The sequence below is a fragment of the Juglans microcarpa x Juglans regia genome, chromosome 5D, assembly GCF_004785595.1.
Source record: "Juglans microcarpa x Juglans regia isolate MS1-56 chromosome 5D, Jm3101_v1.0, whole genome shotgun sequence".
Lineage (NCBI taxonomy): Eukaryota > Viridiplantae > Streptophyta > Magnoliopsida > Fagales > Juglandaceae > Juglans > Juglans microcarpa x Juglans regia.
In genome coordinates, this window is record NC_054602.1 from 20,020,214 (window position 1) to 20,092,302 (window position 72,089).

Genomic DNA, 72,089 nt, shown 5'->3' on the forward strand with positions numbered 1-72,089 from the left:
TTAAAGATTTCTAGTTATTTTTCCTTTTTGTATTATTCGTGATTCGCAGTGCCTTCTTGTTTCTACTAAATTGTACATAGATATTGGCCAATACTGCAATCGCGACATATCAAAGTTTTCAAATCCAAACATTTGTGCCACCTTTTTTAAAATTCAAATTTCAAGACATATACTTCATTTCTCCATTTTCCCAATCACTTTAGATTTTGGTGAGATGAGGAATAGCCAAGACCACATAGTAACATAGTTTTGGTGGATTAGTTCTGTGTAATTCTTTTATATCTCTTTGGTTGAGCAAGGGAGATGACTGTATATAATACTCTCAAAGAGAGATACTCTTTTTGGTTCGTAAGATGATCTCAGATCACTTCAAACTATTTCACTACTATTCACTACTTTTTTATTACTATTTATTACTTTTTCATTACTATTCACAGACCATGTGAAATCATCTTAACATCCAAACATAACCATCTCTTTAATTGAACCTTCCCGGGACACGCCACATTATCCATCTTCTATCTTTTCCACACTACCTCATTTCCTCTTTGTTTCACTTTTGCCTCCACCATATCTATAGGATTATTTCTTCAAGCTTTTTTAGTTTTTCTTCTCTCCTCCTAGCTGAGTCTATGACCATTAATGTGTTTCCTTTTGTTGGGCAAACACCCACACACACTCCATCACGCCTCTCCCAACCTTTGACCTCCAAATACCAAGCAAAATCGCTACAACATAACCAACACATGAGGCTTATGCGCGGCATAGACTGCATGTAGGCTCCATGCATCATCGTGCCTATGTGATTCTAGTAGTAACATGTGTCGCACTAGCATATTCGACGTCCTCCAATCACTTAGATCTAGCCCACCCACCCCAACATCCAAGGTGTGTGTCTGTCATGCATCAACACATATTATGTTTCTTACTTTTGAATGAGGGTAATATTGTTATTGTACTATCAAATTAACTCAGTTAGGGCTATTTTCTAACAAACAATCGATTTATTGATAAGTTGTCACAAGTTATAGTCTAGGATTATATTTGAGATTGAGATAATAGTTCACAAAGATTATTTATTTATTTATTATTATTATTCAAAAAAATAATATAACTAGATGTCACATGTTCAAAAATAGGACCATGCTAGTTCAATCATGTATAGAAAATGGATTCTTTCTCTTGGCTTCAATTTCTTTCTCAATTTTTTTTTTTTTTTTTTGGCTTGAATGCACCCAAAATATATAGTTGGACAAGAAGGAGTTTTAAAGACAACCCATTGGTTGATGTTGAAAACAATGAAACCAAAATGTGATGAAGGTTGGTGCACAGTGGGGGGTTTCAATGAAATCCTAACTAATGATGAGCAGTGGGGAGGGAAAGCAAGACCCGAGAGACAAATGGAGATGTTTAGGGATGTCCTAAGTGAAGGAAACTTATATGATCTGGGATGGAAGGGTGAAAAGTACACTTGGAGTAACTCTCATAATGATGAAACATTTACTAAGGAAAGGTTGGATAGAGCAGTGGTAAATCCCGAGTCTTTGGATATTTATAAGGAGGCATGTGTGCAAGTTCTAGTGGCTAGAACCTCTGATCACAAGCCATTGTTAGTCCACTTAAATGTAAGGAGAGAAGTTGTAGACACACAGAATAGGTTGAAGCAAAGGCCTTTTAAATATGAGGCCTGTTGGGCTTTAGAAGAGGATTATGAAGGGGTCTTAAAAGAAGCATGGGAGAGAAGTGAAGTTAAAGCCTCACAGAATAATAGTGTAACTAGTTTACTGTAGAAAAGTAGAGCAGCTTTTCAAAGATGGAAGAAACATAGGAGGAAGGAGGGTGAAGGAAATAGAAGAGAAAACCAAGCTGCTACAAAGTCAGCAAGCTGAGGAATGCTGTAGCAATGTGGATGAAAAGAAGGGTAACTGTTAAATTGAATTTGCTATTAGATAAGGAGATCTCAGATGGAAACAAAGGGCAAAAAGTAATTGGTACAAGCATGAAGATAAGAACACTAAATATTTCCATGCTTGTGCCAATCAAAGAAGAAGAACAAACTTTATTAAAGAAGTGGAAGATGAGAGTAATAGAATGGTTGCTGGACATAAGGAGATTGAAGCAACTTTCATAAGTTATTTTGAGAAGTTGTTTCAAACTACAGAGCCTAATAGAGAAGAGATTAGGAATTGTCTTGTGGGCATGGATACAAGGGTTACAGCTGAAATGAATGAAAGGTTGTCAAGAAGATTTATTGAAATAAAGGTAAAAGAAGCTGTGAAGCAGATGTGTAACGACCCGATCCTATATTTTTAGGGATAAATTTTGGATAATTTTATTAAGCTCAATAAATGAGTTAAAGCCCATAAAATAATTTATCGAAAAAGTTATATTTATTTGAACCTAGAGTCAAGGCTCTATTATTTTATTTTATTTTTTAAGTCCAAGCTCGTGAGTGTTAGACTCAAAACACTATTACCAATTCTGCTTTCCTTTTCATAATAAAACTAATAATTAAACTCCTAGCTACCGAATTTCCTTTCATAAATTTCAACCACGCACGAAACTAGTTCCAATGATCCCATGAACGTACATCTCTCTTCTTCATCACTAGGGTTTTCCATTGGTTTATAAATAGAGCCTCATTACGCACAAAAGAAATCTACCCAAGGATTGGTTGCTGCAGCCAGTCCTCACGTTCCCAGATCACCAATTTGCCCCATTACCCGTAGCCTTCATGCATAGAACCAGCCCCGAAGGAAACTCCATGTCGTAATATCCAAGCCCAAGTTGCTCCCTTTACGCCGTGAACTACCATAGAAATAAGACCTGCCAGAAACCACCCACATCCCTTCCTCCCTCACATCTCACGGCCTTCACTCAGTGGCTAGCACCACATCCCCTCAAACCAAAGCACGCCCAAGCCCCAAGTCCTCCTCTGTGAACCTCTTCCTCCAAGCCGCAACACCGTAGCTTCTCGTCCCCTCCCTCAGCCACAGCACCACGTCGAGCCATCACCTCCTTCTTATGCACTGTCTGGCAAGCACCTCGACTTGTGTCCCTCTCTGCCAGCGACCACCGCACGGGTTGCCCCTACACGTTGGGCAATGCATGAACACCCTTTGTATTTAGCCCCTCAAAACAGAGCATGTACGCCCCCAACGTGAGCCACTATAAACCATCACCACCAAGAGCTTCACCACGTCGAGACCCCATAGAAATCGTCGCTAATGGTTGTTCGGTGCCTCCAATCCGTCACAAGCCTCTCATGGCCTCACAGTGAGTCTTCTATCTCCCTCACGATGTGCGTTCTTCCCTTCCGAAATCTCTCTCTCTCTCTCTCATCACGATTGCCTCTCTCTCTCTCTCAAGCTTTCAGTTTCTCTCTATCTCTCTAGTTTTGAGCCATCGACGAACCACCCAATTCCGCCGTGAAGCACCACCAAGCCAGAAGGTCACAACCAAAACTCATAGCCAATATCTCTCGTGCAAGCCTCCTCTGAATGCATGAAACCCATAAAATAAATTTTTAGGTGGGTTAGTTAAATTACAAAAATGCCCGCCTTTTAAGATTAACAGTTGCGAATAATTTAGTGTTTAGAAGATTTTAGGTTTAGAAAATATAGGATATTTCAGCAGTGTAGATTTTAAATAAAATCACATGTTTAATTAGAAATTTATGTATTAAATTATTTATAAAAACTCATGATTTTATGAGAGGAGTTATGCATCAAAAGATTTATGAAAAGCCATAATCTTATGTGAGAGTTATGCATTAAAATAGTTTATGAAAAGCCATACATGAGTTTATGTGAAGGTTTATATTTATGAAAAATCATGATTTTACGTGAGGAAAAATGTATCACGACAATTATGAAAGAATGCGATTTTATTTGAAATTTATGATATGATATGACAAGTATGAATGCGATTTCTTTTGAAATCTATGATATGACAAATATGCAAATATGATTATGATGAAATATAAATGATAAGATATGTAACAGCCTATGTTATGACATAAAGACGGTACCTATGTTATGGGCATATTGCATTGTTAGGTTGTGCATGCTGGTAGTGCACCCAGTATGTCTTCCTTATGTATGGATTCCACAACCTACGGCCACAGGCAGAATTGGAATCTACTTAGATTTGCTAACCCTAACTCACGGGGGTCAACAGTGGGTGTCGACCTATGATAAGTGAAAGATAAGTTCATGTTCATGTTTATGTTATTTACGTATGTATTTATGAGTATGCGTGTTTTTCAAGAAGTCTTACATTTATTATGTTTACTGTATGATGTGTTGCTTATTGAATATTCTACTCATTTTTGTATATTTTTATATTTTTAAAACCACCCCAGGTGATGACATTTATGGGGATGAGATTGCATAACAGGATTTGACCTAGGGAGGCAAGACAAAGGTCTAGATAGTTTATGTCATGTTCAATTTATGATTTAAGATTTAAATAAATTATTTTGATAAGCACGTGAGATTTTAGTATTTTTTTTTTAATAAGTGCTTCCGCAGACTCTATTTTGGATCTTAAGTATTTAATAAAATTTTTTTTATTTATGCAATCTTTCGCATTTGGCACGTCATTAAAAAGAAGAGTTTTAGTCAAGTTTAGTAGTGCACTGACTCTTTGAAATTTCTAAAATGTCTTTATTGGGGAGCGAGATCTTATAGTTGGTATCAGAGATCAGGTTGAAAGATTCTACAGACTTTTCAAATAAAAGAGAAGGAAAACTCTTTACAAAGATTTTTTTTTTTTTTTTTTAAACAGAGAAGTCTTGGAAAATAGAAAAGGAAAGAAATGAATGTCTAGGTCAAGGTCTCCCCAAGGTAGGTTTTGCTCTGCAGTAAGTATTTTTAACTGTTACTATTTTATTGTTTTAATGAAAATTATGAATGAAATTTTAGGTTACATGGATGTCAAAGTGCACCTACTACGTGAAAGGGTCTTAGCGCATAAGGTAAGGAAGCTTTTAAATATGAGGTCAGGAACCTTTGGTTTTAAGATTGATGATACATCTTGTTTACGAGGAAATAATCTTATATCTTGTAGAGTTTTACTTGAAGAAATTATGGATGAATTCAATGGGTTTTGAAGTTATGACATAGATTTACATATGGTGTGTGATATTTTATGATGATTGGTGGTACTATTACGTTCTATAGATAACGTGATTTTATCGCTAAGTACGAGTTGTAGGATTTAGGATCCGAATTGTGGAGAGTTTTAGGTTATGAATTGTTGAGGTTATTATTGCATGTGGAGAGTTTTATCATTCTACGTGGAGAGTTTTAATTACTTTTTGTGAAGTTTAGATAATCGTCTTGTCAAATTATTATTAGGCTTGTAATCGAATCCATTATCAAGGTTTACAATTTTTGGAGAATAAGCTAGGTTTAAAATAAATCTTGAAGGACTAAAATCCGGGAAAACATAGGTTTGACCAAATGATCAAGGATTTAGAATAATGACAATGAAAGAATGTGGAGAATAAGTACGTTGGTTGTTGAGGTCGAGCAAATTCCAAGGACTTAATTTTTATAAAGAGGAGAGTTTGTAACGACCTGATCCTCTATTTTTAGGAATAAATTTTGGATAATTTTATTAGGCTCAATAAATGAGTTAAAGCCCATAAAATAATTTATCGAATAAGTTATATTTATTTGAACCTAGAGTTAAGGCTCTATTATTATTATTATTTTAAGTCCAAGCTCGTGAGTGTTAGACTCCAAACACTATTACCAATTCTGCTTTCCTTTTCCTAATAAAACTCATAGCCACTAGATTTCCTTCCATAAATTTCAAGCACGCACGAAACTAGTTCCAATGATGCCATGCACGTACGTCTCTCTTCTTCATGACTAGGGTTTTCCATTGGCCTATAAATAGAGCCTCATTATGCACAAAAGAAACCTGCCCAAGGATTGGTTGTTGCAGCCAGCCCTCATGTTTCTAGATCACTAATATGCCCCATTACCTATAGCCTCCATGCACAGAACCAGCCCTGAAGGAAACTCCATGCCACAATATCCACGCCCAAGCTGCTCCCTCTGCGCCATGAACTACCACGGAAATAAGACCCATCGGAAACCACCCATGTCCCTTCCTCCCTCACATCTCACGGCCTCCACTCAATGGCTGCCACCACATCCCCTCAAACCAACGCAAGCATAAGCCCCAAGTCCTCCTCCGTGAGCCTCTTCTTCCAAGCTGCAACACCATAGCTTCGTCCCTTCCCTCAGCCACAACACCACGCCGAGCCACCACCTTCTTCTTACACACTGCCCAGCAAGCACCTCGACCTGTGTCCCTCTCTACCGGTGAGTACCGCATGGGTTGCCCCTACATGTCTAGCAATACATGAACACCCTTTGTTTTTAGCCCCTCAAAATAGAGCACGTACGCCCTCAACATGAGCCACTGCAAACTATCACCACCGAGAGCTCCTCCAAGTCGAGACCCAACAAAAACCACTGCTAATGGTTGTTCGGCGCCCCCAGTTCGTCGCAAGCCTCTCACGGCCTCACGGTGAGTCTTCTCTCTCCCTCACGATGTGCTTTCTTCCCTCCTAAAATCTCTCTCTCTCTCTCTCATCACAATTGCCTCTCTCTCTCAAGCTTTTGGTTTTTCTCTATCTCTCATCTTGAGCCATTGATGAACCACCTAGTTCCGCCGTGAACCACCACCAAGCCCGAAGGTCACGGCCAAAGCTCACGGCTAGTGTCTCTCATGTAAACTTCATCTGAATGCATGAAACCTGTGGAATAAATTTTTAGGTGGGTTAGTTAAATTACAAAAATTCCCCTACTTTTTAAGATTAACAGTTAAGAATAATTTAGTGTTTGAAAAATTTTAGGTTTAGAAAATATAAGATATTTTAGTAGTGTAGATTTTAAATAAAATCACATATTTAATTAGAAATTTATGCAAATTACATGTTTATTTTATAGGCGACTGATTACGCGCCGAAAATATTGGATTAACATTATGAGGTAAGTAGCATGATCATACCCTTACATGTATGTATGATAAATGGTGTATCTTTTATAAAAATTGTATCCATGTATGCCCTCTATTGGAAGCCCTTGTTTACGTATCCAATGCATGATAAAATTATGAAAATCCATGATTTTACGGGAAGAATTATGCATAAAATTATTTTTGAAAACTCATGATTTTATGAAAGAAGTTATGCATCAAAAGATTTATGAAAAATCATGATTTTACGTGAGGAAACATGTATCTTGACATTTATGAAAGAATGCAATTTCATTTGAAATCTATGATATGATATGACAAGTATGCATGCGATTTCTTTTGAAATCTATAATATGACAAGTATGCAAGTATGATTATAATGAAGTATGAATGATAAGATATGTATCGGCCTATGTTATGATATGAAGACAGTACCTATGTTATGGACATATTACATTGTCAGGTCGTGTATGCTGGTAGTGCACCCAATATGTCTTCCTTATATATGGATTCCACAACTTGCGACCACTGGCAGAATCAGAATCTACTTAGATTCGCTAACCCTAACTCACGGGGATCAACAGTGGGTATTGGCCTATGATAAGTGAAAGATAAGTTTATATTCGTTTTCATGTTATTTACGTATGTATTTATGAGTATGCATGTTTTTCAAGAAGCCTTATGTTTATTATGTTTATTATGTTTTTCAAGAAGCCTTATGTTTATTATGTTTTCTATATGATGTGTTGCTTATTGAGTATTCGACTCATTTTTGTATATTTTTATGTTTTTAAAACTATCCCAAGTGATGAAATTTATGGGGATGAGACTACATAGCAGAACTTGACCCAGGGAGGAGAAATAGAGGCCTAGATAGTTCATATCATATTTAATTTATGACTTAAGATTTAAATAAATTGTTTTGATAAGCACGTGAGATTTTAGTATTTTTTTTAATAAGTGCTTCCGCAGACTCTATTTTGGATCTTAAGTATTTAATAAAGTTTGTTTTATTTATGGAATATTTCGCATATGATGTGTCATTAAAAAGAAGAGTTTTTAGTCAAGTTTAGTAGTATACTGGCTCCCTAAAAATTCTAAAATGTCTTTATTAGGGAGCGGGGTGTTACAAGATGGCTCCACTAAAAGCTTTTGGACCAGATGGGTTAGGCCAATGCTTCTATCAGAATCATTGGAGTGTAGTGTCAGGAGAGGTGTGTAAAGCAGCTGTGTCTATACTGAATGGTAGCTCTCTAGATCCTTCTCTTAACTACATTTATTTAGCCTTGATTCCTAAGACAAAGATCCCAAAAAAAGTAAGTGAGTCTAAGCCCATAAGTTTTTGTAATGTTATGTACAAAATAGTTTCCAAAACCATCACAAACAGATTTAAACTAGTTTTATCTGATATTATCTCCCCAAACAAAAGTGCATTTCTCCCTGGAAGGTTGATTAATGACAATATAGTGGTAGCCTATGAGTTATTACATTCTATGAAGACTAGGAAGAAGGGTAAAGTGGAGAGTATGGCCATGAAGTTAGATATGTCTAAAGTCTATGATTATGTAGAGTGGGAGTTTTTGGAGGCTATTTTGATAAAACTGGGGTTTTGTGAGAAGTGGGTGAGTTTAGTGATAAAGTGTGTTAAGTCTATTGCTTACTCAATGTTAATAAATGGGGTACCTGGCATAAGTTTAGGCTTCTAAGAGGGTTGAGACAAGGTGATCCCTTGCCACCCTATGTCTTTTTAATATGTGTTGAGGGTTTAAGCACTCTGCTAAACTACTATGAGAAGCAGCATCTTACAAGAGGGGCGCAAATGGCTCGAGGGGAACTAGCATCAATCATTTGCTCTTTGTAAATGATTGCATTTTATTTGACAGAACAAAGACTGAGGAGTGGAGAAGGATTCAAGAGGTTCTAAAAATTTATGAAAAGGTCTCAGGCCAGTTCCTTAATAAAGACAAGACTTTTGTTTTTTTCAATAGAAACGCTAAGTCAGTAGATAAGAAGGCCAAAAAGGAAGCTGACAACTCTTTTGTTTATGGAACATATGAAAAGTACCTTGGTCTTCTTGCTATGGTTGGAAGATCAAAGTTCAATATTTTTAGGAATCTTAAAGAAAGAATATGACAGAAAATGACAAGTTGGAAAAACAACTTTATATCACAAGCTCGTAAAGAAGTGTTGATTAAGGTAGTTTAGCAGGCCATACCTATGTATACCATATTTGTTTCCAAATTACCCAAGAAATTGTGTCAGAAGATCAATGGTTTGTTTTCCCAATTCTAGTGGGGTAGACAGCAAGAAGGGAAATGGATTGTGTGGAGGAAGTGAGATAAGATGAGATTACAGAAAGGAAGGGATGGCATGGGATTTAGGGACTTGGAGAGCTTTAACATAGCTCTTCTTGCCAAACAAGGATGGAGGTTACTTAAATTCCCTAATTCCTTGACAGCTGTGATATTCAGAGAAAAATACTATAGAAATTTTAGTTTTATGGAAGTAAAACTAGGTACACAACCTTCTCCTGTATGGAGAAGTATATGGTCAGCTATGGAGCTCTTAAAAGAATGGATAAGGTGGATAGTAGATGATGGGAGAGACCTTAAGTTCTAAGGTTCCAAGTGGCTACCTAGTCCCTCTTCCTTTGGTGTCCAATCTCCAGTTTCTTTGTTGTAGGAAGACTCAAGGGTTGAAACGTTAATTGATAAACAAAATGGGGAGTGGGATGAAGAAAAGATTAGAACCATTTTTCACAATGAAGAGGCTAAGAAGATCCTTAGTATACCCTTGAGTAAAGGTAGAGCTAAAGATAAAATGTATTGGGGTCCCTAAAAAAAGGATAATTTTCTATTAGAAGTGGATACTTTCTGCATGTGGATAGAATGGAGAAAAGTAAAGGAGAGAGCTCAAAAGAGGTTAAAGAGGATAAAAGGTGGAGAAATATTTGGGACTTGGATGTGCTAGGAGTAACAAAATTTTTTCTTTGGAAAGCTAGAAATGACCTGTTACCTACTAAAGTGAATCTTTATAAGAGGGGAGTGGTGAAGGATAAAAGGTGCCTTATGTGTGAAGCAAAAGAAGAGTCCCTTATGCATGTGCTGTGGGAGTGTCCTGCAGCAAATGATATTTGGGGAAATGATAAAAGCTATATTCAAAAATGGGGCATATCAGAAGGGGATTTTATGCTGTTGTGGAAGGAATTCATGTCTACTTTGAACAAGAGTCAGTTGGAGGAGTTGGCAGTGATGTTTAGAAAGGTATGGCTGCGTAGAAATGGTTTTGTTTTTAAAAAAAGATTGGATTGTCTTGGAACTTAATCATATCTGCTAAGGCTACCCTCAAAGACTCTTAAGATGCTCAGAAATCTAGTAAAAATGGAGGACAAGTTCATAATAATGTGGCTAATAATCTGAGGTGGGAAAAACTAGAAAGAGGATTTGTAAAGATCAATTAGGATGCTTCTCTGGATTTTTTTTTTTTTAATAGCTAATCAAAGATTTTGTATTCATAGAATAGGCAAAGCCCAGGTACACATGAAGTATGCATGAAAAATGCCTAGTTAAAGGTTACAATGGAAAGAAGAAAATCATGAACACTAAGACTATTACACTGTATAGCTCCCGCCCAAAAGAACAATGACTTAAAAAAGAAAACTTTAAGCTCCTCCAATGTTCTCTCTTGATCATCGAAACATCGAGCATTTCTCTTTCTCCAAATACACCAACACAAGCGTATTGGGACCAATCTCCAGATTGCCGCTACCTAAGAACCGGCGTATAGACCTCTCCAGCTTGTAGCTTGCAATAAAATCCACCAATCTGCAAGGCATAACCCAAGACAATCCGACTCTTGAGAAAAAATCATCCCATATAACCTTGGCCACCTCGCAATGTAAAAGCAGATGATCAACTGACTCCTCATGCTTTTTACACATACAACACCAATCTAGGACAATAACTCGTTGTTTCCTCAAATTATCAGTAGTAAGAATCTTGTCCAAAGATGCTGTCCAGACAAAGAAAGCTGCTTTTGAGGGAGCTTTCGTCTTCCATATGCTCTTCCACGGGAACATAGACAATCCGAAGTTCGTTAGCTTTTGATAAAAGGAACTGATAGAGAAAATACATTTCTTTGAACGATTCCAAAGCAACTTGTCTCCGGTGCCTCCTGGAATACTTGTGGAATATAATGTCACAAAGAACTCCATAATAGACTCCACCTCCCAATCATGAACTGCCCTAATAAATTCAATGTTCCATTGAGGGGTGCCATTTGAAACGACCAGAAGATCAGCAATCGATGCCTCCTGTACTCTAGCAAGCGCAAAGATAGCAGGAAAGGTATTTCACAGACAAAGATTACCACACCATATATCAAACAAAAAATGGACACTCGAATCATCGCCTACAATAAAATGTTCATGTCCACGGAAGGACCCCCAAAGGCTCCTAATATTTTTCCACACACCCATTCCATGAGTGTCTCGTATCTCATTCGAGCACCAACCTCCCCAAGCTTCCCCAAACTGTGAGTCTATAACAGACTTCCATAAGGCCTCCCTTTCGTTTTGGTACCTCCACAACCACTTACCCAATAGAGCTTGATTGAATTTTATCAAGTGGCGAATCCCCAACCCTCCCTGAGAAATTAGGGTGTAAATTATTGACCAATTAACCAGGTGAAATTTGAACTCATCCCCCAATCCACTCTACAAGAAATCCCTTTGTAACTTCTCAATGCAGTTAGCCACCTTAGTGGAAAGTGGGAACAAAGATAGAAAATAAGTGGGTAAGTTTAAAAGAGTGCTTTTAATCAAAGTCAACTACTGCCCTTCGACAAGTAAAGCCTCTTCCGCGTTGCCAATTTGAGCTCCACCCTTTCAACTACATCATTTCAGATCCTTACAGATTTAAAAAAAGCACCCAACGGTAAGCCAAAGTACTTCATAGGAAATGAAGATATCTTGCATCCTAAGGTAATGGCTAAAATATCCACATCGGGGATAGACCCCACTGGCACTATATCCGACTTTGCGAGATTGATACTCAAACCTGACACAACAGCAAAACAAATGAGTATCGCCCTCAAGGCTTGGACTTGTCCAAGGTGTGCACCACAAAAGATAAGCGTGTCATCAACAAATAACAAGTGAGAAATGTTGAGATCGCCATTCCCCACCGAGAAACCATGCATTAATCCACCGCCCACCAGACCCGCAATAATGTTGCTGAGAGCTTCCATGACAAATAAGAAAAGTAGAGGAGAAAGCAGATCTCCCTGTCTCAGGCCACAAGAGGAGTTGAAGAAACCAACCGGTGATCCATTTACCAAGATAGAGAAATGAGTTGAAGAGATACAAAATTCTACCCATTTCTACCCAAAAGCACATCTTCCAAGTAAGTAAAGAAGGAAACTCCAGTTGACATGATCATATGCTTTCTCCATGTCTAACTTGCAAAGTAGCCCGAATTCTCTAGACTTTAATCTACCATCCAAGACTTTATTTGCAATAAGTACCAAGTCAATAATTTGTCTACCTTTGACAAAACCATTTTGCGGCTTCAAGATTAGTTTTTCCACCACTGAGCTTAATCTATTTGCTAACACTTTGGAAATAATCTTGTACATCCCATTCACAAAACTAATGGGGCGATAGTCTCTCACATCCCGAGACCCCACCTTTTAAGGAATGATGGCTAAAAAGGTGGCATTGAGACTCTTTTCAAATCTAGCATTAGAATGAAATTCAAGAAAGACTTGCATAATATCTTCCTTGACCACCTTCCAACAAGCTTGAAAGAAACCCAAAATAAAACCATCCGGACCAGGAGCCTTATCACTTGCCATATCTCTAATAACATTGCCCGCTTCCTCTTCTGTAAATAGCCTTTCTAACCACCCTGCACTCTATTGGTCTAATGTTGAAAAAGACAAACCATCCACTCTCGGTCTCCAATTATGCTCTTTAGTTAAAAGTTATTGATAGAACTGTTCAATGTGGTTTTTGATTACCATCTGATCCGAAGAAGCAGTCTCATCTACCATTAGTACATCAATAGCATTGTCCCCCTCTTTAAGCCAAAGTACCCTTGATTTCTATCTCCAGGAAATCTCCTCCATCAAAGTAATCCTTTCAAGATCAGCAACTACTTGATTCTTACGAATTTTATCAAGTTCTGAAAAGGTTTTGGGCTCCTCCTCGCCTTCCAGACCTTGTAGTTCTTCCATAAGAGAGCACTTCTACTGAAGCACATTACCAAAAACTTGTTCATTCCATTGCTTTAGGTCTTGTTTCAGCACTTTCAACTTTTTTGCTATAATAAAGCTTGGAGAGCCCTGGAAACTATAGGAAGTCCACCATTGATTGACCTTGTCTACAAAACCATCAGTTTTAAGCCACATATGCTCAAATATAAAAATACCTTCTACCCCCTTGGATGCCTCCACAATCTAACATGATGGAGAAGTGATCGGAGCATAAACGGGGTAATCTTCTTTGAGCAACATCCGAGAAATGTGACTCACAATCAGGAGTTAGCAAAAATCTATCGATCATCGACCAAGATGGACAATCACAATTGTTGGACCAGGTAAACGAGCCTTCTGATATTGGAATGTCCATGAGCTCCTGTTTTGAAATGAAATCAGGAAAATCTCTCATAGCTGGAGAGATATGAGAAACACCCGACCTTTCGCTTGGAAAGCGAGATGTGTTAAAATCCCCCCAATGCAACTTGGTAGCGCCCACCAACTAATGACTCCCGCTAGCTCTTCCCACAAAAACCGTCTCTCCGAATCAATATTTGTGCCGTAAATACCACAAATGCCCATTTGAAACCATCTTCTAGATTAACAAAGGAGCAAGCAATTGTAAAATCACCCACACACTCCTCTACCCTTTCCACCACCCTTGTGTCAAATATAATTAGAACTCCCCCAGAGGCTCCTTTAGAGGGAAGATAAGACCAACCGACATGTTGTCCTCTCTAAAGACTACGAATTATTTGTCTTGAAATAGTTTCCAACTTAGTCTCTTGTAAACATATGATGTCCCCTTTCCATTGACGAAGTAAATTTCTGACTTGGAGCTGCTTGTTAGGATCATGCAGCCCCCTCACATTCCAAGATAATATTTTTGGCTTCATGGGACAACCATTTTACCCCTCCCCTTACAATGCTCCCGAGTAGAGTTCATCTCACCCCATCCTTTTTCATTGCCCATGTTAGCCTTTTGAGTTCTCTTTTCCTTTTTTTAGTAAAGCCAAGGATTGATAGGACTTGGATTGAGCGTTTACAGCCTCTACAACTGTAAGTAGGGCCATAAATCCAGCTTCAAAATCCCTGTAGAAAATTCCTACCATATGCTTAATCTCCATCGCTCTCTGAATAACCCAATCTGACACATCGGGATGAAAGGAGTTGAGTGGAGCAGGTTCAACCTCCCCATCCCTATTAGCAGTAAACAGAACCAAAGAGCCAGAATTTTCTAAAACACTGGGTACTTCTGTTGTCTCCTACCAATTTGATCAGACACCTGGACCCATTCCTTTCCCACCAAAGGGACAGGAAACAACCCAAAAGGTGCTGATAGCACTATCTGTGTCACCACCAAGCCAGAGAACTCAGCTAAAGCACTATTTGTCTGTGCCAACTCACCACACTGTGACAACGCCAGAAGAGGTATCGCTGCCAGAGCTTCGAGAGCTGGGCCAAAGCTTGCCGGCAACCAAATCTGTGCCATTTGCCACCTCGAAAGATGGCATCCCACCCGTGAGCTCCCCATGCTCCACTGATGCTTGCGTAGGACAGATGGCTTCATCGGGGGAATCTGCCACATGGGAAGTTGTCACCTGGATCTCCGTCATCGTGGGTGTCAACGCGTGGATCGTCGACGCATGGGGAGTCGCCTACTACTGTACGAGCTCCGGAGCCAAAATGAAATTGCAAAGGCTCGGGAAAGCCTCTGCCACAACCCTCCTAAGGACCCCAGAACTGGCTGATAAAACCTCCTGCATCAACCCCTCTGAGGTGCACAACAACTTCTATGCATTTTTCGGCAAAAAAAAAGGCTCTCGGCATTACTCAAAAACGCTACCGCTGCCAACTCTGGCACCCCAGACATTGCCGTTGAACCCACCGCCACCTCTGACGAACCCGTGACTGCCTCCGACTACCCCTGACCCATCGCCAACAATAGGGGTTGAGGCCCGCACGGTAGTATTGAAATACTGTTAGCGGCCCTTTGTCTCCAAGCAGGCTGGGCCTAGAAAACATGAGATGGGCTGCTGGGCCCCTTGAAAACTGGCCTGCCTAGAGACTGGGCCTGAAGATTGGGACACTAGTTGACCCGTTGGGCCCTCAAAGGCCACTCTCTTACCCTTCAAAGAGCCTTCTCCCTAGATTCCAAAAATTGGCCCATTAAAAAAGTCTTCTCCCTGGCCCATAACATTAGTCTTCTCACTCTGCAGACCCTCCTCCACGCTGCGTTTAATAATCCCCATATTAAATTGCAAAAATCCCACTTGCGTCTCCATCTCAACCAAAGCATGCAACAGATTTTCCAAACTTGGCCCCGACAGACTCCTGCCCAAACTTGCCTCTTCACAGAGCCACGTCTTCACAAAAAAGGAAGAAATTCCTATCCCCTCTGCAGGTTTTGGAGCTTGAGACAAAACCTCTATGTACGAAGAGGAGGCCTGGTAACCCTATGGTGGAGGAGGAGGCTTCCATGGGAGGCTACCTCTGTTATTCCTTCCCAAAGCAAAGGAAGTTGCAGAAATATCCTTCAACAATTCACAGAAATTCCTCCAACCTATCCCTTTCCTCCCTTCCGGTATCATAAGCCGCGGCATTTCTCTTGACCAAACTTCGATAAGGAGAAAAAACTCTCGTAAGAGTTACTCTGCTTCTGCATCACGAACACTTGAGAACCATTTCTACGCGACCTAAGGAAAACTCCCTCAATAGACAGACCTTCCTCCACCATGGCTGCCAGCCATCCCAACGAGCCTTGATCAATGAAGATGTGATTCATAGCACGAACACTGCTCTCTGTGATTCTCCACCACTTTGCATTCATCTTCTTAAAATTAAAGCATTTTTTTTTTATCGATAATAACATTCCTACTAGTCCCCATCACAAGACCACTACAACAAAAAACTGAGAAGAAACTGAACTAAGAAACAAGAACTGGTCTACAACCACCATTAGTGAAAGGAACACCAACGGAAAGATGCAGCATTTTTTCCTCAAGTTTACGGAGAGAAAACCTTATGAGTACTATTAATTGTGCTTCTCAGGATTTAAAAAGGAAGAGAATGGGAATTTGTATTATGATTAGAGATGAGGAAGGGGAGGCTATGGTTGCTGTGTGTGATCAGAAAGCAAATGTAGAAGCTGCAGCTATGGCAGAATGCTATGCTTTGAGGAAAGTAGTGGAGTTGTGTAATGATCTTAATATTCAAAAGCTAGATTCGAAGGTGATGCAAAGGAAGTCATCTTGGCAGTGTGCATTGATGAAGAAGTGTTGACCTGCTATAGCTCTATTGCAGAGAATGTCAGAGTTTATTTCAAGAATAGATCAAATTGGACTGTATAGTTTGCTCATGGAGAAAAGAACATGGTAGCTCATACTTCAGCAAAAAAAGCATTAGTTATAGATGAAGAAAAAGTGTGGATAGAGAATGTCCCAGATTTTATTGTGGGATGTCTGGATAGAGACAACAATTATATTACTTGATTTCTTAATGAAATGCAAAGGTTATATTAAAAAAAAAATGTCTTTTTCAGATGGATTAATGTGGGACCGAATTGAATGTGATGTAGGATTTCTTAGATGTTTAAGATAGAGATAGGGTTTCATCCATCCCAAATTCAACATTTTGTTGGAATTGAATGGTCCAATTTAAAAAGAAGGAAAAAATAGTGTTAAATGTCTATATAGAATTCAAATTGCTTAGAACTGTCACACAAATATTATTAATTGCTGTCAAGACCCATGCATCTATTATGTCTATATTTTTAAATTGAATCTTTAGTCCTATTTATGGTTAATCATCCAACCTTAGGCATAGATTCTTTAATCACAAAAACTAAAGCCACTCTTATGATCAACCAAGTTCTTGTTGGTCATCTAATATCATCAAATCCACTCAACCCCCACTCCTTGTTCAAATCAATTTATGAGTTTGCTAGTAATTTTTTTTTTTGGGGGGAAAATCAGCTACTTCATATTAAAAACACCTAAGAAGGTTTTGAATACAATAAGGATAATCCTCTACATGGATGGATTCTTCAGAGAGGCCTAATGAACTCTTTGCCAAAGTATCAGCCACTACATTAGCCTGCCTAGGAACATGCTTAACAGACCAAGGACTAACTTGTTCTAGCAACAACTTGATATCTTGACAAATTAGGCTAGTTGAATTCCAGCTATCCTCCCTTACCATTGATAGCTTTTACCACTGTCATGGAGTCCCCTTCAAGGATAATATTTGAGAGACCGAGTTCAATACAAAACTGAATTGCTCTTAAGGCTGCCAATGCTTCCCCTAGCAATGGATCCGGGAAAGAAGCTCGAAATGATCTGAGAATGCCTATAACCAGTCCCTTGCAGTCCCTGACAGCTACTCCAATGCCTACCTTGCAATGAATTTTTTCAATGGCTACGTCCCAATTCACCTTGAAATTGCTCAAGTGGTGGCTTAGTCCATTGGATAGGGGTTTGAACTTGGTTGCTTTTCTGTTTCTGAAGGCTCCTTAACGTATGAAAATATGAGATACATGTAGAGACAAGGTTATTAACTTGTTGAGGGGATGAAAACTAAGCATCAAAGACCCACTTGTTCCTTCTGGACCAGAGTTGCTTAGTGGTGAATGCCGGTGCTTGATGTTCCTCTTCCGGAAGAGTTGACAAGAGCTGTTCTAGAATCACACTAAAAGGAGCTTCATCAATACTGCATTTTTGGAGTTTTCTCGAGCTGCTGCACCACACATCCTGAGCAGCTATACATGTCCAAAGAGTATGGGAAATGGTTTTTGGTTCAGACTGGCAGATTGGACACAAAGGGGAATCAATCACCTTTCTTCTATGCAGGTTCACCTTGGTGGAGAGTATGTCTTTGGCCGCTCTCCAAAGAAAGATCTTGACGGAATTTGGGACCTGGAGCTTCCAAATGTGATGCCATATTTTTGTGCTGTGAGATGGCTATGAGGTTTGTCCAAGATTTTCAGTATTGAGAGATGTTTGAAGATGATATGCAGATTGCACTGAGAATTTGCCATTTACAGTGCATCTCCAAGTCAGTTTGTCATTGCTTTGCATGGATTGATATGAATCTTTGCTATGATTGCGGCTTCAACTGGACTGAATAAATCATGGATCAAAGGCATATTCCATTGAAGGGAGTCTTGATCAATTAAAGAGGCCACCGTAGCCTCTTGGGGCAGAATCCTTGGATAGGATTGAATTTTGTAAGAATATAGATAAGGGATCCATCTGTCTGGCCATATTTTAATACTTTGACCATTCCTTACCTTCCATAGAAGGCCTTCAAATAGTAGAGGTCTTGCTGCTGTGATACTTTTCCAAATAAAGGAGTCACCATTCCTTATTTTTGCATTGTAGAAATCTCCTGAAGGGTAGTACTTTGCTTGGAGAACACGTGTTGCAAGTGAATATGGGTTTGTGAGGAGCTTCCATCCTTGCTTAGCCAAGAGAACTTTGTTAAAATCTTCAAAATCCTTGAAGCCCAAGCCCCCCCTTTTGTTTTGACTTTCCCATTCCTTGCCAACTAAGCCAGTGCATCTTAGATTTTTGGTCTCTCAAGCCCCACCAGAAAGATTGCATGCTCTTTCCAGTAGTTGCTCAGAGCTTTTCTCCAGATCATATACCAACAACACAGTACGATCGAAAACCCTAGCCTTGATTTTTCTCATTTATTTTACTCAATTTTGTTGGGTTTCAATAGCAGATTTCGTATACTCCATTTTTGGATTTCCTTGGGTTTGATTTTGTTCATTTTAAGTGCATGCTTGTTGAAAGTGGATCTATGATCTGTGGGTGCCTTTGATGTTATTTTCGGTTTTTTTTTTTTTTTTATTTTGTTGATTTTGTTTGGGTTCAATTGATGTTATTTTCATAGGTTATTGATTTTCGTTGATTTTGTGGAGAACATCTAACTGTTTGGTATGGGTGAGGTAATTTGGAAGGCAACAAATTAGAGTCTCTGATGTGCTTTTTCAGTAGTGTTTTCAGTGTTGTACATTGCCAATAGTGATCTGGAGTTGAGATTCTAGCATTTGCCTAATTTTTTAGTAAGGCTCGTGCATTCAGATACTCTACATGTGTTTAACATCTAGTTTTATTATCTCAAATGTCATCTTTGTATATTATGTAGATAAATATCATGTTGGTAATTTCACCCCATTAATCTTTTCCTTTTTAGGAACGCAGTTAGGGAGAAACTTTGTGGTTGTGCATGCTTGTGGGTTGCATTATTCCTTGCATTGTTATCTTTTTATCTAGTTTTGAAAGCACTACTGATTTTATATTGGATGTTATGAAATTTCTTGTTCTATTGCATATTTAACTATTTGAAGCTGCTAAACCTTATTTTTGTGATGCCTTTATTTTAGCAGCATGAATTAGTACTTGCCATTTAATTTTTTTTTTTTATCTCAGATCAATCTGTGAAATGAAGTTGTATGTATTTTATTATATCAGGATATGATATAATCCCTCTCTGTACCTGCCATTCTTTCTTTGACTGAGTATCGTTGTAATCTAATTTATTGCTTGCTAACAATTATGGAACTAATTTTGTATACAAATTTGATGCTGATACATCGAAAGTGATGATAAATGTACAATCCCAGCTCATTATGAGACCTTTTTCAAGGTCTGGGAATGGAATTTTCAACGTTTGTCTGATCCCAATCCTTCTTTTTTAACAAAACGGGAGTTGAATGAAGCAGCACGCCATCACAATCGTTTGAAAGAATGAAAGGACCACGGATAGCTCATTCTACAATTTCAAAAACTATGCTAGAATGAAAGGACTATATGCAACCTCTTGTCAAATGCAAGCCGAGTGGCTCTAAATAACTCGCACTAATAGTGTGGTTGAGGCAATCTCTTATTAAATACAAGTTGAGTGTCTTCATTTACACGATTTGAACGGTTGAGGCAACTTCTTGCCAAACACAAGTCAAGTCCTCTTGCATTTTAATGCGGTCGAGACAACCTCTATATCTATAGAGGTTGCACCTAGTGACTTGCACCTAGTGACCGAATGTTACTGCATTCATGCACTACTTGCATTTACACGATGTTTTAGTAGTTGTTCAAATGCATCATGTGTGTGGAATCTGTTTTCGATAATTCTTACTCAATGTTTCATTTAGATCACCTATAGCCTCGAGTCAATCATCATGTGTTGTTGATGAGTTGCAAATCGAAGCCCCAACTTGTTGGTGTGGGTTGAAAACCCCATTGAAGACCTCCCATACTAACAAAAATTCTAGAAGAAAATTTTACGCCTGCCCGAAGTATAACGAGGTAAAGCATATTTTTTTATCATAATTTTGTAGTACTTTTTAATTTGGCATATTTAACAATCTTGGAATTAACAATTTGTGTGCAGGGAGAAGAAATGTGTCAATTCTTTATATGGGAAGATATACTTCAATTGGTAGAGGAGAAAATACGCACAAGAGAGAATGTAGCTTGAAAAAGGGAGGATGATTTACTGTTGCGCGAGTATGAAGTTCAGAAAACAAAAGATAAACTAGTTGAGAGAGAGAATGTTCTTTACAAGCAAGAGAAGAAAATTAGAAAACAACTCGTAGAGAATAGATGTGCACAGATATTATTATGTATTTATTGGGTGTTATCAATTGTAATAATATTTGGTTGCCTTGGACTATAAATGTATTTTAAAGAAGTAAATTGTAGATGGATGGTACGGATTAATGTATATTAATTGTACTAATTGTATTAATGTTAATGCCTGTGTTGGAAACCTGTTGTTCCTTGCATTATTTTACTATACTGTTTTGAGATGACACATATATTGTTAATCAGGGCTAAACTCATTACCATGAGTATACAAAACAATATTCAACTACATCAGAAGATCTAATATAGGTGGCGATATATCACATACTTCCAAAAATCCATAAAAATACATAACACTCTTCCAAAAATCTATACAAATACATAACAGTCTTCCAAGATCCATAAAAATACATAACACTCTTCCAAAAATCCATAAAAATACATAACAGTCTTCCAGGATTCATAAAAAATACATCACAGTCTTCCAAAAATCCATAAAAATACATAACAGTCTTTCAATATCCATAAAAATACATAACACTATTCCAAAAATAACAAAAATACATAATAGTCTTCCAAGATCCATAAAAATACATAACACTCTTCCAAAAATTCATAAAAATACATAACACTCGTCCAGGATTCATAAAAAATACATCACAGTCTTCCAAAAATCCATAAAAATATATAACAGTCTTCTAAGATCCATAAAAAATACATCACAGTCTTCAAAAAAATCCATAAAAATACATAACAGTCTTCCAAGATCTATAAAAATACATAACACTCTTTCAAAAATCTATAAAAATACATCAAAGTCTTCCAGGATTCATAAAAAATACAAAACAATACTCAAACTACATAAAAATACATCACAACAGCTACTCATTGCCCGATGGCATTGGTTGTGTGACAGTACTGCACTGAGTTAGAACCACAAAATCTTCCTTGGCTACACTGGGTATTTGCTCCTAAATTAAAGTAAAAAAAAAAAAAAAAATCGCCATTAGAAAGTGGTTATGAATGCAGTGGGAAGCAATATAGAATTAATAGACAACAAAAATTTTTACCTCAACATTTTCAAGAGCTTCCGACACGTCACAATCTTGGTTCGTATCATCAAATATTTTCCTGCATGTCTAAATAAGTTTCAAGTACAAAAAATATACATCCGTTAGAAAGAAATATGCATGTAGTGGAAAGCAATTCACGTAATAAATACTTGGAGAAAAGGAATTACCTGTTTCTTCTTTCGCTTGGTTGCAACCTTCTCAACAGGCGGAACCTTTCTTTTTGTTGGCGGCCTCCCTTTCCCTCTGACAACGTATGGGCTTAATATTTTCTTACCCTTGTCTGTGACCACAGTCTCTGTTACCTTTGTTGAACTAGACTCAAGTGTTAATCCTTTAAACTGATTCTCAAACTCGTCCAAGTGGCGCATGAATGCAGTAACATGGGCATCACTCGACGATACATGGGTAGCTAATTTCACACATCGTTTCATCACAAACTCATACATCCGTGAATCCGCATTTTGCCGCAAGTCATTGTAGCTACTTTTTACCAATATGTATCTCCTCTTTAAGTCCTTTCTCCATCGATCCAATAAGTACTTCTCTGGTAGCGCATAAATCTTATTCATCTGACAAACGTTCAATGCATGTCTACAGACAATTTCTCTCATCTCAAACAACGCACAGGTGCATTTCACATCAACCTCCTTATCGTTAAAGTAAACTGTGTACTTGATGCTCTTGACATTGTCATCATCAGTGGTAATTTCATCTAAAATATCGTAGGTGGAAATGCAACCTTCCTTGCTGATAAGTATGCAGTTATATAAAATCATTCCCCACAACTCTATTTAGACTTCTTTAAATTTTGCATTCGTATACATGGCTTGAAACTGCTTTTCAATGCGGAATGTGGATGAATATGAGATGGTTTGGTTGGAGGAATTGAAATCAGCTGTCATCTCGAGCTCTAGCTTCTTTTTTAGTGCATTGTCAAATTGATCGACGAATTCTTTCAACGTTGTACCAGAATGCACAAAACCATCGAAAAAAGTATTCATGCTTTCAGAACGTTGTGTTGTGCTCATGCCAGCCCAAAAAACTCCCTTAAGGTAAACCGGTACCCAAAAGACCTCTCATTGTACAACCCTTGCAGCCATGCATTTTCACCTAGGTCATACTTCTGAATAATTGCCCCCACTTCTCCTCAAATTCACCACATGTCTGTGAATTATGTAAGGCATTATGGATTGTAGTTTTCAACCCTGCATTGAAGGAAGCGTGAGATCCCAAATTCTCAGGCAATTTTCACATTATATGCCATATACAATATCTATGGTGAGTGTATGGGAAGACCAATGTAATTGCACTCTTCATTGCTTGGTCTTGGTCTGTTATGATTGCTTTTGGAGCGCAACCATCCATGCACTCCAACCATGCCCAAAACAACCACACAAAAGTATTTGTGTCTTTGCTTGAAATCAAACCAGCCCCTAACAATATAGACTACCCATGATGATTTACCCCAACAAATGGAGCAAACAGCATACTGTATCTATTTGTCAGGTATGTCGTATCGAAAGTGATCATATCTCTGAAATACTCGTACGCTACTTTACTACGTGCGTCAGCCCAGAACACATTTCTCAACCTTAGCTCCTCATCCACATCAATCACATAAACAAAACTATCATTCTGCAACCTCATCCTCTTGAAGTACTCAGTAAGTGCTTTGCCACCACCTTTACCCAGCCTTAATTGTCTGGCCTTGTCAATAAAATTACGACAGCCTTTTTCTTGAAACTGCAGATTCTCGAACCCCCCGTTTCAACAACAAGTGTCCCGAAATTCTTGTTCATTCAAATATTTGCCCTGTTGTTCAAATCAAGCATCCTCTGGCTGTATTCGTCTAAACACTTATGAGATCTAAAGAATCTAGACTTTGTGGGCTGACAGTACTATGATTATGGGCAATCTCAACAGTGGTCACCACCCAACTACCCTCCACCAAGTGAGCATTTATCTGTGCCTTACAATCCGTTTTAATAGTTGGGTGTAGCCTCGAGATATTACTATGACTAGGTTGATACTTGCCGCCTCGTGCATACCCAATTGTCAAATACTTCACCCTCCCATTAGCCTCTCTCTTCGTCCTTTGTGTCCTTTGTGTTATAACACCAAAACCTTGTTGCTTGACATATCTCATGTAATAGGCCATAAGCTCATGATCAGTGGCAAACTTCATACCAGGTTTGGGCTCCTCCTCAACTCGGTCATTATTAGAATTTTCTTAAATTATGTCATCGGCTTCTGTCTCTATGTCTAATAAAGTTTTAACAAAAAAATGTTCAATAACTTAATATCACCTACAACAATCATGGGATTTGTATGTATATAGTTAAAAGTGATGTACCTCTCATATTATTTTCACTTTTAGATATAAATGGCGCAATCTCCGCATTACTTGCGGTCTTTTCAAAGCTTCCCATGTCCTCTCCGGTACTTGACGGAGGGCCATCCATTTGTTTGGGACGGCCCTAGTCCTCCGTATTAGTCGACGAAGGGCATGACATTGTTAGAAAATGTGGCATTGGTGGGGGCTACAATTATGCACGGTGTTAAAACGGGTAACAACGCACACATACAAAAAAAGAAAAAGAAAAAAAGAAATGAATATACCTGGTTCATTGCCCGAACTCTCTGCATTAGTCGACGGAGGGTACATGAACGTTGTTGAAAAATATGGCATTAGTGGGGGCTACAATTATACACGGTGTTAGAATGGGTAATAACGCACACATACAAAAAAGAAAAAGAAAAAAAGAAATGAATATACCTAGTTCGTTTGTTGAACATGGCCCGAACTCTCTGCATTAGTCGACAAAGGGTAAATGAACGTTGTTGGAAAATGTGGCATTGGTGGGGGCTTCAATCATGCACGGTGTTAGAACGGATAATAACGCACACATACAAAAAAGAAAAAGAAAAAAAGAAATGAATATACCTGGTTCGTTTGTTGAACATGGCCCGAACTCTCCGTATTAGTCGACGGAGGGTACATGAACGTTGTTGAAAAATGTGACATTGGTGGGGGCTACAATCATGCACGGTGTTAGAACGGGTAACAACGCACACATACAAAAAAAAGCAAAAAAATAAGAAAGGAATATACCTAGTTCGTTTGTTAAACATGGCCCGAACTCTCCGCATTAGTCGACGGAGGGTACATGAATGTTGTTGGATACGATGTCATTGGTGGGGGTTGCAGTCATGCACAATGTTAGAACGGGTAATAATGCAATTCATGAAAAAAATTTAAAGTTCACACATTTCTCAACCTGGCTACCCCATGCGTATATATATGAATTCAGATATGCATTTGGATGTATCATAACTGGTGGGTAGTAAGCATTTCTTGGACAGAGAGAGACATACAATACACAAATAAAAATACATTAACTAGTTGGAATTGAGACACCTTCCTTTTATGAATGACCAATGTATCATACATGAGTCGGTGAAATTGGTGTATAAGGCTTGGGTGGCCTTTTATCTTCCTCTTTGTCCATCACGCTATTTCATTTGAGTTTTTAAATCGACATTACAAGAAAAAAAAAATTAATCCAACATTAGTTATCATAATATTGAATCAATCAAGATTGAAAGCAAAAATGAAAAACTTGAAAAGCTTTGAAAATAATATCATTTCCTGACTTCAGTCTTTGTCATATAAAGCATTGCAAAGAACTTCAAATGTTCCCAATATCTTAGTTCACTATTTCATGTTTCTACAATCTATCATCCATTTGTGGGTCCATGATAAGAAGTGAATCTTGATTCCCACCCTTCCTAGCAAGTATCTAGTTAAGCTTTCCTTCTTGAGTGGGGCTACTATGCCGCCCCACTCATACCGCTGGGCTTACTGCCCAGCGTTATTTTTTTTTTCTTTTCATATTTTTTTAATATATTTAAATACTTTTAAAAAATAAAAAAAATACACCAATACACTTAAAATCACTTTCTTAATCATTAAGTAAAAAAAAAAATGCAAGCGGTCAACTTGGGCAGTAAGAGTGGGGCGGCAGACTATCATTTCCCTTCCTTCTTTAGCTTGATGAAAACCTAGGTTCAAACACAACTAATGCTATGTGGGTTTAAGCTTTCCTTCTGCACGGTATCTTTATGCAGGCGTAGACTCCTTATTCTTTTACTTAAATACTTCTCAAAGTTTCTAAAAAGAAGTTACATAGAAAGAAACAAACTCCACAACTATGATTTGTACTAACCCAAAAAAAATACAAAAACAAAACTGACACCACAACATAACTCCCAAGATATTTATTATCATTTGGATCTTTTCTTCGCCATTCCTAGTCTTACAGGAATGCTATGTTTTACACGGTCTAGCCTCCAACTCCACAGGTTTAAAGCAGTAAAATGAGAATAAATCAGGTCAAGGGTTTTTAAACCCGTTAGACTGGAAATCAGATCAAGGGTCATCGTCTAAACAACACCCAAAGAATTAATAACACAAACTACTTTAAGATATAACAGGATTATCAAACTCAAAAGCAGTAAATCGGAATGCGGGTGACCTCCTGGGAACAGCACAATGTAGAGGTGGAAGGCGGACGGCTGACAGGACGCTGCACGCGGACGACGTCAGACGGCACGCGGAGAAGAGCGGCAGGACGCAGGAACCGAGCGGGGAGGAGCAGGGGCGAGACGGAGGGAGAGAAATTTGAAATGGAGCATTTGGGGGAGAAAGTCGGATTGAGTTTTTAGTAAAACGCATGCGTTTTACTGTAGAATTAAAAAAAAAAAAATTACATGTCGGTAGTGTGGTGTTGGTTACTGTAGTGGCTTAAGTGTAGAAGAGCTCTTTGGCTTATATGGCTTGTGGTTTTTTTTTTTTTTTTATGTTCTTCAGTGAAATCATTTAGAAACGTTACCATCGTTTTTTAATCTCCAGATCCTTCTAATCTCTCAATCTGGGACTGATTTATGTCGAAAGATCTTGGTTCAAATATCTCTACAAAAGTTGTCTAAATTTTCGTAGGATTTTATGGTAATTTTGTCAACTCCTTGATTATTTTCATAGCAGGATCATCTACAGAGATGAAATAATTTGGTTTGCTATTAAACAAACTATTCTACTAACAAGATTAGACTGAATTCTTTCAATTATAGGACCACTGCTAAAATGGGGGAATCAATCCCTTGTTTGAAAAGTACCATAATTCCTATTTGGATTAGGCTGATGTGAATACAACTTGTTTTAGAGTATTGAAGAACTGTTCTTATCGATATTCATTTTTTGGTGGGTTTGTTGAAAAACTGTGATTACCAGTATTTAAGAACTGTATTTATCGGTATTGAAGAACTCTAATTATACATGAAGGATTGGGTAAGAAAGTTGTTTCTTCTTTTAATCCACTAGAAGATGGTTTATTTCTCCTGTGTATATGTTTTTGGAACCAAAATCATTAGTACCAAATTCTTCTGGGTCTAATGGCTCTTCTATTTTGTGTTTTCTTGAAAATGGTACTTGCTCTTCACTTTTGCTTTGATCATTATCATTTCCACACATCACGTTGGCTTTTTGTGAGGTGTTTGAAGATTGATTATCTTTGTCATCTTCAAACAATAGTATGATGTTTTCCTTAAAGTGTGTTAGAAGGTCTTCATATTCAAGAAAAGTGTTCATTGTTTTGCTAATTATTTCATTCATTTCTTTAATTGAGAGTTGTTAGTCTTAATAATATTTCTCCAATAGTCTAAATTTTTTAACGTTTCCATACTCAACTGTAATTATAGTCGTCTTTTGCTGAAGGACCATAGTAGCTTCTGTGCCATAGAATAAACAAGGGATTTTTGAAATCACCAGGATTATTCATGCCATCATGAAGATTTACAATCTATATCCTTTGTCTTCTAATTTATCATATGATAAAAAAGATTATTATCGATGGGAACTATGCGCTATCTTGAGTGACTTTTGTTTCAACAGGTCACACTGGAACAAGACATGAACAACACTAGATTTCACAATATGTACAAAATAATCCAAGTTTCCTAAGTTACAAGCCTGCAACAAACAATATGCATCAGTTGTAGCAGATTTTTGCACATCACATATACACATCCCAAAGGTCTTAAAGCCATACTCATTTAAGAGGGAAGAACTGATCATTCTGTCATGGAACAAGAAGTATCTTCCCAATATGCTTGCTACTTTCCATAAGCCGGTGAGCCTCTGCCGCTTCAGATAATGGGAAGGATTTGTAGACCACAGGTGTGACCTTTCCTGCGATGATAGCAGGCCAAACATTCTTCTCCACCTCATTAATGATCGTTGCTTTTTTTTCTGGACTTCTGTATCGCAAGCGAGAAGCTGCATTCACAAAACACATATTCAATCAAAGACTATAATTCTCTCTGCATTACTTTGAAAAAATGGACAGCACAAATGGAGTTGACATTCTAAGAAACATTTAAATCATCATGGCAGCTCTTACCATGAAACATGGAATTTCCAGCGAGTTTACTATTGGAGAAGGAAACTAGAAAGACAGAGAAATGATTTCAGAAGCACTTTTCATTGATTAAAGGATGCAGTCGTAGGGAAAACAATCATCAATAACCTCAAACTTCCAAAAGAATATTCTAATGAAACAGAGACAAATGACTGTACGGATGTATGGGCCTAAAGTTTTTTGTAAGGGTCTCAGTTAAATGGTTGAAATAATGTGCAAAGCCTTTTTGCGATTCTTGAATCAAAGACGAGTGGGTGGATCAAATATGAGATCCATTTATTTGTTTCAATATTGGGTCACTTCTAACTTACGTGGGGAAATAATGGGGGGGTGGGGGGGAGAGGTACCTCTTTTACCCAGGAACATGCTTCAAGGCAGAGTTATTAATAAAGGTAGGCAGAATGTTTAGTTTTCATTCTATTGCTCAACTCGTAATGGAATGAAGAACAAAATAAGCAAACCTTTAAACGGTATTTCAAGAATGGGAAAGATGAAAGCTCATCCAAACTCCAAAAACTACAAACTGAAACTCAATATTAATGAATACTGTTGTAATACCTTTCACTGTGAGACACCTAGCAAGCAAACTGCTAAGATTTACTTCTGTAACTGCCCCACCCATCATGCTGATAAGAAGAAGCCTCCCACCAACATTTAAGCTGTCAAGGTTTTGCTGAAAATAGGCTGCTCCAATATGATCCAGAATAACATCAACACCTGCCATTGATTACTCATGAAGTTGGCATTACTCCCCACCAACCACTAGAAAAATAGAAAAACATATATATACCATACTCCTTCAAACATTGAGAGATGGTGGGATATTGTTAAATGAAGCATATATGATTGATCAAAGCTGCAGCATACCTTTCCCTTCTGTTTCTTGCTTCACCCGGACAACAAAGTCCTCGGTCTTGTAATTGATACACACATCAGCTCCAAGATCCTTACAAACAGCTAGTTTTTCTTCACTCCCTGGTGATCAAGATCTGAAATATATGAATACATGGATACTGAGTTTATGTAATGAGACGAGCGTGTTGTTGGACCTGCTGTGACAAACACTTGTGCTCCTTGGTATTTAGCTATCTGAATTGCAAAGGTACCAATACCACTGGAGCCCCCATGGACCTGAAATTTAAGTTCTCAATTCATAATTAAGTGATGAATTGAGACTAGACTGGAATATGAATGACACTGATTTGAATAGGCTATATATCATGTAAATTGGTTTTTCTCAATATCTACCACAACCACAACCACAGTAACAGTGAATCCCTAAGGTACCTACCTACACTATAGTAAGATATTTCAGCTTTGTTTAATTTAGATATTTCAGGACTTTCATTAATTCTACTGGTCAACTCGTGAATAAGGCATATTAATTAAGTGTTGCTTCAATTTGAACAATTGCCATTACAATATCTTTTCGTTTCCATTTTTTTCTTTTGGCTTTTACCTATTCAATCTTCTAAATATAGGTAAGCAAGGATGTGAAGGTGTTTTTTTATAGGTAATAATTAATAAAGATATTGAAAAAGAATAGCTGTTCCCCGCCTTAAGAGTTAGAAATTACCAATGGAGCTGAAATCCCAACAAATAATCTGAAACCCCAGCGAATGAAATAGCACAAAGGCTATCCACTGCAAGGCTCCAAAGAAAAATATGGAAGTGACTGATCCAATGGCAAGTGAAATGCCGCACTGATAATACATTCCAGGTGGGAAGAAGAGGACTCAAAAGGAAACCCTAGAGAGAACTGTATGTCTTGATTTTGCACAGCTATGACTCGAAACGCTTCCATTGTTTAGTGCGGAAGGCGATCTTAAGGGCCGCGCATAGAGATAGTTTAAAAGCATAGGAGAAAGTTAGAAAAAACCTCAGGGCAGAAACCCTAAAAGACTGCTGGGTAGCAACAGGGGAAGGGGAATGAGGTATGAAGGTATAATTTTGTCAAAAACGTTAAATGTAAAATTGTAGTTATTTGAGTTGCAATAAATGATTGAGTACATAGAGATCAGTAATTATCAAGAATGTTCCTTCCAAGTGATTACACCAATGCCATCATAGTAAGATAGTAACATAACTAGTCATATACCATAGCAGATGCCAACAAATGTAAGATCCTAACCAATGCAAGCTCCACTAAATTATCGAGAATCGGAAAACAGATTAGGCTAAGTGCTTACCAAGAATGTTTCCCCCGCAGATAGCCGATTTATCATAAAAACAGTGGACCAAACAGTACACGCCACCTCAGGGAGACTAGCAGCATCCTCCAAAGAAACTCCGGGTGGGATAGGAAGAACTTGTGTAGCTGGAACAGCCACTTTCTCAGCATATCCTCCCCCATTGAGAAGAGCGCACACCTAGTATTACGTACCAAGAATTATGCATCTCTATTATGTGTAATACAAATTTTGCACAGTTACAAAAGTCTGTGAAAAGGGGGGAAAACATTGTCAAAACAACAGTTATGCCCAACTACTTCCGAATGCAACTACAAGACACCCGTCTTTGTATCGTTTCAAACACTTGAAGAGTAATCTTTTACATTATGAACTGTTACGATAGTTATTTCCAAAAACAAAGCTTCGGTAAATTAAACTCGAACAGAAAAAGCACTTGAAAGACAACTCTTCCTTAACACGAGAACTGATAATGTTACAGAAAGAAGGCACATTGAAATGTCCTCTGTTGGATGGAGCCCAACACATCTTGTCTTCACCTACTCTCCTCATTCCAGTGGAATATTAAATAAATAAATAAATAAATAAACTCACTGAATGCATCAATCTACCAACATCAATCTACCAATCTTGTGCAGCTCTGATGAAGTTCACGTTCCACCGAATACCGAAGACATCTTCCAATTATCTGCCACAGAAGCATCCTCAACATGGGCCACACTATACACAACAGGGATTGCTTCCTTAGGGGCCCTATCACCACACCACAGATCATACCAGAAACGTATCATGATCTATCACCCACGTCAAATCTGATATGGTTAAACCTCCTCTTCCTTTTCTAATGTTCTTCCATAGACCTACTCTATACAGCCCTTGGACCTCATTTGTAATCCATCTACCCACAAGCCTCGATATTGGAAACAACCACTTCTCTCCTCATAGCATCTGTCTTGTTTTAATAGCACCATAGCCACTTTCCCAAAAGTGCACAATTGAATCGAGGCAGATTATAAAACCCCAACTCCCTTCAAAAATCAGAGAACAAATCTTTTCCTAATTTTTTTTCTAAGTAAAAATATTATATATATCAATAGGAGTAACCAAGTACACTAGATGTATACAAGAAAACACCTAACCCATACTAGAGAGCTCCTAATGACCCAAAAAGCACATGAAAATTAGAAATCTATCTGAAATACACCAAGCCCGAATTGGAATAGAACACACCTCCCTATCCCCAACCGCTTGTTTCCCATAAGACTAATACTCCTCCTGAAACTCCCTCAACGAGGACGTCTTCATAAAGCCCTCCCTTTAGGCTTCCCTTGACTTGAGCTACCTCCCTTAGCGTCATAGTTGATTGCCCAAAAAAGACGCTTTAACTTCCTGCTTTTCTTAAAACTTGATTTGGTTTCAAGCGAGTGGCCCACCTCAATCGCAGTGAGTAGTGCTTTAAATTGGTCTTCGCATCCTCCATATGAAAGTCTCACAATATGCTGAATCTCGTTAACTTTATGCAGAACCCAATCCAATGGTGAACCCGATATATTGTTTATCGGAGAGAGAGAAACTAGGGGAACAACATTATCCCCAGACACAGATCCCAACTGCACTCCCGACTCTAGACATTCCACCTCACAAAGCACCAACGACAAACCCATAAAAAAATCCCCCTAACCGCCCTAAAGAAAATTCCATTGTATCTTCTCAATATGCTTAGCAACACGAAAGGGAAGTGGGAAAAGAAACATGAAATAAGTGGGCAGGTTAAAAAGAGTTCTCTTGATCAAAGTGATCCTACCCCTTTGGACATATATAATCTCTTCCATTTGTCGAATTGACGTTCAATATTTATAATCTCATCTCAATGCTATTAATAACTTCAACCACCATCATTTCATTATTCCATGATTGTGATTTTAAGTTATTGGCAGAAAGACAAGTAAGAAATTGCAAATATTCTTACTTTAATTTTCTACACAGTTAATAAATTGCAGAACTCTTGTATTTGATACCCTGAAGCCAACGGGGTTTCTAAAATAACTACAAAAATCTAGAAGCCTAGACTTCTAAAGCCAAACACTCGGTGTTTTGAACTGTAAGAAAGCAGATCGAATTCGCTTGCTTACTTCTTTTCCTCCTTAATCTCAGCAACCAAACAACAGAACCAAAAGAATCCAAAGCTAGGATTCTTGGACAGAAACCAAAACCAAGACTACCTGATCGCCGATTTTCCAGCGTGAAACGTTTTTTCCGACGGCCAGGATGGTGCCGGAGCATTCGATACCCGGATAGGGACTGGCACCAGCGGGAGGAGGTGGATGCGAGCCGTTCCTCCGAAAGGTATCAGCTCGGTTCAGAGCAGCGGCGGCGACGTTGATCAGGACGTCCTCGTCTCGAAGTGCGGGGTCTCCCACCTCTCGTAGATGGAGCACTTCTGGGCCTCCCGGAGCGCTTATCACTATAGCCTTCATTTTTGTTCACTGCTCGGTTCAGAGCGGCGGCGGCGGCGACTTTAATGGAGAGTCGGTGACCATGCGTCGTTCATTTTGGAATTAAACGACATTCTTCGTGGACAACAACTTTTACGTCAGGAAAGACGACATGACGTTTAACAATACGAAACTCAGCATGGCAAAGTTCAACTGTCGATCCAAGAACGATACGATTGGTTGGGACCGGGTGGTCCATAAATTTGCGTGCGAGTAAAGAAACGAGAAGAGCAGCCAAACTCACTACACCCACCTGGGCTCTCTAAGCCCTCCTGATTCGTTCATGCAAGAACGTGGATGATCAACCCCTGTCCCGCTTCACGCACTTGGATTCTCAGAACCCCTTTGTAGCACCTCCATATAAGTCTCACCAGAGCTGGAGCCTGAGTTTATCACGAGGAATTTCAATTTGCGGCCCAAAGAACAGGTATCTGTAATTGCTTTTGCTGTAGGTTGAACAGATTTGTTCTTAGGCTAAAGTAGTTTATATGTTTGTGTCATTTCTTTTTTTATTTTGGTAGATATGGGTAGGTCTGAGTTACTGTGGATTGGGACGGCACTGGGTTTTCTGCTATTCGTACCAGGAATTCTAGGTTGGGGAAAGGAAGGCCACTATGCAATTTGTAAGATAGCGGAGGTGAGCATATTTATTTCAACTCATAAGAGTTTTTTCTTTTAATTGTTAATGTTATTGATCCTGGATTGAACTACTATTTTGGCTACTTCAAAGATCAGAGTCTATATCAATCTTACGGAATAAGATCCTGTGAGCCGTGAATATAGCTTGGTATCTGTCAACAAGTTGGACATAAATTTTGGGGGACAAACCAAATGTCGTAGACAAAAGAACACATTTGACAAAATGATGTCGAAAATAGGCAGTAAAATTATTAAATCCATATAGTGTCTTGGTTCATTCCATCATCTTATCCTTATAGTTGCCGCAAGAAATACTTAAAAAAAAAAAAAAAAAAAAAAAAAAAATTGCAGAAAGAAATATTTCTTGAAGGTAACCAAGTGAGAAGAGTGGCGTGATATGGGGCTCTGCTGTAACATTATGAAAGAGTGGTAATTTGATCAAGCGCTTATGGGTTTTTCAGGGATATCTGACTGAGGATGCTCTAGCTGCTGTGAAAACGCTGCTTCCTGAGTCTGCTGGAGGTGATCTTGCAGCCGTTTGCTCTTGGCCTGACCAGATTCGACATAACTTCCACTGGCGATGGAGTAGTGCTTTACATTATGTTGACACACCAGATTTTAGTTGTAACTATAAGTACTGCCGTAAGTACTTTGCATTACTTCCACAGTTTTTTTCCTTCTTTTACTTTCCACGGTTTTATAGGCTATTCATTTCTCTACATTGGGAATATTGCATTTTGACCATTTGGATGACATATGTTAGTCACAGTTGTAACATCATGAGTAGCATTTGCATCCTTATTTCACTTGATACGTAAATTTTATACCATACACATCAACAATTGATGGTCCGTTTTGTATGGCATTTTTTATGGTTGTGCAATCAGTGATAAGGTTCAGGTAACTCCTCTGAACATGACCCTAGATGGAGCCAAGTGACATAAGGAAACCGTTGAGCCAACCCAATTACTTGGGAATAAGGCTTAGTTACGTCGAGTTATATTCTTTTTGAAGGTCATTGGGCTACTACCTTAAGATTTAATATTGTACGAAAGAGTTTCCTTGTCATTTGGTTAAAGTGTAAAAAGGGACCTATAACTCTCCGTTTCCCTTGGGTTAGGAAATGAGGCATTACATATTATAATAGCAACAGATATGAGTGACGCATGATTATAAAACCTCAAACATAACTGAAAATCTTATTAATTATAAAATTAATGTATCAAAACAAATATAACTAAACCAGAATCCTCAATGAAGTCATGACATCTCAAATCAAGCCTAAATACTTGTCTTGAACACACTTATTAATGTTTGGCTAAGTTTTGGTCCTTATCACTCGTTTCTGGCCTGCAGACCATCATCATGATCTCCATGGACTTCTTAAAACATACAAGCAAAAATGAGTCGAATCCTCAATAAGTAGTACATCATACAACAAAAAATATTTTTAGTCCAGTTTTACCTTTGAAAACATTTTTAAATACATTTAACCATTTGCACATGTAAGGGCTGGCGATCACAAGGATCTCGGTTCCATTCTTGTTGTCCCAGGTTGAACTGCATCTAAGATATGGAAATTACTCGATCAACTAGGTGCACTCGGGTGAGCCATTCTTGGCAGACCATACAAATGGTTGCCCCTGCTCCCCCAAGCTTTGGTACCATCTGTGTTAGTCATAAGGTCAAGAAGACAATTCAAATCCTTTACATGCATCCATACAGTCACATCATTCTCTTTCCTTTCTTTCTTTTCCTTTGCTTTCCATCAGATATCATAAATTTTAATAAAATTTACATTTCATATTGCATAACAGACGCATGCACATGAAATCATTTACATTGACGCCCTTTTCACATAGTATTGGATGCATAAAGAAGGCTACCAAAAGTAAGGCTACACTACATCATGATTGAAACAATATTCAGATAAACATTGCAGTGTTCTGAAGAAACAAAGGTATGAGTATCTATGCATACCTTACTTCTTTTAGATTGCAAACAACCAACATTCTCTTCACAAAATAGGAAGAAGAACATCCATAGCTGTTACTATCAATCCCTTTTCGCTCTTGCTAAGTTTGAAGCTCTTTCTGTACACGTTTTTCTAAATGAAGTCAAATCTGTTTTCCTTGGTTAACCCTTATATATTCAAAGAAAACAACTATTTTACACCAACCATTCTATAATCGATAGGTCTCTAAAAATATTAATTAGAGTCACTGACTTGAGCCATTAGGGCTGCTGTCCACTGCTACACATTCAGCTTCATGGCTGAGTTATGAAGGGGCATGTGCTGGAATTTCTGGCTAATGTACCTTGTGTTCTTGGTGACTTTGAGGGCCCTCTTATCCATGATTTATGGTTGTACTTTCTAGAGTTTATTTCCACTTTAGGGCCTAATGTTTGATCTGAACTTAGGCTCTTACAGTGAGCCTATGAGGCCTCAAAATTGTAACAAGTGTGTGTGTGGGGCTGTGCAAGCTAGCAGCCTTGTGGTTGTGGAGTTTCACCTCCTACAACTTGGGTGACCACTGAAAGGGGTGACTTCATGGCGTTACAACTTGGGTCTTAACTTCATAACAGAGCCCTGGAAAGAGTCCAAACAGCAACTCCTATCCTTGCTGCAGAATTCTCTGCAATGGCCCACTCTTGCCCTTGAAGGTGATTTCATCTCAGTCAAAGATATTTCTGAATCAAAGATTATCTTACTCCCAAATATACAAATATTACTCAAATTTTTTAAGAAATATAAAAAATTCAAAAAATAAATTTTAAAAATAATATTTTGAACAAAAATACATATAAATAAAACAGTAGCCACCCCATGGTAGGGGTGGCCAGCCTGGCCACCGATAGAGACGGCAGTCCCATTTGGGCTGCCCCGTGGCTGCCAGAGGCCTTGTCACAATGGGCAGCCCTATATGGCCTGCACCATGGCGGCCAGAGTGTTTGGCTGCCCGTGGGTCTGGCCACTCACAAGGGGCCCGATATGGGCTCATGCCCTGGCAGCAAGATGGTGGCAGCCATGGCTGCCACCAGTGAGGCTCACTATTAAATGAAATTATTATTTTTACTATTCATCAAACATCTCAAAATCTAATCTCAAACTCATCCAACACAAACATTTCTTAGAGATTTTCATATCATCTTATATCCAAGCATGGCCTTAATGTATGATGACTATACTGCATATAGACATGCAACTCATGAATTCTATGATCTATGCAAGGTGTGATCATTCCAACAAGTAGATTTTAGACTGAAAATACAATGAAACCCGTCTGTTTATTCTTGGACAGCAGGTATAAATATAAGGAAAATTACTGTTTAGGTCCCTGAGGTTTGAACTTTTTATTACAAACCGGTACCTAGGGTTCAAAAAGTATCTGAGTTAGTCGTTGGGGTTGGAGTCATATTTCAAAATGGTCTCTCCTTCAGGAACCCATTAGTATGCTGGCAGGAAAGGTTGATGTGGCAGTTAACTACCATGTCAGAACAATCTTAAGAAGACACCTGTCATCTCACTTTCATCTTAAGAATATGGACAATTTTTTTTTTTGATAAGTAAGAATATGGACAATTTTCATGACCTGCTTGTATCTCTCACTAGTACCTAGATGTAATTAGGTTTCATGTTCTGCTTGTATACTTCTGGTGTACTTTGTTACCATCCTTATTTCAATAAAATTTTACTTTTACCTATCAAAAAAAAAAAGAAGCTGCCTGTCATCTATATATTCAGTCAGCATTTAAGCATAAATATTAAAACATAAAAAATCATTAAAACAAAAAATTAATTAAAAATGAAATAGTTACAAAAGTTTAAAAAAATTGTAAACTAATTTTCTAAAAATTATTTAAAATTGTTAGAATGGCCATTGTCTGCCACCCCTTCGGGCAGCCTAGATCAGGCCGCCAAAGTAGTGGTTGGCTGTGCCACCCTATTGGCAGCCCTATCTAGGCTGCCCAAAGGAGTGGTCGTCCCCTAGGTGGGGGCCACCCATGAGGCGCAAATCAGGCCACCCCTTGGTGGCGACCTTTTTCTTTTTCTTTTTGTTTAATGTTTGTTTTTATAATATTTTTGTTATTTTTCTGTTTTTAATTTTATTTGATTTTATTCTTTATGTTATTTGGTATTTTTTAAAAAATTTTCTAGCACTTTTAAATATTCTAATTATTTATATAAATAAGCTTATAAGTTTTAATAATTTTATGTTTTAAAATTTTTTCCTGTTATTTTTTAAAACTTTTTTATGTTGTTTTTATTCTAAATTATTTGATTTTTTAAATCTTTGTAACTTTATTTAATTTTTAATATTTTTCTATTCTATTTTTTAGAAAAACTTATGCTGATGTCGCACATTGACTATGAACTTTTTAATTTTTTGACTCAATATACAAATGGCACGTGCCTTATGATTGGTTTCAACGTATCAGTCAACTACCGTGTCAGCTTTTTCTGTAAGCAGGCTATCTGACAGACGGACAATTTTGATATATTTTCCTAACACCAAGGGACTAAGTCCAAACTTTTTGAACCCCAGGTACCAGTTTGTAAAAAGTTCAAACCCGAGAGACCTGAACAGTAATTTTCCTTAAAATCTAACACTCAATAACAAAAATCCTACTTCTGTAATCAATCTATCATATACTAAAATAAACCATTACCAAGCCTCCAAAAGTCGGGAACCATGAAGAAAATCAAGTGGCAGATTATGTCCAATTGAGCTTCTTTGATGGGGTTTCGATTCCTGGACTCCTTTCGCTTTAAAATTCTGTATTTTTTCATAGGAAAACACTAAGGACTAGATAGACACGTGATAGATAGAAAATTACAAAACTGAAAACGATTGCCCATTAAAACACACTTTGATTTTTGTTTAAGAGCTGTAAAGAAAGTTGCAGCTGCTGGGACCCTTTTGGACTAAAAGATGTGCTGTTGTGATGTCATGGTAGTGGAAAAACATAGGGTTAATTTACTGTTTTTCACTCCCAGAATAAACTCAAGGATTATTTCATTCAAAAGTGAATTGAGTGTAGTCACCAAGCAGCGGATGTGTATTGAGATCTTGATGATTTTAGCATGAAAGATTGGGTGTTGTATTGATTTCCATGTCAAAAATCATTCAAGAAAGATATAGAATACATTAGAGGGTCATTAGATATCTAAGCCTTAACCTTGATGAAACAAATTGAGAAAATTTGAAGGCAACTCACTTAAATCACCAAAAGTAAGCCAGCAATTTCTGTTGAGCGAGGAGAAAGATTACAATTTTATGAAATTCTTTGGATTTTATGGGCTTTTAGCAACCTTCCAATTTTCTATTTCCAAATAAGAAATTCCCTAGGCTCTTGAGAGGCGTGGCAGACCTACCCTTAGCGCTTCTAGAGTCCTAAATTTCTGATTTGGAAGCTATCCCCATCAAGGCAAGTTGAATCATGTGGCCATTCCAGTATCAGCTTTCTAGCTACTTAGGCTTTGCATGCTACTGCAGAAAAGTAATCATGAAGAGGGCTTTATGTGCTGTTAAACAGGTGTTTCTAAATGTGGTGGTCATTGAAATAATCTTGCTTGTAAGATGAATGAGGTATATGTTGCGAGTTCAAGCCTAAACATGGAAAAATTACATACTAGAGAAAAAATACAGATGCAGTATAATTGTCTTTGTGGTGCAATCAAATCTACTTTACTAATAAGCCTGACATAAAATTAGCTACTTCGGCATAATTTTCAAATGAAATGCTCTATGCTTTTTTTTTCCCGTAGGAGACTGTCGTGACTCTGCTGGACATAAAGACATGTGTGTAACGGGAGCAATTAACAATTATACAATGCAACTCTCATCCTCTCATCAAGAGGCCAACTTAAAATTACAGTGTAAGCACTTTGTATCTCAGAATTCGGTGGTTGTGTAAGATATAAACTGATAATTTTATTACTTCATTTGTGTTTTGTCCATCGCAGACAACTTGACAGAGGCACTTATGTTCTTATCACATTTCATTGGAGATGTCCATCAGGTGTGTTCTTTCTACTGTCAGTACAAAACCTCAAGGCAGTTTGATGATGTAAAGGATGCAGTCATGCAATGGCAAACTAATTGTTTATTTTAAATCAATTCACAAATTTTTCTGGAAATATTTTTGCTGCTTAGCATTTAATTTCATAATAATGCTATATTGATATTTGTAAGACCATCAACATAACAACCATGTAAATACCATGGATGTGGTATGCATGTATCAGAGGTTATGGTTTGATCTTTGAATTTCAAATTTTTTATGGTGAATGCATGTCTGCCACATCAGTGGTGTTATGGTGTTACAAGTATCATTACTCTTAATTTTAAATTGGATAGTCACTTTTCACAGGCACTAGAATTTTTCATTAAGAATTGTGAAGTTTTATACAAGAATGGTTGTAATATTTAATTAAAAATCGGCATTAGGATGGTGTGTTTCAGAGGTTTATGAGATCTGTGTATAATTTGGAATAAATAATAGTCATTGTCATAGAGTGTAGACATATTTATCTATAGGCTGTCTCTTTGTTTGTAAAGTGAGTGATTCTTTGATAGTCCTAGAGTACTAAATTTCAAGTAGGTTCAGTAAAGTTGTTAAGGAAATCTAGTTCAGTATTTTTTTTTTGTCTATTATTTTACCATATCCATTAGGATGTGTATTATTGTCAATATGATGGCATTTCTTTTACAATCTTGTTAAGAATAATGCAATAGCTACTCTCATTTTTGGCCCATTCTCTCCGTACACATTTCTTTCTCCTCACATGCATGCATGTAATCCTTTCTCCAGCGCTTCTTGCCGGAGCTGATTCTCTGTTTTTTCACCCTTTCTTCTTCTTCTTTTTCCTTTTTGTTTCTTTTCTCCCTTTCTCTGCTGCTGTTTTAATATGGATGTCGATGGAAGCTTTACGGTGGAGTCTAAAAACTTCAGTTTTGTGAAGGTGGCTGCTAATAGCTTTCGTATTACCAAGAGGAGCAGAAAAATGGTTTTGTTTCTCTTTATTAATGGGACATCAGCTTCATGGTTGGCAAGGATGGTGGAGGAAGCTCTTGCTTCATGTGGGTGCCAAGAGTTTTTCAGAAAGTTGTGGGTGGGCAATGGGTTTCTCATACTCCAACGTCACAGAAATAGTAGGGTTTGCTTTTTGCGCTTGGAGGAGTTTTGGAATGGTAGGAGGAGGGGTTTTTTGATTGTTCTTGAAGGTGAGAAGGGATATGGCTGGGAAGGTTTTTCTTACCATCTCAAGAGGATGGCTAGTCTACGTAGGGGTGGTGTGGTTACAGAGAAACCTTCTCCCTCAAATGGTGTCTCTTTTGCTTCTGTTTTGAGGTCACCAGCAACCTCTTTGGCAAGAGGCAATACTGCCATGGAGTTGAGAGGCAAGGAGATTTGTGTTGCAGGTGATTCTCACTGCATAGGCAGTGGAATGTCGTGTACGAAATTAGGGGAGGTGGAAGGTATTTTGTGGGCTGTCAGAGCACAGTTGTCTAGTGTATTTGAGGAAGTTTCGATGTTGATGAATAAAGTGGATGCAGGACTTAGCTTTGTAATGGAACTGGGAAAGGAAGTGGGAGTTTCTGGTATGGGCCTCAGGGGGCCCATGTGCCCACAAGGAGTAAGTGAGTTTGTGGGCCTCAAGCCCACTAGGCCCATTAGGCCTCAAGCCCCCTGGATAGCCAAGGGGCTCCCTCGAGCCCGTGAGTCCCAGTGTCTGGGTCGTAAAGGCTCCCCTCCTGCGGTTGACCTAGCCGCCTCACCTGCGGCACAAAACCCACCGACGAACGCTGGCAAACACACGGCGACACAGAAAATGCTGAGACAGTGCCGATGGCCTCGGGGATCTTGCCGGCGACACAGAACGAGCTTTCAAGCTCGCCGATGGCCCAAAAAATGCCGAAGGTACGGTTATGGATAAAACAGTACCTTGGCAGGCATGGTTTCGGGGAAAGATGGTGTCAGTGGATAAAACATTGCATCACAACCATTAGTTTTTCCACTTTGATCAATGGTACCCCCAAAGGTTTCTTTTGCAGCTCTAGGGGTTTGAGATAAGGGGACCCTTTATCTCCTTTGTTATTCATTATAGTGATGGATGTATTGAGTAGCATGTTGGAGGGGGTGGTGGATAGGGATTTCATCTTGGGCTTCTTGGTGGGTAGTTCCTTGCACGAAAGCTTATTAGTCACACATCTCCTTTTCACCGATGATACGTTGATTCTTTGTGACTCAGACCCCGATCAGATTCACTCCTTGAGAGTCCTCCTTCTGTGTTTTGAAGCTGTCTTAGGCCTCAAAGTGAACTTATCAAAGTCCGAGCTAGTTCCAGTTGGCTTGGTTAATAATCTAAGCGAAGTGGCTGCCATCTTGGGCTGCAAGGTGTCACTCTTGCCTATGAAGTATTTGGGACTTCCTTTGGGGGCTCCCCACAAATCTAAGGCAATGTGGGATGGGATTGTTGAGAAAATTGAATGCAAACTGGCAGGTTGGAAGAGAATTTACTTGTCTAAAGGAGGCCGAATCACGCTTATTAAGAGCACACTTTCTAGTATTCCAACATACTTTTTATCCTTATTCCCTTTGCCTGCAGGGGTGGCAAATAGACTGGAAAAGATCTTCCGTGATTTCTTGTGGGGAGGGCTAGAAGATGAGAAAAAATTCCATTTGATTAAATGGGATAAAGTTTGCACCCCTTTGTCTTGCGGTGGTTTGAGGATTAGAAAATCGAGAAACTTCAACAAGGCTCTACTTGGAAAGTGGCTATGGCGGTATCATAAGGAAGGGGACGCTCTTTGGAGAAGCATCATTGACATTAAATACGGGAGTATTTGGGTTTGGGGAGATTGGTGCTCTAATGCAGTAAGAGGGGCCTACGGGGTGGGGGTTTGGAAATTCATTCGAAATGGATGGGAAGACCTACTTGGTAATTTCAGATTTGAGGTGGGAAGGGGCACGCGCATCAGATTTTGGCATGATATCTGGTGTGGCGATGTGGCCTTGGAAAATGCTTTCCCCTCGCTTTATAGAATTGCGTCAAACAAGGATGCTTCTGTGGCTGATAATATTTCTGCTAATTCTCTTCATTGGTCAGTGAGTTTTTCTAGAGCTGTACAGGACTAGGAGGTGAACAACATTGTTGATTTCTACAATGTTTTATATGCGTTGAAAGTACAAGTAGGTAGGGAAGACGGACTAATATGGACACTCACCAGGAATAAGAAATTTTCTGTCCGCTCTTAGTACAAGTTTTTGACGGTTCATCCCACCAATGTCTTTCCTTGGAAGAGCATTTGGAGGAGCAATGCACCCCTTAAAGTTGCCTTTTTCGGCTGGTTGGCGTCCCATGGGAGGATATTGACTATTGATAAAGTGAAAAAGCTAGGCCTCTACTTAACCGATTGGTGCTTTATGTGCAAACACAACAGTGAATCAGCAGACCATCTACTTCTTCACTGCGAAGTAGTCAAGGCTTTATGGGACGACATCTTCACTAGGCTTGGTATCGCATGGGTGATGCCCAGGAGGGTCTTGGATTTGTTGTCATGTTGGAGAGGGATTAGGGGCAACTGTCACATTGCAGCTGTTTGGAAGATGGTGCCTCTATGCTTAATGTGGTACACATAGAATGAAAGAAATGGCCGATGTTTTGAAAATTGGGAATGCTCTCCGGATAGTTTTAGGGCCTTTTTCTATCACATTTTGTTGCTTTGGGCTTCTTCTATTGTATTGAATGGAAGGAATTTTAATGACTTTTATGCTACTTTCCGTAGCGCGTAGTTTGTAACCAGGCTTTTTCTGGTACACTTCCCGTGTACTTGGGCATTGCCTTTTTACGTGGATTAATATAACTTCTTATATAAAAAAAAAGAATAATGCAATATGCATGAGAAGCACGGCAACAGATCATAATATCACTGCTAAGTACTCTCATCTTCTGTACTGATCAGTTAACTGCCAGTTATTTTCAGCTTTTCTCCCTTTCCTGTGTCCATAAAACTTATTTATCTTATCTCATTTATACTCAACATATCTCAATACTATTCACACATGTCTCAAAAAATTTCATCTCATCTCTGAAAACAAATGAGCCCTAAACTTTCTATTGAACATGTTGTAGTGAGGATGATTAAATGATCCATTTCGTCTTATCTTTCTGTTCTTTTATGGAAGCCCCTACATGTTGGTTTCACTGAAGATGAAGGTGGGAACACAATAATAGTCCGATGGTATCGACGGAAGACAAATCTCCACCATGTAAGTCTTAGTAGTCCTCCAAGTGTGTACAGAATTCTCTCTCTCTCTCTCTCTTGCTTGTATTTAATGCCTGTACTAAGGTATTAGAGCAAAGGAAATATGCATAAAACTCGACTAATATGCAAGAGTTAGAATTCATGCTTTATTTTAAAGCAGTTTGCATATGATAGATTGCAAACTGGATAAATTTTGCAATTAAAATCGTTTGGATTAGGCACTGTTGGTTGGAGAAGTAAAATTACATATTGCGGGAGCTTCTATCATAGATTAAGTTCTTCATTTTTGTCCTGTTTCTGGATGAGTAATTGTGTTAATAAAAAAAAGTCTAATATGTACATTTAAGTGCAAAACAAGCAAAAGGGATCCCTAGTCTCTTAAGTACAAACCAACCTTCTTGTCTTAAGTGACGATACACTAATTATAAAGGACTACTGACCTGAAGAAAAAACCCATTTTTTAACCTCGCTTCTAATGTCATCAGGGATTTTGTTCCTTACTTTTCCTTTTTTGCTGATTTGAAGTGCCATATTGAGGTATTTGAGTATGTATGTCTGGTCTTGATATTTCAGCTTTCTACTCTAGGAATTTGAGAGTGAACAAGGACAGGGAGGAGGAGGGGCTGTTACGTTCTCTGTTTATTCTAAATAATAGGATGTTACATGAAGGAGGACAACAATATTTGAAGCCGAGGTCTTTAAATCAACCCATGGGGAGGGATTTGGTGGGAGAGGGGACACTACCCATATTACGTACCCGACTTCTGCCATCTCATCACATAAATGATCATTCCTATCTTTACCATTTATCAAATGGAAAGGATTCAAGGAAAAAACCACATTCTGTTGTTGAAATATATACCAATATCTATAGTGAAGTATACATAGGTATTCAAGACAGATTCTGTCAGGGTCTGTGTGTCAACTGAATGGTTTTGAAATGCAAATGACTCTCACAAGAAGGTTTGGAGTGAGTTTTTATATGTCAAGGAGATAATATGTAAGTAGATATAGCAAAAAGTGGTAAATTGTATTTTTTCCCTTCAATAAAATTTGCTTTCTTCCAGGTTTGGGATGACATGATCATTGATTCTGCTTTGAAGATGTTCTATGGTTCAGATCTTGAAATCATGATACAATCCATTCAGAGGAATATTACGGTATACTTTCAGTGAGGCATACAACTGAACATATTTTATATACTACTGCTTGTGAAGCTTAGGTTGAGACGAATTCATTTATTTGTCATTCTTATTTTGTCTCTATTTTAGTTGCTTGTCACATAATTGTGCGCTGTACATGCCTGTGCAGTAATGAGATACTTACCAGCATCTTATTGTTCAATTTCACTCTCTTGTCTCAAGGATGGTTGGTCGACTGAGTTAGCGTTCTGGGAAAACTGCTCGGATAATGACATAGTTTGTCCAGACCCGTAAGTAATGGCCTTCTTTCTTTTTCCTTGGATGCTTCTATATCCAGTTCTAGTTTGTGATCATGGCATTGAGATCTTGAATTGCTGACGGGTTCATACATACACATTCACAAATAATATGCCAAGATAACATGAAGAAAATTGACATGAAAGTGGCTTTATTTTATGCTTCCTTGGTTATCTAGTCATACTTCTAAATGTTTAATTCAATCACCATTTGGTTGGGTGTATGTTAAAGGGGAAATAGGAATAAGACTCAATGGTGGAAGTACGGATCCAGAGAAGCTATGTTGGGCCATGGAAAATTAACGGTAGAGTAGCATAGTTGGCTTAGTCTTTCCTATTAATACTATGAAAAGGGAAAGAGAGGGATGTTGTGATAGAGTACCAGTAAAGGGACAATATGAATAACTTGCTATGGGAAGAATTGGAGTAAATAAACAATGCTTGTTGTGGAAGTTGGGGGACTGTCTGGTTTACTTGGTTTGAATATTCTATAATGAATTGAAACCGGTCAAAATAGTGTGGAAAACCTATTTGTATAAAACTGAAATGAGACCATTGAGTGACCACATTGACATGCATGTCCAGATTTTTTATCTCATACAGAAGAAAAAGAAACTGACTATATTTGTTTCATATGTAGGAATTAATAGACATGATTGAGCTGCTTCTAACTTTCAGGTATGCTTCTGAGAGCATTAGTTTGGCATGCAAGTTTGCGTATAGGAATGCCACACCAGGAAGCACTCTGGGAGGTATTTGCTCTTTTCTATTAGCTTTTTGATCTTTACTGTCCATCTTTTTTATTTGTATAATAAAAACAAATCAAACTTGGACTTTTTAAGGGCCATGATGTGGCACTGTTGTGCTTATAATATTTTAGCTCGATATGACTTAAGCCGACTGAAAAATTTGTCCAAAAGTCTGTGAGGCTCCATTTATTTTAATGGTGAATATTGGATATATTTTGAAGTGAAATAAGTAAAATAAGCCCAATCAAAAAGAAAAAATTCCAATAAAAAAATGAAAATAAGTGGAATAATAACTAAAAATATATATTGATCTCCAGATCAACTCAATAGAAATTCTTGGATAAACTTTAAAACAATGCTCTATCCACTACAGTCTTGAGTAATATCTGCAGATTCCCCTCGTAAAATATTGTACAAGTGGCAACCAACATTCAATGTTACTGGAAAATTATAAAATATCATTTCTGATGCCATTTGAGTTATTTGCGTGATCCTTTACTAGTTTCTCATGCACATGTACAACTCAGTCCAGCTTATGATGCCACCTACCGAAATTGATGCTTAGACATGCAAATGTTGCATAACTTGCATGATAGAATACTTGTGATAAAAGTCCCACGATAATGCTACTTAAATTAAGATATCAAGGGTTATATGTGTAGTGTGGAAAAAATCAACAGTGGGGAAAGTAAATTAACTAGGGATCGAAGCCAGCCTTGGCAACCCGGGGGCTTTGTGGAGGAGGTGTGATCAGAGATGATCATGGTTGATTGATAGCTGCTTTCTCATCTCACTAGGGTGGGGACAAACACATTAGATGAGGTTTGTGCTCTCTTGTATGGGTTGCATTTTGTAGAAACTGGACTTGGAACATGTGGGGTTGGATTCAGACTCACAGCTGGAGGTGAGCTGGCTGCAAAGTGCAAACAGGGGGGTGGGGGGGGGGGGGGGGGGGGGGGGGGGGGGGGGGGGGGGACCGGGTTTCCTGGTCAGTGAGGGATTATTGGGTCAGAATTACCATATTGGCTATTCTTGAGGTGTGTTTCTCACATGTTCAGAGAAGCAAATTAAGTGGCAGATGGTGTTATGAACCTCCCTGTATATGTTGTTGTAAGGAAGGAGATGAGGAAATGGGATGGCTGCTGCTATGTAATGGAATGATGTTTGTTGTTGTAATAAGGAATGTGGAGGAGATGAATTGTTACGATTGCAGTAATGAAACAGAGGGCACACAAGCTGTTTGATAAAAAGCTCAGAAGAGCCACTGATTCATAGCTACGGGTTCTTCGAGGGACCCAACCTCCATTACAGAAATGATCAACACAAATATATTCCAGATTCAAGATGCCCTCCCACAAGGACTCCCCACTACATATACTTGAGCCAACACCTCTAATTGACCATAACCAACTAAGCCCATGGGCCACTAAACAGATTAACAACTCAAATACAATAAAAAGTAACAACTAATTTGGACGCCGATCAAGCTCGGCCCAATTTACTTGGGTTCATTACAGATGGGCTGGCTAAAAATGGAGCAATTAGGAAAAATAGGGAATACCAGAGTTGTCAGTTAGTCCCAAGGGAGGCTCAGGGCTTATTGGCGACGGATATTGCAGGAATAGGGGCATTATGGCATCATTGAAATACAGTTCTTTTTTCTTTGGTTCATGTTCATAGACAGTTTGGTATTCTGCTTTAGGTTAGTAATTTGGTTTTTGCAAAAAATAGTAATAATTCTACTTAAATCATTCTGCCACTGTTTTTCCCCTACCCAATCAGCTATCTGGAATTCAATATGTAATATCTAACAGTATCTTCTCAAATCTCCCTCTTGGTTGGGGTTGCAGATGATTATTTTCTTTCACGGCTGCCTATTGTGGAGAAGAGGCTAGCCCAAGGTGGGATCAGACTAGCAGCTACTCTCAACCGTGTTTTCACTTCTCAAATGAAAATTGCTCAAGCATGATATGGATAATGATGCATATTTCCTGTAACTAGACCACCGGAAGCAAATTAATTATCCTTCCACCTTCACTCAACTCTTCTAATACAAGGCCAAAAAACTTCTGCTTTGTAATTAATTCTTGACTGCGTGATGCTCTTTTGTGTGCCAGAATATCTCCATCGTACTTGCATTAAAGGTCCCATTCGGGTACTTAAAAAGGGAGGGAACTAGAAAACTTCAACTCAATGAGTACCTCCTATAAATTGTATGTATGTCACTTGCACGTTTTGATGGAGCTGAATTCATCTGTTTTGTGTTGTAATATTGGAGGAAAAAAAAGATACTGTTTATCCAAGGGTATATATATATATATATATACACATTTATATAAGAGAATTGGCTAGTATCGAAACTTTGGGGAGATGGTCTCCGTTTTGGTTTCCATTGTTGCTGGGTTTTGCTTTCATTATAGGACTCGGAGCACAGGTCTGGAGCAAAGAGGGTCAAATCATGACATGTTGGATTGCACAGGTACTTGCGGACCATTTTCTGGAATTTTGGGTTTCGTTATTTTATGCATTGTGCTATATAAAAGTTTACACCTTGCAGCATCATGAATGGTGACAAGAAAGTTTCACTGGTGGAATTGATTATCAAATCTGTAGAGTGAAGTGGACATACTTCCCAAAAGCTCCTTTTTTTTGTTTTTTAATCCTAGAAAATGGGTTGGTCGAGGTATATTCTATTTAACCAATATCTCATCATGTTATTTCCATGTCTGATCGAGATTTCACCTTGATGTCTAGGAAAGTTTCTTTTTGACTCGGAGATTCACGTTGATGTTTCAGTAGGTGCTTTGACCCGCCCTTTTTCATGTAATTGTCGTCGATTTTTGACCAGCAGGCTGACTGGTTTTCAGTGTTTAGGGCCTGTCCGGCGTCCGTGACTATTTTCTGTCTTTTTCAGTTGAATTTCTTCTCTTTTCTCCTTTTGTCCTTTCGAATTGCGAGTTCACATACCCCACCAAAACCTTATATTCAGGAGCGGGTCACATTTCATCTATACAATGTGGATTCATTGTCATTAACTCCATTATTTGGGACGCGCCACTGCAAATTCAGTGCTACATCCTCTTGCATGCATGTGATCTTGGTCAACCCACTGACAACAGAACACGAGACTAAAAACAGAAATGGAATAAAATGATCAAGTTACTAAAGAGTAAACGATCGAGCTATTAGAACCAATCAATCATCAACGGCTACAAATATATTTGCGGATCACTTGCCAAATGAAGATCCACTCTATGGGAAGCACCACATGCGCAATGGCTACTACACTATCAGTGGAAGGGTATCTTATGAATTCCTTATGTCGATGTTGTAAAAATTGCACAACAGGCTGGAAGGGGAGAAAGAGTCATTCCCAGCCCACTAGAGAGACTTGGGCCTTGTTCGGTGTTGTTCGGAGCCCCGACAGTGTTCTGGTGCGGCTGTAAGGTAGCGATGCATACGTCCATGACGGTGAATGGAAAACATAAATGCAAAGAAAAAAAGAGATGAATACATGGATTTATATGATTCGGCATAATGTCTACGTCGACAAGCGTTTGGGGAGGAGAAATCTATTAAAATATTCTTGTTTACAGTCTCTCATGGTCTCTCATTCCTCATTGTACAATGGTGGCTTTGGATACATTTACTAGAGGAAAACCAGTCGTTGGAGCTCCTTATTCTCAGGTTGGAGGAGAGGTTGAAGAGGAAGGAGAGCTAAAGAAGAAAACTGATCCCATGGTCATCTAGTTGAAGGCATATTATACATCTATTTGCATGTGCCTGACAGGTTCCTTTTTCTCATTTCCCCTGACAGCCCTCTCCCTCCTAGTCGTCCTTTTCCCCTGACAGTCCACTACTTCCTGACACCATGGCCCCTACCCCTGACACCCCATGCATCCTCACCCGTTTCACCCCTTCTTGTTCCCTGTTAGGCCTGGTGGCTGGGCCTGGGCCAAATATTTTTACCCCCTCACAGTACCCCACGATTCTTAAGGACAACTTGTCCAATAAGGATCTTGAGAATCTTTAAGATAAAATATGCAGCATAGAGTCGTCAACAAGAAAACAAAATAATCCGCTTGTGTTAAGTAATAAGTGTCCCCAGAAGAGAATTTAGGCGGGTGGTGTATTTGAACTGCCTATGACGTGAGTGCGGAGCTCGGATGTTTGTTGTTATTTGTAAAGTGTATGTTCGTTTGGTGTCTTTGTTTTGTTGTTAATGTTAGAGTTTGTGTGAAGTAACCCACGCAAAGTGGTTAGAGGGCCTGTCGACCTCCTGGGCCCACCTTAGGCAATTGCTGAGCCCGTTGGCTCGTTCTCAAAGGTAATCCATGCAAGGCGGTTGTGGAGCTAGGATGCCCGTTAACTTCATAGGCTTGATCCCAAAGGTAACCCACTGGCAGTGGTTTGGCTTGAGCGTGGCATTTGGTGGCTAGTCAAGGGACCTGTCTTCTTGGGAGTTTAGGAACTCGATTTTGTTGGATGGGGGGTTGGCAGGAAGTCCAGGGACTTGGCCTTATGTTTCAATGAGTCAAGGGACCCGTCTTCTTGCGAGTGTAGGGACTCTGCTTTGTTGGACGGGGGGTTGACGACAAATCCAGGGACTTGGCCTTACCCCACAGTGAGTCAAGGGACCCATCTTCTTGTAAGTGTAGGGACTCGGCTTTGTTGGATAGGGAGTCGGTGGCAAGTCCAGAGACTTGGCCCTACCCCGCAACGAGTCAAGGAACCCGTTTTCTTATGAGTGTAGGGACTCGGCTTTGTTGGACGGGGGGTCGGCGGCAAGTCACTTAGCCTTACCCCGCGGCGAGTCTAGGGACCTGACTTCATTGAACAGAGGCACTCGTTCGTGCCAAATCGCTTTGCTGGAGCGTGGGGGCACATGACCCGTGTTTCCGTCCTACAGAAGTAATTTCATTAAGAAATAAATTCATGCAAATTTTGAGAGACAATACCGGGAAGTTTTTAGTCGTTATAGTTGATCTTTTTGTTTGACTAAAAAATTATCTACTGTTGGTGGTGATTCCCGCGCAAGTACGCTCTGACGAGGTGGGCCCGAGCATACATATCTCGAGCAATGAGTCACGTGCCAAGCAGATAAATCCAGAGCGGAGAGTCCTATCTTGAGTTGGATAGTGACTTTCTCAAGTAGGGGAGGCCTTTGAGCTGACAAGGTGTGTCCAGCGATGTTCTTCCTGAGCTGAGTGAGTCCGAGTTAGAGGAGGTGTCGAGCAAATCATTTGGTGCTAACTAGGTAACTCCTGTTCTATGCAAGGTGATGTCCCGAGCTAGTGGGGTGCCGAGTAGATCATTTGGTGCGGAGCAAGTGGTTGCCGAGCTGGTGAGGTGCCGAATAGGTTGTCTCCGAGTTGGTGACCGTTGGGCAGGTGATTCCCGAACTGAGTTGCTCTCCTGCAAGTGGTCTTCCGAGCGGGTGGCTGTAATGGTGACTCTCGGGTGAAGTTGATTCCGTGCAGGTGGTCTGCCAAACTGAGGGGTAGGGTCCATGCTAAGGAGATGTCATGTGGTGCTCCCGAGCCCCGAGCTGAGTTCCCGATCATATTTTTTAGCAGAACAAACCCCGGGCTGAGGAGGTGTCGAGTTGGTGGGTTGAGGAGGTCACTCCCGAACAAAGTGTGGGTCTGTCCGAGCAAGATTTCCTGAGCCGATGATGACGTCCCGAGCTGAGGAGGTCTTGGTCGGATGAACCCCGAGTAGAGGTGTGCAAACGAGTCCCGTGCCGTGATTCCTGGGCAACGCAAGGACCTCCTCGAGTTATGTTTTCTGTTCCGCGTTTCCCAAATGGAGGCAGAGGGGACTTTCCCGAGCGGAGGATGCCGAGCAAAGGAGGTGGCTGTCCGAGTTGGTGGTCTTGGGGGACCGTTGTATGTGTTCGAGCTGCATGGGGTTGTATGGGCCCTGGGTGGCTACTCGCCACCTGTTGACCTGGGTGCCAAGACGGCGGAGCACGCCACTAGTGGCTGAGATTGTCGATAGGTGCATGGCAGTGGCTCGGCCAGCACGTGGGTGCCCTGAGAGGTGGAGCCCCGGGTGCACGTCGTTGAGAGTTTGCTGTTTGTTGCGGTGCACAGAGCTCACGTCTCTCGTCAATCGAGGATGCTTGAACCGGAACAGAAACTATCGGCGAGCCACGTGGTGGCCGTTGGTTCTACTTTTAAAATACGTCCCAAGTGTAGAAGGTGTCTTACTTGTGTATAATGAGAGTCCCAAGGTCGATTTCACAGGGATTAAGGTAGATTCAGTGCTATGCAATTGTTTATGGGAATAACAAGAAGTAAGAATGTGAGATATGAGATGTGCGACTATCTTATGGTCACTGGGCAGCATTGTAATCTAGATTGTTCATACCAAAGGACTCAAGGGGTTGAAAATAGTTTTTTTCTTTTCTTTTCTGAGAATCCTAGATGCGAATGAGATGGATTTGGATGCACACTAAAATTAATATATAAAAAAACTAAAGAAACTGAATTCTCTGTATTGATAAAGAAGAACAAATTCAAAACTTAAGACCAATGTTCTGAAAAGCTTTTAGAAAAAAAATACCTAGGCTTCGGGTTACCTTTACACAGAGGGATTCTAGGGGAGTCTTGCATTCCTCAATTACTTTCAAATGCGATTTCAGTCATGATAAAAACATTTTGATAATGTATATGATTAAAACTCTAACAACACATTTACTGAATAATCTCAACAAATTTCACATCAAACTGACAATCAACATATAACTCGGGTTTAGGGTCTGCATCCCTTAAGCATCCACTGTGCCTTCAATCAACGATGGATCAAAAAAGACACAGAGAAACCCTAATCCCAGTGTCTATAAGAATGACAGAGATTCATGGAGAATACAAATTAAAACTAGAAAGAAATCAAAACTCTCACTTAAAACCCTACTGCCCAAAGGTTTCCGTTGACCTAGGTCATGAATTACTCTTCCATCCAGTATGAAAACAAGCTATTAACCAAATAAAAAGACTGATCCATAATCCAAAGAAAGGAAAAACAAAAACCCTAGAATTAGAAGCCGAAATTGAAAAGTGATTTCCGGACTCTACCAAAAATCCCAACATCTCCTTCTCGTACGTCCCTTGGTCCCTTTTAAGTGCTCCTTCCTCATCCTCTCCAGTGCTTTTGTTGGTTTCTCTCTCTAGGTTGTTGCACTCTCCAATTCCATGCGGTTCTAACGTGCGAAGCCTGAGATGCAAAGCAGCAAGGGTTACACGCTTGAGAGGATTCCTTCTTCTCTTTTTTTCTTTAAGTGTCGAGTGAGTGTGTGAGGTAAGTGATCAGATATTGATTTTTGCACATGTATTTCCCATTTTGACCTTGTGGTGCTTTTGTTGTAAACTTATTGTGTAAATAAGCATATGTGCTTATTTTCAGGCCAAAACCCTTTTTAATGCTTAATTTTCATATTATTTCCACTTAATCAGCCGTCGGCATCAACAACGGACCTGGGCTATGGGCCGAGACCCCACGTCACTAATCGCAGCAAGCAAGGGGCGACACCGTGCTCGGCGTGCCCCTTGCTTCAAGGGGAGTTTCCGACTGGGGACAGAAACTTCAAGGGGCAATGTTTAGACATTGCCCCATCGTGCACGATGTGCACGGCCTGCACCTACAGTGACCTCCGCGGCCAAGGCAGAGAATGCCTGCAACCCTAGTGATGGCCCGGAGTGCGCACCAATGATGCCACAGTGTGGGCCAAGGCTGACCACGTCCGTTTGCCATGCATGACACTATTCAAATGCATGGTTACATGTGTGGCACTATGCAAGTGCACAGTGCAGTGTGTGACCCCTGTGCATGCAATTCATTATGCACTTATGTGCATAGTAATTGCCTACTAGTACATGTGCCCCAAGCCTAAACTACACTCATCGGGTCGGGAAGTTGAGTGGCTTAGGCATTTAAACTACAAACGCAATGTGCAGGCCCTTACCAGCGAGCCCCAGTTTTGCCATGACGTCGTTTAATAAAAATGAGATTAGAGCAGCAAAGTGTACTTATATGGAGTGAGCTTCACTTCTTATTTGGAGATTATTCAGCGCACTGGAAAATCTTCCTTCTTCCACCTCCGGCTTAGAAAGTGATCAGATCCTACAGACGGCTCCACTGTTGATGTTGTAAAAATCGCACAACAGGCTGGAAAGGGAGAAAGAGTCATTCCCAACCCACTAGAGTGACTTGGGTCTTGTTCGTTGTTATTTGGAGCCCTCAGCAGTGTTCTGGTGCGGTTGTACGGTGGCGATATGTATATCCATAGCTGTGAATGGAAAACATAATTGTAGAGAAATAAAAGAGATAAACACATAAATTTACGTGATTCGATATAATGTCTACGTCCACGAGCATTTGGGGAGGAGAAATCCATTATAATATTCTTGTTTACAGTCTCTCATGGTCTCTCATTCCTTACTGTACAATGGTGATGCTATAAAAATCGCACAACAGGCTGGAAGGGGAGAAAGAGTCATTCCCAGCCCACTGGAGCGACTTGGGCCTCGTTTGGTGCTGTTTGGAGCCCACGGTAGTGTTTCAGTGTGGTTGTACGGTGGCGATGCGTACGTCCATGGCGGTGAATGGAAAACATAAATATAGAGAAATAAAAGAGATGAACACATGGATTTATGTGGTTCAACATAATACCTACTTGCACGGGCGTTTGGGGAAGGGAAATCCACTATAATATTCTTATTTACAGTCTCTCACGATCTCTCATTTCTCATTGTACAATAGTGGGTACAGATACATTTACTGGAGGAAAACCGGTCGTTGGAGCTCCATGTTCTAAGGTTGGAGGAGAGGTTGAAGAGGAAGAAGGAGAGCTGAAGAAGAAAACTAATCCCGTGGTCATCTAACTGAAGGCATTTTATACATCTATTTGCATGTGCCCGACAGGTTCCTTTTTTCCATTTCCCCTGACAGCCTTCTCCTTGCAAGCCTTCCCCTCACAGCTCATCTCCATATAAGGGAGCCTCCTATCATGCAATGGCTACCATAATTAAGTAACTAAGATTAGTCAACCTAGTATCTCACTTGTATTGGTAATTACCATGTATAACACCTCTCAAATGGTCAAATACGTCATGGATTTTACATTGCAGTGTTGTAACATGCTCTATAAATATCAACAAGATGACTCTCAATACTCTCACGGTAACTGAGTAATTTCATCTAGGGGTGGTAATATGTGACAACCCGTGAACCCGACACAAACATGACACAATATAAGTAGGTTTGGGTTTGATATAAATGGATTTGGGTCAAAATGGGTTGACCCGATAAGACACGATTAATAAATGAGTCAATTGCGGGGTTAACCTGTGAAACTCATAATCAATCTGTATTAGACGAATAAATTATATTTTCAAAATTTATAAATACTTAGTTTTATATGCCTTTATTGTTGTTGGGATGGAATTTAATATTAGTATTTGACTATTTAATATCTCAAATTATTAAACTTTGTGTTAATATGTAATTTTCTTATATATTATTGGTTTGGATATTGATAATAAAATATTTTATCATGAATCTAGTTGTAATTGTGAATGACATATACAGTTATTCTTGTATTATATTAATTGGGTTAAAAAATAAATATATGAGTCAGTTTAACCCATTTATATAAAACAGGTTAAATGGGTTGAAGCAAATTAAACAGGTTGAAATGGGTTAAATGGATTGTGTCTAGGTTAACATAATAAAGGTTAATTATTAAACGGGTTAAGCAGGTCATTCCGTGTTACCCGTTATTTAAATGGATCATGCTAGAGTTTTAGGGTCTGACATGTTTAATTAAATGGGTCGAGTTCAGGTTGATCCATATAGTTTGACTTGACACGACATGAACATGACTCGCAAACACAAATTGCCACCCTTAATTTCATCAAGCACATTGCACTCATTGTCTTTATTCTCCAGAGCTCGTGTAAGAGGAAGAGAGACTTCCTGCCATTGCCACCATTTCATTGAATGTTGGTAATTTCGTTACCCTCTGCCTCAATGTACCAACTATCCTCTTTGGCGTGAACAAACTTTGGCCATGGCTGAGAGCCAAGACATTGTTGAACACCTCTTTAGTGTGACATTGGCACCCTGCAAATTTGACAAGTCATCTGATGGCGCCTCTACTTCTACCAAGTCAAATTGTACCCCAACCTTTCTCTAGTGGCGCAAGTTGGATGGATTATTGGAACCCTTTCTGAAGAAGCACTTGGACTCATCATGGGCCACACTAGGTCTGGGTTGCGCTTAAGGAGACCTAAGCCCACGATTCACAAGAACGTGAATTTCACTTAACACAACAGCTCACTTACCTACGAAAGGAGCCTATCACACTGCTTATAGATCGCTCGCGTGTGTTTGGGGTTATTGGCCTCCATTGCACGTTTTGTGCAAGATAAGATAGCGAACTCTTCATTTGCAGTTTATGAACAAAAAAGCAGCGACCCATCCTTTAAGGACCATCACAACTCTCACCACTATGAGTCTTGCTCCTTCTCTTGAAAAGGTTGTGTGTTCCAACTTGCAAGTCACTCGACTTGGACTAATCAAGCCCCTACCCTTTCCAACACTCATGAGTTTACACCATCCTCTGGTCGATCCAACCCAAATAATAAGCGTCCTCCTACAATGACACCTGCCAAATATGTGGCAAGAAGGGCCACGTTGATCTTAAATGTTGGAACTGATCCAATCATGCTTACCAACTCGATGACATCGCTCAAGCACTAGATGCTCTGACCCTTGAGAAATTTTCCCATGACACCGAATGGATTGCGAGGCTATATGGCAGGTAAGGGTGGCAATATATGACATGACCTGTGAACCCGACACTAACTAAGTGGGTTTGTGTTTCGTATTAATGGACTTGGGTCAAAACGGATTGACCCAATAAGACACGATTAATAAACGGGCCACTTGAGGGTCAACCCATGTGTGATGCCCCCAAGTCATCGCTTGGGATATAAGGAGTCTTAGAGCGTCGAGACATGTAACACATGATTACATACCCCCGTTCATGACAGTTAATATGCAATGTATTATAGTATGCAACTGGTAGTATGCAATAATCGCAATGGAATAAGGGCGACTAATAAAAAAATTTATGCCAGAATGAACTAAATATCCCAATTGATTATTAATCATAAATAGATACTGCCTTACTTAAGAGGTCCATATAAGTTCCAATATAAAGTGGGATATAGAATCTCCTTGATATAGATACTACATAGTCAGATCAAATCTATCATCTACTCTATGGTGTATAAAGTCCTCGCTATAAACACTAAGATCAAATCCAACCTCTTCTAAAGATCGGGCTCATCCTTAACCTTATGAAGCCAACGGTTCATCTTGCTCGTCTTATGTCAGTTCTGACATAAATTCTACCATGCAAAAAAAGTCTAAAAGACAAAAACTTCATATCTAAAATTATGCCTTTACATTTGATGGACAACTTTGAGCATTGGCAATGGCCTAGTCATTTGCCAATACAAGTCCAAATTAAAAGGAAATGTGAGAAAAAACACTTGCATTGGCCTAGCTAAACTTCTCAAGTTTAGGCCATTGCACATGCAAGTCCAAATTAAAAGGAAATGTGAGAAAAAGGACCTGCATTGGCCTAGCTAAACTTCTCAAGTTTAACATTTATGCTACAATATATGTTAGCAGCTCTCCATATCTGGTGAGGGACTGTACACAGACCAAATTATTTTTTTTATCATTTCTCTACCTCTCACTCATTCTTTCCCTCGGTTTTTTTCTGTCTTCATCCCCAAAATCCTTCATTTCATCTATCTTTTCTTTTTTTCTCCAGAAACTCCATTCTCTTCTTCGCCCCTCTCTTCTTCAACCCGCAAGTCATTTTCTTTTCTTCAACCCCATTCTTCCCCAACCCGCAAGCGTCCCCTTCTCTCCAGCGGTTGTCGTCATCTTCGTGGTCTGTAACGTAAGTCTCTCTTCCTAGCTCTTCTCTCCCTTTTCTTTGTGTATTCTCTGTGCCGTCACTTCTCTCCCTCTTCTCCGATTCTCACTTTACCTTCTTTGAAAATGCTCATGGGTTCTGTTGGTTTGACTCTTCTATTTCTTACTCCCTTAGGGGAAAATGCTCATTTCTGCTTTCAGTCATTTGCTACAAGTAATTTGTAGACAACAGTTTTACTCCCTTTTTGGGTGCTTTGTCTCCTTCCCTAGTATTCAGTTCCGGGGGAACTGTTTGTAGGGACCGTAGTTTGAGCCGTAGGGCTGGTATCTAGGATAACTGTTGTCTTCATTGCTTGATCTAACTATAATGCGTATCGGCTTTAAATGATTGGAGGACATGTTTGTTTCTCATGCATAAATGCATTTTAAGCTTTTTAGACAACCATGAATTTGGCTATTCCTACTAAAGTATTTTAATTAGATGCTTCCCTATTCCTCTATTCTTGACTTGAAGGTGTTTATATGCATTTCAGAGATTCAGAGAATATTGATACCAACAACCCTGGGTCTTAATAGTGTTTACCACTCCTCAATGCCATTTCATTTTGATAATAAATGACTGGAAATTGATAGTTGAACCATGGTTGGTTGTTTTCAACTCCGTTTTGATGTCCACTCATCTTAATATCTGTAAGTTGATTTATTAGTATTAAGGATTTTGTTCTTGGATGGATATACACGTTTTGGATCTCATTTCATTCATAAATCCATATCTTTCTATTACTGTATGGATGCCTATGTTTTTGCTTGAGTGGAAATGTCGTCTATTATCAACTCTTTGCAGTTTGGATGAGGGGGCTTTACATCAATGAAATATAAAGACTAAAGAAGCTCTTTTCCCTAACAAAGGTTGATTCAGAACATTCATTTTCCCTTGTGTTGTTTATGATTTGTACAAGAGCATGACTTTTACTCTGTTTGTTGGGTTTATAGCCTTTTCTTATATTATTATTATTATTATTATGATCATCATCATCATTAGCAGCTTGAAATCGGTAGACTTGACTTGTTTGTATGATGTTGATATAGAGATTATCCCTTCTGTAAAACTATGAAGTGCAAAGTTTTGATATTATAAAAAAATATATTGGATGACTTTAATTTCTTTCCTTGTAGCATTAAGGTGGTAATATATGAAGCTCCAGACAGAAGTTGCCATTGCTTATCTTATCAGCTTTATCTAGATTCTACAAATTCGTTGCGGTTAGTATTAATAATTGTATAGTTTCTTGAATTTTTCTCTGATTATTGCTAGTGTAACAATGGAAATCAAGGAAATCTTTCCCTAGTAAGTTTGTAAAATTTAAAATAGCCCAAATCCTGCAAATCGAAATTGGTAATTAACGATACCAACTTGAGATGCCTGCGCAAACAATACATTGTTCCCCATATGTTTGACAATTTATGTATGATTTAATTATTCCTTTATATGTGTTGAATGATTTACCGAGTGCTTTGTGGATTGTGTGGACTGTGTCTTGTGAATTTGGACTTGAATGTGCTGAAATCTTGTGAATTCCTTCATATGAATTCAGAGTATGAACATTAAACATGAAGTGAATATGGACTAAAAGAATGCAGTTTTTTTTTTTTTCAAAAAAAAATTAAACATGAAGTGCTCTTTTCTCACATGTTCTTGAACATGCTAATTAAGTTGATGATCTACTTCTTTGAATTATCTCTAAAAATATTTTTTGTCAAATATTATTAAAATATATGAAGTGTATTTGCAAAATATATATAAAAAAATTGTCAAATAATATTAAAATATATAATTTATATTATTATTTTGACTTTAAGATAGTTAGTCCAATATAGACTCACTTAATCAAAAGTTGATACTATAACCAAAAGTTAAGATTCTAGCTAGATTTTGGACTTGGCAATGACTAGGTCATTGTCAATGCTCTTAGTAAGTTGAGATCTAAAATTAGGGAACTTATCACTGACTGGGTGACGGAAGGATAACCTTTACATTTGTCCTCCCTTACGAAGCTCACTTTTCCACCGAATTCCATACAGTCTTTACAGAAGTGTGGAACTAGCGTTTGGGACATTCCCAGGCCTTTGCTCTCAAAGTCCTTAAATCTTAAGGACTCATTCAAAGTACTTGTTTTACTAAGGGTTCTTCCATTAGTGAAAATTGTCAATTAGGCAAACTTAGCAAATTTCATTTTTAACCTTCCTCTAGTATTACCCATGCTACATCTAATAAGGTCTAATGTGACACTTGGGGTCCTACCTTTGTTATCTCTGTTGGTAAATTTTATTACTATTCATGTATGTTGATGTTTTTTTTTTTCGAAATACACGGGCTTATTCCCTTACAAAAAAAAAAAAAAAGTTTTTTTCTCCCTTCTTATTGTTTGAAAAATATGTTGAACCCAATTTAATAATAAAAGAAAATTTCAAACTGATAGGGAGATGAATTTGCTAACACCCAATTTACTTCCCATTTACATCAACAAGGTATTCTTCTTCACATACACATGAACAAAATGGTGTGGTGGAGAATCATCCTTGTACCATTTGTGAACTAGGTATGGCCATGCTTTTTCCATAATAATGTTCTAAAACGTTTTAGGGGCAAAACCTTTGCTACTGCTACATTTTTTATTAACTTACTCTCATCTACCTCCATTGATTAACAATTTTCATTCTCCATACTCTACGGGACTTACCTTGACTATAATTCCTTAATTTGGGTCCAAATGCTATCTCTATCCTTTGGATATCAAAAAAAATAAAAATTGGCCCTAAAACCTTACCTTATGTCTTTATGGGATATAAAAAATAAGCTTCATGGGTACAAATACTATCACCCTCCCTCTTGTCACACTTTTATTTCACGGCATGTTATTTTTTATGAACCTACTTTTCCTTTTAAACAGCCTGAAAACCTTCACGTCACCACCTGCTAAGCCGATTATGTCGACTTTCGATATGTAGATTACTACTCCCTCCTCAACTTTCCGTATGCCTATTCCCACCACACCCGACCCTACTACAATAGGTGAACACCCTCTCCCATGACAACACTCATCAACCCCCTCACCCCAACCATAGATGCAACAGATTCCTCTTCCAACTTGGTCCATCGACAACTACATCCACAACCTCACCCACCACTACCCTCACTGGCCCACGCCTCCTTTAGTGTCCTTTGAGCACACAATGATTACATGCTCAAAAATTGGGATTCACAAACCTAAGCCCCAAGTATGGTAATCTTCACAATTTCACTACCATACCCAAAGAACCCAAAATTGTTCAATCTGCTCTCACTCATCCAGGTTGGTCCCAAGCAATGCATGATGAATTACAAGCCTTGCATGACAACCATACATGGAACTTTGTCCCTCATAAGCCCAACATGATGGCCATCGGTTGCAAATGAATTTTTAAAACTAAACTCAAAGCCGATGGCAATCTTGTCCACTTGAAAACTTGTCTAGTTGCTAATGACTTTCATTAGGTTGATGGCATCAACTATCACTAGATTTTTTCTTCATTATCAAACCGAATACTATTCGGATTGTCAATATGCTTGTTCTAATCAACCGATGTACTATTCGTTAGTTAGATGTCAAGAATGCCTTTTTGCATGTGACCTCCATGAGTTTGTCTTCATGTAACAACCTATAGGTATATCCACCATACTCACTCTTCTCATGTTTGCAAATTAAATAAGCTCTTTGTGGGATAAAGCAAGCACCACGTGCTTGGTTTGACAAGTTCAATATTTTCTTACTTATGGATTTATTTGTAGCATTGATGATTCCTCTCTATTAATTTTTCATTCCTCTCGTGGTTAACTTATTCTATTACTGTATGTTGATCACATTTTATTAATTGGTTTCTCTTCTGCTTATCTTCGTGAGTTATTTTAACTCTTCTGAGTCAATTTGTCATGAAAGATTTTGGCCTTTTCCAGTTTTTACTTGGTATTCAAATCCTTCAAATCCCCATTGGGCTTACTTTGTCTCAAACCAAATATGCACTTAATATTTTAGACGGTGCTCAAATGAAGGATTGTAAGCCCATGAGCACTCCCATGATGCCCAAGACTAAAGGCCTTTCTTCCAAAACTCCTTTCCTTGAACCTGCCCACTACTGCAGCATAGTTGGTGACCTTCAATATCTTACTCTTACTCGACCTAACAGCTCCTATAGTTCTAATTTTCTTTCTCAAGTTATCCACTCACCCACAGAAGCTCATTATAAAATGGTCAAATGCATACTAAAATATTTACAAGGCACAGTTGAACTTGATCTTCATTTTAGTTCCAATTCTATACTTAATCTTTATGCCTTTTCAGATGCAGATTGAGCAAGCTGTCCTCTCACCAGATGTTCCACAATAGGGTAATGCGTCTTTCACATTAGCAATTGCATTTCTTGGTCTGCCAAAAAGCAACATACAGTCTCTCAATCAAGCTCTAAAGCTAAGCACAAATATATGGCTCAAAATACTACATAACCACATAGATCTTGTCCTTACTTCATGATCTGGGTGTTCATCTACCATTTTCTCAACTCCTACTTTGTGATAATCTGCGTGCTCTTTACATGACGGTTAATTCTATTTTTCATGCCTAGAGCAAGCACATCAAGATTGACTACTAATATGTACGTGAATGTGTGGCCCTTGGACGTCTTCATCCTTGGCATGTCTTGGCTTCTCTTCAACTTGCTGATCTTCTTACCAAACCGCTTGGTTGCCCTATTCTTTCTCATCTTCGAACCAAATTTGGCCTTGTACCTTGGCACAATTTGACTTATTATTGTTTGGGTCTACACCTTCTCAAATTTTTTCAGTGTACTTATCCTCTCCAATATTATATAGCATCGGTATTGTACTATACTATATAATTTTAAACACTATCTATCTTATCACTCGATTAATTTCATAAAAATGGAGTGCATGTTTAACATATAAATGTAATTGTATCATAATCACATGAATCTCTATGAAAATCTTCAATGAATATGCTAGGACAAAATTCGTAAGTCCATGCTATGAAGCCTTTATTTTCTTTTAAACTCAAGTCACACATTACATGAAATAATATTTTTACATAAGATCTTCCAAAATTATTATCCAATGCAAAAAAAAAAAAAAAAAATTAAGTGATAACATTTCATAACATGTTTAAGAAAATAAAAGTGCCCAACAAATTTTAATAAAAATACCAAATTAATTAATTCCACCTACTTTGATTTGGCAAATAGCCTCAACGTTCTAAGCAGTATCACTCAAGACCGAAGTAGAATATTCATACAACTTATTAAAAGTTAAAATTCTAAAAACATAATATCACAATAATCTAGAGTGCTAATCTTGTTCCATACACGGCACTTGCCCCCTCACACGGGGCGTGGAGTACCCCATCTGAATGTTGGGGAGTGGGGTGGACACTCATCCGTCCGCACCCCTGCCCTCCCAAATGGGCCCACAGCCTAGAACAAGTTTATGGGCTTAAAATGGCCCAAAAACACTTTAGAATTGGCCCAATACCTATTTCTCGGCCATTTTGGGCTCAGAAATTAACTAAAAGAAATAATAATAATAATTTACAATAATACAAATTATATACTACTAAGTTGCAACTAATAATCATAACTAAGCTATTACAATAATACAAATTAACATAAAACTATTACAAAATTACAAATTCATCTAAAAAATATTACAAGTTGTCACGTAATTTAAATAAAAGATGATAACACAATAAACTATTAAGAGATAAATTGTAGCAACATTACAATTAAGTGAATTAACACAAGAATATCATTTCAATCCGAGAATTGACTTTGACTATTTAACATTGGAATTTGGTGTGGCCATGGTGCTGGAAAAGTCAGTGAATTGTGTTGTGAGACTGTAAGATCATAAAACCTGAAACATTAATAGGAAAACAACTTAGAATTACAAAGTCACCAACTTGCCACACATGACACGACCCGAGAGAGTCACGCTGCATTAAAGATGATAGCATGGTACCCGATACATATGGAGGATGGACGCCCCTGACACAAGATACGAGGGACCATCTCAGTAGGAGGTATAAAAGTCAAATCACATGTTAGAATTCCCTCTCACATACTCTCACAAACCAAATTCTCTCAAAGGACCAAAGGATTGACTTAGGCATCGGAGGTGTATCACCACCCTCTTGAGCCCTCACATTTCTCATGTTGCCAGAGTATTGAGCCCGACATGCGAAACAAGTAGTTAACAGTGGCACCGTTTTTCGGATCTCCTTTGTAAATTAACGTGTCCTTCGCACGCCGACTACAACATGCTCACAAGCGACCTGCAATCTGGAAGCAACCTTGAGGAACTTGGAAGGAAGATTTGCAGAGATGGAGAAGTGCATGAGGAGAATGGTAGCAGAGATGGAAAACCTCCAACAAGAAAATAAAACATAAAGAGAAGAGGCGTGGAAACTCAAGAAGATGCAGCACCAAGCAAAAACAAACGCGACAAGTCGCGAACTAATAGAGGGATGGATGCTGGCAAGAAGAAAGAAAGATGTACCACGATTTGTGTAGCCTCATCGACAAGTATGAGGAGTTGGCCAAAAGAATGGGAGAATCGCCATCAGTTGACCAGTTGCTCAACAATATGGACCACCATACACTACGGAGGTGATGATGGCACCTCTCCAGCCAAAGTTCAAAGTTTCGCAGATAGAAATGTATGACGAGCCCAAAGACTCCCTCGAGCACCTTGATACCTTTAAGGCACATAACACTTCATGGATTTGGCGGAGAAGTGGCCTATCGAGCTTTCTTGCTGATACTTAAAGACTCGGTGAGAGGATTGTTCAGATCTTTATTGCCGGGATCGATAACTTTGTAGAACTTGCTCGACTATTTTTAACGCAATTTATGGTGAGCAGAAGAAGGATGAGGCCCGCAACATACCTCCTCACCATCAAGCAACATGATGAAGAGTCTCTGAAGGCATGTCTAACATGATTCAACAAGAAGCGTATGACAACTGATGACCAGGATGAGGAAATCATGCTGGCAGCGCTATTGGTGGGCATCACTAATGGTGGGCATCTGGCCTCGAAATTTGTTCATGGCCAAGTTGGCGAGAAAGACCCCAATGACGTTGCAAGTGTTCATGAACCGAGCGAATGGCTTCATCAACGCGGATGACACTCTTGGGCCTTAACGATCAAGAGGAAAGCCGAGTTAGAGCAACCGGAGAAAGGGTCTAGTAGGCCAAGCCGCATGAAGGCCCCAGAGCAGTCTAAAAAAGAGCATCCTAACTAAAGACAAGAAGAGAACACATTGTCAAGAGGGCAAGGCGCCCGACACGCACATGCCAGCTTGAATGTGCAAGAGGAGAGTAAACCGACCGTTAAGCCAACTACTACGAACGGAAAGGTCACCACATTTGCACCTACCATTGGATAGGAAGCCACAAGATTGAGGGTTGCTACACTCTCAAGAAAAAGATAGAAGAAATGAAAGGGAGTGAAGAGTTGGAACGACTGGTTACCCAGCATTCGACGAACCGGGGGCAACCATCCGAGTAGCGAATGGGATGACCTCGAGTGCAGCACAAGAGTGAGAGTCCCAAGTGGCACAGAATGGACGGAATGGGCCTTGCTAGACCCCAGCACAAGGCATCCTTGAGGGAGATTCGCACCATAGCCGGTGGTTTTTACGGAGGTGGCCCCGCCTCCCCCAGCAGGAAGGCGTTTGCCCGAAAAACCAGGTATAAGGAAGTATATTCCACAGAGAATCACTTGGAAAAACGGGTAAGGCATTCGATAAACCTTGTTGTCTTGTTTGATGAAAAAGACTACAGAGGGGTACTCTATCCACACGACGACGCACTGGTAGTGACCACCTAGAGGATTCTAATAGACAACAGAAGCTCGATCAACATCTTTTCTGCAATGCTTTCATAAAATTGAGAATCGACCCGAACCACCTGTGCCAAGCTCCCATGTCGTTGAAGAGTTCTCGGGGGATGTAGTCCAACTCGTGGGTGCCATAACTTTGTCGATCTTGGCCGGGGAAGCACCCTGCACCGTTGTGACCATGACCAACTTCCTAGTAATGAACGCTCCATCTTCCTACAATGCCATCTTGGGGCAACCAACACTAAACAACCTACAGGCAGTTAAGTCTACCTATCACTTGAAGATGAAATTCTTGACAGTAGCGGGTGTAGGAGAAGTCCGGGGCAAGTAGGTGTTGGCACGAGAATGCTATGTGTAGGAACATAGAAATAGGGGAAGAGAAGGCGTGACTTGCGATGACGAGTTGCCACCTCCACTAGCACTCGTCAATCGAGGGGAAGAGATCAGGGATGAGCAGAATATTCAGCAGGCGGAGCCGAACGAGCCCCTGGAGCTAGTGGCCCTAGATTTGGGCAAACCTGAGACCTTGATGAGATTGGGAACCAAGATGGAACTGGAGATGAGGCGGTCGATGCAGCAACTCCTAACTGAGCACCAACATATGTTCCCCTGGAGTCACGAGGACATGCACGAGATAGATAATGAGGTCATCGAGCATCGGTTCTAACTAGACCCAGAAGCCAAGAAAGTCATACAGAAGCGCAGATGCTTTAGTGCGGAAAAGAATACTGCCATAGCCAACAAAGTCGACCGACTTCTAGTGGCAGGGCTCATTCGGGAAGAGCAATACCTTGAGTGCTTGTCCAACGTAGTGCTGGTAAAGAAGCCAAATGGGAAGTGGAGAATGTATGTCAACTTCACCAATTTGAATAAAGCATGCCGAAGAACAGCTTCTCGCTGCCGTGCATCAACCTAATAGTAGATTCCACGGCAGTCAATCGCATGCTGAGTGTCATGGACACCTACTTAAGGTACAAATAGATCCGAATGAACCTCGACGATGAAGAGAGAGTGTCATTCATAACAGATCGAGGGCTCTATTGTTATCGAACAATGGCTTTTGGACTAAAAAACGTAAGGGCAACTTACCAAGGATTGGTCAACTGCATGTTCAATGACCAGATAAGGCTGCAACATGGAGTTTTATGTGGATGACCTGCTTGTCAAAAGCAAGAAACCCGAGTGCCACATGGATGACCTACGAGAAGTCTTCATTGTCCTATGCCAGTATAAATACAGCAAAGTGCACCTTCGGAGTAGGCTCGAGTAAGTTTCTTGGCTTCATGGTCTCAAAAAGAAGGATAGAGGCCAACCTAAAAAATATCGAAGCCATAATGAACATGTAGCCTCCCCAGAACTTGAATGAAGTACAGAGGTTAACCGGACGAATAGCCGCCCTTAACCAGTTCGTTTCTCGGTCAATGGACAAGTGCTTACCTTTTTGCATTTCCATTAATAATAACAATCTATCCCGAAACCATCATTAGCAGTCGAAACCATTGATGGGCTAGGATTTTTCTTAATCCATATATATATACGAGGGTTTTCAACCACTTGTAAAGGATTTTTCCTTCTAGCTTGCTTCACCCAGGGAATTAGCATTTTAGAATTGTACGAGAGTTTTTCAGGCACTTTATGTTGTAAGGATTAGGTGGTGATCTCAAATGTAGAGGTGCCAAAGTTTTGTAAAGTTATTTTATACATTAAATGTGATTAACCTTGTGTTGTGATAGAAAACCATCTTATTGATTTCTGGTTTGAAGTGGAAGAAGTTAAAGGTCTCTCACGCAAATAAAATTCAAATGAGTAAAACCAGATGATTAGTATATGCTCCAAATGTCTTGGCAAGTCTAGTTAACCCGGGACAACACTCTGTGATAGCTTTATACAAGCAATGTGATATGCATACATATCTGGTCTGGAATTGTATTTTATACAAGTTGAGCTCAAACTCGTGTTGTTAGCCATCACCAATTGTATGCATTAGGCTTGGTAAAAAACATTCAAATCTCACGCAAACCAGTGGCATGACCATGTTAGTAAATCCCATATTAAAGGCATGTTAATTAACTATTGTCATACAAATTCAGTATGCTATTGTATAAACTGGTTTTACACACGTATATCCAATTTGCTATTGTTTTATTAACTTCTATTTGCACTGCCTGATAGCACACATTTATCATGGAAAATGTTATAAATATTATAGAACTTAAGTTTAACTTCAACAAATTTCCTTCAGAAGTCACTAAATAAGATGTGGCAATCTGTAAAGGAAGTAAGGGGGGACAAGCTGGACACAGTAGAGCAGGATCAAGCTTGGCACATAAAGGTCCAGATGCAAAACAACCACCAACAAGGAATTTACGAGATGAGGATGCAGATTCTAATGATTCGACTCAAGCAGTAGGAGATGTGGGCCTACTAGAAAACATGGATTTAGAACAAGCTGCAGAGGGTAATATAAGTATGGGTATGAAAGCTATTAAAATAAATATCTAGGTTAATTTCTAAATTATTAGAATTGATTATGCTTAAAATATATAGTGTTATTATTGTGAGCAATATAATGGTTTGTGTAAATGTTTTTTCAATATCGTTGCACCCACTAAGAAACGAGGTCAAGGGCTAGGAAAGAGCACATAATTTGAACGACTCCGAAAGTTGGGTAAGATTGCTTTGCATATCAAGGATGGACATAGAGATCCATCATGCGAGAATGCCTCCATCTTTAGTAGTCGAATGACGTGAATCGTCAAAGTTTATACAGAAATGAGGCACGCAAGCTGGGGTGCGGTAACCGAGGAGGAGAAGTAAGAGCTCATTAACCATGTTAGAGTAGAGATTTATTATATATGAGGGAAGTCCTCATTTTATGACTTTCTCTTAATGTTTAATCAATGAAAACTAACATGGACAATATTTTAAATTTTCAGATGGATTTCGTGTTAGATTGGACAAAAGGCAACCATCATAAAATGGTTGTCACGTTTCTGGGTGATAAGTACAATGCATATCACTACGAACTACACAAGGTGTACTTAAAATAAGCATCATATGATGAGGTTTTATCTAATGGAACATCCATGGTGGACAAACATGTTTGGGAGTGACTGTGTGAAAGGTGGGCAAGTGTTACATTCAAGGTAAAAACTTTTAATACTTAAAACAAAGATGCATTGGTATTAGTTAATGTTCTATTTGTGTTATATATGAAATGATTCATGATATTTTCTTACCTTGTTACAATAAAGCAATAAATGTATCTATGGAAGTTGATATTTTCTTATGTATTTCAGGAGCAATCTCGAAGAAACACTAATAATAGGAAGAAACAAAAGGTGAAACATACAGGTGGGAGGAAATCCTTTGTTAAGCTAATGGAAGAGAATGTAAGAATATCATTTTCAGATTGTTGCATGTTTTTTCCCGAAAATGATTGTTGTGACAAAAAGCGGATCCTCGTGTGTAATAGTCTTTTTCCCACAAAATGCTTTGGTGGGGAGTTTGTGGCATTAAAATAGTGATAACAAGCATTTTTTCCACCAACTCATGGGAAAAGCATTAATGCCACAACAATCATTCCCGGGAAAAGCATGCAATAATCTGAAAATGATACTCTTACCTTCTCTTCCAATAGTCTAACAAAGGATTTCCTCCCACCTATAAATTTCTCCTTTTATTTCTTCCTATTATAAGTGTTTCTTCGAGATTGCTCCTTAAATACATAAGAAAATATCAACTTTCATAGATACACTTCCTGCTCTATTGTACTAAGATAGCAAAATATCATGAATCACTTTGTATATAACACAAACAAAACATTAACTAATAACAGTGCATATTTGTTTTAAGTAATAAAAGTTCTTACCTTGAATGTACCACTTGCCCACTTTTCACACAACCACACTCCCAAACACGTTTGTCCACCATGGACGTTCCACCAGATAAGACCTCCTCATGTAATGCATATTTTAATAACACCTTGTGTAATTCGTAGTAATATGCATTGTACTTATTACTCAGAAACGTGACAAACATTTCACGATGGTTCTCTTTTGTCCAATCCAACACAAAATCCACTTGAAAAATTCAAAATATTGTCCATGTTAGTTTTCATTGATTAAACATTAAGAGAAAGTCATAAAATGAGGACTTAAATAATAAATCTATACTCTAACATGGTCAATGAGCTCTTGCTTCTCCTCCTCGGTTATGACACTCCAGCTTGCGTGCCTCATTTCTACATAAACTTTGACGATCCATGTCACTCGACTACTAAAGATGGAGGCATTCTCGCATGATGGACCTCTATGCCCATCCTTGATATGCAAAACAATCTTACCCAACTTTCGGAGCCGTTCAAATTGTGTGTCCTTTCCTGGCCCTCGGCCCCGTTTCTTAGTGGGTGCAACTATATTGAAAAAATATTTACACAAACCATTATATTGCTCACAATAATAACATTATATATTTCAAGCATAATCAATGCTAATAATTTGGAAATTAACCTAGATATTTATTCTAATAGCTTTTATACCCATACTTATATTCCCCTCGACAGCTTGCTCTACATCCATTCTTTCTGGTAGACCCACATCACCTGCTGCTTGAGTCAAATCATTAGAATCTGTGTTCTCGTCTTGTAAATTCCTTGTCGGTGATTGTTCTGCATCTGGGCCTCTACGTGCCAAGCTTGTTCCTACTCTACTGTGTCCAGCTCGTCCCCTCCTTACTCCATTTACAAATTGCCGCATCCTTTTTTTTTTTTTTTTTTGTAATATTCACTATTCTTCTGAAGGAAATTTGTTGAAGTTAAACATAAGTTCTATAAGATTTATAACATTCTCCATGATAAATGTGTGCTATCAGGCAGTGCAAATAGAAGTTAGTAAAACAATAGCAAACTGGATATACGTGTGTAAAACCAGTTTATACAATAGCATACTGAATTTGTATAACAACAGTTACTTAACAGGCCTTTAATATGGGATTTACTAACATGGTCGTGCCACTGGTTTGCGTGAGATCTGAATGTTTTTTTACCAAGCCTAATGCATACAATTGGGGATGGCTAACAGCACAAGAATTTGAGCTCAGCTTGTATAAAATACAAATATTTCAGACCAGATACGTATGCATATCACATTGCTAACAGCCACTGGTTTGCGTGAGAGATACCTATGCATATCACACTGCTTGTATAAAGCTATCACAGAGTGTTGCCCCGGATTAGCCAGACTTGCCAAGACATTTGGAGCATAGACTAATCATCTGGTTTTACTCATTTGAATTTTATTTGCATGAGAGACTTTTAACTTCTTCCACTTCAAGCCAGAAATCAATATGATGGTTTTCTATCACAACACAAGGTTAATCACATTTAATGTATAAAATAACTTTACAAAACTTTGGCACCTCTACATTTGAGATCACCACCTAATCCTTACAACATAAAGTGGATTTTTTTCTCATCTACAACCCTTGGCCAAGACATGCATTGTTAGAACCCAAGGTGTTCTTCCTCATTCCAAGCTTATATACATGCAGCTTATATCTCCATCAACCTTTTATATATATCTTAAGCACCCCTGAACACACATGCATGATTAAGTATTGAAACTTGTGTGTGTGTGTGTGTGTGGTGATCGAAATTATAAGTTATTAATCTTCATGTTTTTGCTTCCTACTGAACAAGGGAAAAAAAAATTCAATACGTAAAATATGAATGACCCTGCATAAACCCACCATCAAGTTGTCACTCAAAAATAAAAAAGAGATAAAGACATTAAATAAGCTCTATTACATTTATTATTATTCATTTAGTGTTGCTCGAAATGACCACATATCTCGTGTTTAGATTACGTTTTAATTCGATCAATACAATTACAAATACAAGTATGATCTTTATCTTCAAAATCAAATACAATGTGGTTTAAGTTAACAAATATGTCTAAATCAAAGAGTTTTCATCTTCGAGTTATTCTTCTAATTGGAATGTAGTCATGTGAATAT

General features: G+C 38.9%; 3 protein-coding genes, 1 long non-coding RNA gene and 1 other non-coding gene across 5 annotated transcripts; 3 read left to right on the forward strand and 2 right to left on the reverse strand.

Moving 5' to 3' along the window:
* The first annotated feature begins 19,847 nt into the window (after positions 1–19,847).
* LOC121266674 lies at positions 19,848–19,942 on the forward strand. The gene has a single exon (XR_005940895.1). It is a non-coding gene; the product is annotated as a small nucleolar RNA snoR69Y (small nucleolar RNA).
* Positions 19,943–20,015: 73 nt separating this feature from the next.
* On the forward strand, positions 20,016–20,848 carry LOC121264044. The gene is made up of 2 exons (XR_005940444.1): positions 20,016–20,561; positions 20,647–20,848. It is a non-coding gene; the product is annotated as an uncharacterized LOC121264044 (long non-coding RNA).
* A 1,199-nt stretch (positions 20,849–22,047) lies between these two features.
* Positions 22,048–24,098, reverse strand: LOC121265790 (protein FAR-RED ELONGATED HYPOCOTYL 3-like). The gene is made up of 3 exons (XM_041169458.1): positions 23,808–24,098; positions 23,364–23,656; positions 22,048–22,660 (listed from the first exon to the last, which is right to left on the reverse strand). Exons 1-3 carry the CDS (start codon positions 24,096–24,098, stop codon positions 22,048–22,050), a joined length of 1,197 nt encoding a protein of 398 aa, XP_041025392.1.
* Positions 24,099–27,825: 3,727 nt separating this feature from the next.
* On the reverse strand, positions 27,826–33,055 carry LOC121265791 (quinone oxidoreductase PIG3-like). Its single transcript, XM_041169459.1, has 7 exons — positions 32,801–33,055; positions 31,247–31,372; positions 30,579–30,758; positions 29,439–29,520; positions 29,257–29,364; positions 28,948–29,106; positions 27,826–28,247 (listed from the first exon to the last, which is right to left on the reverse strand). The coding sequence occupies exons 1-7, from the start codon at positions 33,053–33,055 to the stop codon at positions 28,051–28,053; spliced, it is 1,107 nt and encodes a 368-aa protein (XP_041025393.1). The 3' UTR covers positions 27,826–28,050.
* Positions 33,056–33,255: 200 nt separating this feature from the next.
* On the forward strand, positions 33,256–48,476 carry LOC121264042 (endonuclease 4-like). The gene is made up of 10 exons (XM_041167083.1): positions 33,256–33,500; positions 33,595–33,710; positions 34,174–34,354; positions 39,483–39,593; positions 39,681–39,736; positions 43,907–43,990; positions 45,054–45,146; positions 45,351–45,418; positions 46,103–46,176; positions 48,024–48,476. The coding sequence occupies exons 2-10, from the start codon at positions 33,597–33,599 to the stop codon at positions 48,140–48,142; spliced, it is 900 nt and encodes a 299-aa protein (XP_041023017.1). The 5' UTR covers positions 33,256–33,500; positions 33,595–33,596; the 3' UTR covers positions 48,143–48,476.
* The last annotated feature ends 23,613 nt before the right edge of the window (positions 48,477–72,089 follow it).

What these genes read in the sequence shown, in the direction of transcription:
- LOC121265790 (XM_041169458.1), bottom strand. Translation starts at nt 24,098, where the DNA reads ATGAAGTTTGCCACTGATCATGAGCTTATGGCCTATTACATGAGATAT. An exon ending in TTGCCCATAATCATAGTACT is followed by an intron (nt 23,657 to 23,807) that starts GTCAGCCCACAA and finishes GAGAATCTGCAG; the next exon opens with TTTCAAGAAAAAGGCTGTCG. An exon ending in GTTGGGGTAAATCATCATGG is followed by an intron (nt 22,661 to 23,363) that starts GTAGTCTATATT and finishes CATACTTATCAG; the next exon opens with CAAGGAAGGTTGCATTTCCA.
- LOC121265791 (XM_041169459.1), bottom strand. Translation starts at nt 33,055, where the DNA reads ATGAAGGCTATAGTGATAAGCGCTCCGGGAGGCCCAGAAGTGCTCCAT. An exon ending in GCTGGAAAATCGGCGATCAG is followed by an intron (nt 31,373 to 32,800) that starts GTAGTCTTGGTT and finishes CGTGGGTGATAG; the next exon opens with ATCATGATACGTTTCTGGTA. An exon ending in TAGGTGTCTCACAGTGAAAG is followed by an intron (nt 28,248 to 28,947) that starts GTATTACAACAG and finishes TTGTGAATGCAG; the next exon opens with CTTCTCGCTTGCGATACAGA.
- LOC121264042 (XM_041167083.1), top strand. Translation starts at nt 33,597, where the DNA reads ATGGGTAGGTCTGAGTTACTGTGGATTGGGACGGCACTGGGTTTTCTG. An exon ending in TTGTAACTATAAGTACTGCC is followed by an intron (nt 34,355 to 39,482) that starts GTAAGTACTTTG and finishes TTTTTCCCGTAG; the next exon opens with GAGACTGTCGTGACTCTGCT. An exon ending in ACCAGGAAGCACTCTGGGAG is followed by an intron (nt 46,177 to 48,023) that starts GTATTTGCTCTT and finishes TTGGGGTTGCAG; the next exon opens with ATGATTATTTTCTTTCACGG.